The 72,089-nt window shown below is 41.9% G+C and overlaps 3 protein-coding genes across 5 annotated transcripts; all 3 read right to left on the bottom strand.

The window, feature by feature from the left end:
- Nucleotides 1-6,271: 6,271 nt before the first annotated feature.
- LOC127305683 (phosphoinositide phosphatase SAC2) lies at nt 6,272-14,812 on the bottom strand. Of its 2 annotated transcripts, none has more exons than XM_051336197.2 (16): nt 14,426-14,812; nt 12,929-13,133; nt 12,678-12,843; nt 12,009-12,231; nt 11,541-11,617; nt 11,271-11,452; nt 11,096-11,196; nt 10,861-10,988; nt 10,653-10,778; nt 10,133-10,502; nt 9,157-9,278; nt 8,976-9,074; nt 8,157-8,357; nt 7,871-8,005; nt 6,916-6,991; nt 6,272-6,824 (listed from the first exon to the last, which is right to left on the bottom strand). In XM_051336197.2, exons 1-16 carry the CDS (start codon nt 14,495-14,497, stop codon nt 6,738-6,740), a joined length of 2,370 nt encoding a protein of 789 aa, XP_051192157.1. In that variant the 5' UTR covers nt 14,498-14,812; the 3' UTR covers nt 6,272-6,737. The 2 variants fall into 2 exon arrangements, with proteins under 2 accessions (XP_051192157.1, XP_051192156.1); XM_051336196.2 differs by having other exon boundaries at nt 10,133-10,508; nt 14,426-14,810.
- A 10,577-nt stretch (nt 14,813-25,389) lies between these two features.
- On the bottom strand, nt 25,390-31,985 carry LOC127305684 (protein AMEIOTIC 1 homolog). Of its 2 annotated transcripts, none has more exons than XM_051336198.2 (10): nt 31,806-31,985; nt 29,437-29,572; nt 29,254-29,330; nt 28,094-29,151; nt 27,907-27,991; nt 27,296-27,358; nt 26,952-27,014; nt 26,661-26,744; nt 26,027-26,572; nt 25,390-25,915 (listed from the first exon to the last, which is right to left on the bottom strand). In XM_051336198.2, exons 1-10 carry the CDS (start codon nt 31,929-31,931, stop codon nt 25,778-25,780), a joined length of 2,376 nt encoding a protein of 791 aa, XP_051192158.1. In that variant the 5' UTR covers nt 31,932-31,985; the 3' UTR covers nt 25,390-25,777. The 2 variants fall into 2 exon arrangements, with proteins under 2 accessions (XP_051192158.1, XP_051192159.1); XM_051336199.2 differs by having other exon boundaries at nt 29,681-31,942.
- An 8,489-nt stretch (nt 31,986-40,474) lies between these two features.
- LOC127309915 (protein FAR1-RELATED SEQUENCE 5-like) lies at nt 40,475-57,428 on the bottom strand. Its single transcript, XM_071822483.1, has 5 exons — nt 57,201-57,428; nt 52,592-52,756; nt 52,290-52,472; nt 51,766-52,235; nt 40,475-41,942 (listed from the first exon to the last, which is right to left on the bottom strand). Exons 1-5 carry the CDS (start codon nt 57,426-57,428, stop codon nt 40,475-40,477), a joined length of 2,514 nt encoding a protein of 837 aa, XP_071678584.1.
- Nucleotides 57,429-72,089: the final 14,661 nt, after the last annotated feature.

The raw sequence follows: 72,089 nt of genomic DNA, 5'->3' as shown, positions 1-72,089 counted from the left end.
TCAACATGCATTTTTTTCCTTGCAAAACACTTCGGATCAGCCGACCGATTGAACCTTAGCATGTATCTCCCCTTTGTTCTCGCCCCCCCCCCCCCCCCCTAAGATTTTCTCTCCCTTTGGTTGCTAACTTACCTCTGTTTTTTTGTCGCTCCTGCAGTGTTCGTTGGTCCGCCGCGTAGTCGGCTGACACTTATCTTACTCGAAGATGAACCCCTTTAAGTCTACATCCACGACGCCATCCAATTCCTCCGACAGACTGCAATAATCCCGGGGAAGACAATGAAGCATTGGAAATAGGCATGTAGTGATTGGATCTAGTGTCGACGATTCGAAGAGTACGGGGCCGCATTGGACAATGGTACAATTAAGTTTTCCATGTAATAATTTTTCAATGTTTCATACATTTGTTAATTTCGTGACAAAAGCGTATGAGTTTTGTATGAAATCACACACGAGATGTTGCAATGCTTAACTTGGCGTTTGCCACAAGTTTGTATTTCCCCCATTATTCGATGTTTCATTTGTTAAATATGTAAGAAGCTTGTAAATTTTTTGTTGTGAAAGCAGACGCCAGATGGTGCAAAGGTTTGCTACAAGTCGTGCGCATCCTCAGATTTTGACGATGTTTACGTTTTTGAAAATGCTACAAATAAATAATTGTCTTGTTTGTAATAGAAAGTGATTTTTGTTGCAATAGTTGGTGATTTTTATTGACAATCACTCTGCAGCAAAACACAATGCTGTTAATTCTTTCCATTGCTACAAGTGTATTATTTTTTATTCTAATAGTTTCCATGGTTTTGTTGAAATTGTTGACAATTTTTGTTGTAGATCGATTTGTAGCAAAAAATAATAATTGTTTAAACACCTTTTGTATCGTTACTTAAAAAAAATGTTGCAATGGTTTTATTGTAGTAGGTTTTTTGATACGTGTGGTGAGTATTTTTGTTGCAATACTCTAGTCTCTATTCTATGATAAACCAACATGGTGACATATTTAGTGTAAATATCGGGAAGATCCAGGCCAACGTGATATAACCCTTCAGGCCTTGTCCGGTTAGTCCCACCCCTGCCGGGATTCGGACCAAAACCCCGGGGTTAGCCGGGATCGGCCTGGCCGGGGATCGATCCCAGACCCGGCTAAGAAACGCGTTCGGTTAAACCCGGCCAGAATCCCACCCCGGCCGAAACCACCCCAATACCGTCCAAATCGCCGGGTTTTAAAACATCTAGTCTCACCCCATGGAACCGTTCCCCGTGTGCTGCCCCGAATCGGTACGAAGGAAATAAAGATGCGCTCTGTTTTCTGGCTCGATTTAGATGCAGCACCGGCGGGGAAGAAGTGACGGCGGCTCCGACGGGTAAGGAGTGAGGCGGCTCCGGCAAGGACGGAGGGACGGCGTCTGCGGCAAGGACGGAGAACGGCTCCGGCGGGGCCGGAGGGACGGCGGCTCCGGCGGGGACGAGGGGACAGCAGCTACGACAGGCTGGACGGGGAGAGGACGGGGTGGACGGCGGCGAGCACAGGAGTTGGCGGCGGCGAAGACGGAGTTGGCAGCGGCGAGCGCGGAGTGGACGGCGGCGACGTTCCCCTAGCCTCGCAGAGTTCCTCACCAGCGCCTCTCCCTGCTGCTGTTTCTAACCGAACGGAAAAGGTGTGAGGGATTATAGAAAGAGGGATTAGCGGGATTAGGGTGACATCTGGGGATCACCCGAATCCTCTCGTGGGTTGTTACACGTGGGGTTTGGGCCCCCATGAACCGAACGAGGCCTCAGTGGAGAGGGTTGGGATTGTGGTTTGGTTTTCTAAAACTGAGGGGCGAAAATGTAAAAGTGTGTCACAGCTGTTCTTGGACGTAGGATGTCCATCAAATGATGGCTAACGTGCCCCTCATAGAATTACCCTATCTACTCTCACCAGGTACAATCATGCAACCAAGTAACAGCTTGCAAAGAACTTGCGGCATGACAGACAAACGATCAGGACGTTGACACGCTATTCGCCACATCTCTGATGTCACTAATGCTCTTGGATGGTTCACACTCCCTTGGTGTTTGACAAAACAGCAGTAGACACAGCTTGTCTGGTTATTTTTAAGGTGTTCCAGATGCCTCCCAATCCAAAGTAAGTACGTGCTCTACTAGTCATCAACAGCGTATATCTCTCGTGTGTGATTTCAGTCTATCTCTACACATTTTCCGCGAGAAAAAACCTGCGTTATGAAACGATAGTGGTGGTAGGGCGCACGTTCTAGGATGGGAAGCCTTTCAAACTATGCTAGTTGTGGAGTGAGGCAAACATCATTTTATAGAGAAAAAAAACTGCGTTCTGAAACGATAGTGGTGGTAGGGCGTTCTAGGATGGGAAGTCTTTCAAACTATGCTAATTGTGGAGTGAGGCAAACAGTCATTTTATAGCCTCACCACGCCCCAGCCTGCCAAGGCCCTAACTGCATAACAGTTAGTGTGAACTTCCAGGATTTAATAACGCCAATGAAACTATACAAAAGATTTTTTTTCGATAAAGGGAATATATTAATATCAAGAAGATACCAATTACACCCAGCCTCTGCAACAACGCACCACCCTAATGGCACTACGGATGCACACAGCCAAAAACAAGAAAAGAAAACTAAGAAATAAAAGTCCCGCTACAGTATCTCGGGCCTAACAACAGCAATACATCCACCGCCAAGACAACACCTGAATTACAGACTAGTCCCCGCTCTCAAAACAAATGCCTCCACCAAGGACATTGCCAGGCACAACCAATTAAGGCCAGACCTTGGGTTTTCACCCTGAAAGGTAGGACTCTGCACTTCACCTGTGTTGTCGCCTCCACTTTCATACCGCTGCTGTGAAGCCCGAAACACCAAGCAAGTCCCTCAACATCACAAAGACTTGAACCTCCCTTAGCTAGTCCTCCCCTCTGACCTTCATGAAATTCTCTTCTTCCGACTTTCATCATGGATCCATAGTCACTTGATGTCAATCAAAGAAAAAGAGCTTCGCGCCGCTCCCTCCAGAACCAATCGGTCGGAATAAAAACATGGGTGCGCACGACCGAATACCTCCGATCCAACAAACTCCAGGCAAAAGCACTGTTACATTCATCGGCGGAGCCTTCCGGAACTCAACACTCCGGCCAGATCACGAGTCCAGGCCTCCGGTGGGTTCTCCTCTTCACGCAAGAGAGGCCCTAGGACCGCCGCCTTTATTCAGGTCGGACCCCCACGTCGGCGACCATCCCGGGCTAGCCACTCCAACCCACCACCGGTGACACCGACGCTGGCTTCCAAGCTCCTCCATCACGCCGCCGGAATGCGGTGATAGATCGATAGATCCACCACCACCAACCGCAGGCCGACCCTCTCCGACGAAGAAGATGGCCACCTCCACCGTCGTACCCAAGGCTGCTGCCCCGGGCGACCTCGTGACGCGAGAGAAACCCGAGATCGCCTCCACACACGGCCTAGAGGCGGGGGGGGAAGTGGCGCAGATCATGGCCTGGCCGCTGCCCGCCACCAGCCCCTCCGGCTTGCTGCGGTGAAGTCCGGCGGAAGTCAAGGGTTGCCGCTTCTGGCCGATCTGGCCGCCGCCGCCGCCCATCTCCAATTCCGTCCGGCCGCACCGAGCGTAGAGGGCTCCCGGTCGCCGTCCCAGCGCGGCAGCAAGGAGAGGCCACCGCGCCGCCACGCCCCGCGGCCTTTGCCCGGTGGCGCTACCGGCGGCGGCGGCGGCGGAGGGGTGCGTTTAGGGTTGGGAGGGGTGCGGGTTGGGAGGGGTGCAGAATATTAGAATGGAAGCTGGGGACACATGAGAACAGGGAAAATATGAATACCGGTACCAGAAGAAGAATACACTTTGCACACCTGTGGGCACAAGATCGGAGTAAGAAAAAAAAAACAAGAGAAATAATGTGCTAATTGAACCGCCTCAACCGCATATATGTATTTACAAACTAAAATGAAATGCTCTCATGAATAATACATAGTTTAATTCTGAACTTATGATACGTGCTGCTGTTTTCTTTTCAATATGCAGGATTAGAACTTAGAAGAGCGATAAATCTTCCTTTAAATACGACCAGGAGACGGCATCTTCTTTTGGGTTGCATGGTGGCTCATCAGATATGGTCCTGGGGCTTCGTCGCTGGGATAAGGAAAATTGGCTCCTAGATGGAGACTTGGAATTGGTGGATTGGTGGTCGTCTCGCATTTGTCCAAGGAGCACAGACGTAACATGTGGACGGCGGTCATTCTGGTCTTCTGACGCACTTGGGGGCACCAGAACGACGTGGTCTTCAACGATGCGGTGGCGGCGTTGCTGGGTACCATTAGAGAGAATATCAAAGAGGAATATGATAGGTGGCGATTGGCTAAGTTGTTCCGGGAGAGTATGCTTCGGCAGGGAGCTACCACCTCTTGTTGGCAGCACCAATTTTGCCGTTTTTGACACCCTTCTATATGATTATTCAAGGTGTATTCATGAAAAAAAAATCTTCCTTTAAAAAATCACAAGAGGAACACTTCTAGTGAAAACAGACAACAAATATACACCAAACTTGCAATTAATTTAGGAATGCATGAGACAGCTCGCATTTAAGCATTATTTTTTGTTGACTTAATTCACTCAAATGCATTGGGTTAGTTTGAATATCAGCGATCATGTTCGGCTCGTCTCAAAAGGAAAAGAAAAATAACGTTTAAATTGCTAAACACTCGAAAGCTTGGATAAGTGAACTCCAAGCAGATTGGGAAGGCCGCTTTTGTGCAATAGTAACCGTCTTTTACTAAGCGCATGCCTTCTGGCTGCATCACAAACACAACAGGGTTGCACGGCGAATATGATGGCATGGTCATGTTTCGATACTAGCCGGTGCTCTTCCTTGATTCGTTGCCTTCGTGTTTCAGAAAAAGCATTATGCTGAACAAAAAAATGCTGCTTTCAACGTATTCCCGAGACCACCCAGTCCCAGTCCCAAATTCCCAATTAAGTTTCGTGTCAATCATCTAAAGCATACATCTTCGTGTGTAGTTTCAGTCTCTCTCTACGCTCTGTCAAGCTATGTTAGGAACCGCTACTGGTGGTAGAGCGACGATGCAAAAGGGAAAGTCATATCGTGCAAGTTATGCTAGTTGTGGAGTGAGGCCCTGCCATTTTATAGCCTCAACCTTCCATGGGCCCCAGCTGCATAATGTGGTACTCTCAGCATGAATTAACGCCAATGGAAGCTGGCGATACAAGCAAGAGAACAGTGGAAGTGTGAATATCAGAAAGATTCACACACACACACGAAAATGGAATGTTGCGATGAATGATGCACTTTTTTTTCCAAAGAATAACAATTGTGATGCCTATCACTAGTTTCTTTTCAACATGCAAAAAAGAATTGCGCTATCTACTCTCTCGCCTGGTACAAACATGTGACCAAGTAACAGCTTGCCGAAGGAGTTGCGGAATGACATAAAAACGAATTGTAACTTGCAAGAACTCTGCTCTTTGGTAGAGTGGGTGAAACCAGTGTGGTGAAAAGGCGATCGCCTGAAGTGCTGAACCGTCCATCTCTTCTCACCTCCTAATATAGCCTTGCGCAAAAGTATGCTTCTTGGTTGCCACAAGTGATTAATTCACTCACATGCACCTAAACAGTAAATAGTACTACCACACTGCTCAACTCAGAAAGAAAGTCATATGTCGCTCTGCATTGTGTTATACTGCCATAGTACAACCTGCTTGACTGGTTGCATTTTCTTCGTGAATCGCAAACATCATAGTAGAATGTTGACGTGCTCTTCGCCATGTCTCAACAATGACTAATGCTCTTGGATGGTTCGTTCGCTTCCGCATTACGCATAACAGGACTCGCTCTTCTCTAGGTATTCCAGATGCCTCTCAATCCAAAGTATTCTTCTCCACCAATCATCAACAGCGTAAATCTTATGTATGATTTTCATTCTATCTCCAAACTCTGTGCGAGGAAAAATCTGGGTTATGAATCGCTACTGTTGGTCGAACGCTGGTCCTAGGATGGAAAGGCAAGTCTTCCAAACTATGTCAGTTGTGGAGTGAGGAACCCAGTGATTTTATAGCCTAGGCTCTAACTGCACAACGTGGTAACAGTTAGCGTGAACTACCATGATTTATTATCGCCAATCAATGAAATATAACACGTTACAATGGAAGCCCGGGACACAGGAGAACAGTGTAAATATCGATGCTGGTACCAGAAGATGAATACACCCTGCACATGGTGGGCACGAGATCGGAGTTTAAAAAAATCAAGAGAAAGAATGTACTATGTAACCCGCCTCAACCGCATATATATTTACAAAGAAAAATGAGATGCTCCCATGAATAATACAAAGTTTTCAAGAAAAACAATTACGGTATCTACCACTATTTTCTTTTCAATATGTAAGAAAAAGATTACCCTATCTACTCGCCCCTAGTACAAACGACCAAATAAACAGAATTGTGTGCTTCCCGAAGCACTCCCAAATTACAGGCAACGATTTTCTATTTCTTTTTCTTTTTCTGAACCGTTGTGAACACTCTTGTCCTTTTAGGTGGAGTGGGTGAAATGCTGTGAGAAGGCCCTCCCGTCTGAAGTGCTGAACCATCCGTCTCTTCTCACCATTTAATCTGCTACTCCAATCCGTCAAGTGACTATTTGGAAAAGGTCTTGTGTGATCCTCCAAGCGGCCAAGAATGCATGACACAACACCATAGTGGTCTCAAAACCAGAAAGTGTCACCATCATTAACCCACTGCACAAAATGCTCGGGCAACTTCTGACCCTGAACCTCAGCAACTTGGTTTTCCTGAAAAGTTTCAGATTAAGTGATTACTTTTGTTCGTTGGAACACATGAAATGACCATGAAGAGAACCGAGTGTGGGGATTGTATGCTCACCATGGTCTCAGGAATTATGGCACTAATGACATTCTCGGTCGAACGTTGAGCATCTGGCGAGCTAATTGCAATTGACCTGTTCACGGTTTACCATTGATACAGTGAGAAAAGAATATTGTTTTTCTCGACATAGTCAGAGCAGTACTAATGAGCACGAGATGAACAACACCACACACTAACCAAAATGGTTCAAATTACTTTGTGGATATGATTTCTTGTGTTCAATAATGCAAGGACAGGTATGTAATCGCCAGCGAAAAAGGGCTTCAAACCAATACAGAACTACTGTGTTTGATATTGAAAGGATGGTTATGTGATTGCCAGAGCAAAAGGACATCAAACTGATAATAGTAAAAGTTAACTAATGGTATGCTTCAATTAAATTATCTTTGCTCCTTTCATGATTTACCTAGGCTGAGACAAACATAAGTACGTACGGAACAATTTACTGTAATTATGAGGATATAAGAGAGTGGAGATTTGGTGCACATGGGCACCAGTGATCCCGTTTAAAAAAAAAAATCACAAATCACATTTCTGAGTTTCAAAAAAATTTGTAAAATAAATCAGGATGTAGCTAGTAATGTATACCACAAACTTGCTAACTATCAATTGGAAATAATGTGTATTTTTGGCTACACAAAAATGACAAAAATGTGGATCCGAGTGTCACATTTTCAAATCTCAAAAAAATGTCAGATTTTCTCATTTTTGTGTTGCCCATAATAAAAAAAGAATTTTGCAGGCTTGTGGGATATATAATTGACAAAGATCAGAATTGCTTCAAAAAAATCAAAAGTTCTAAATATGATTTATGAACATTTTAATATAGAGGGATCACTGGAGCTCATGTGCCAGAAGAACTTTTCGGAAATTAGACAGTTAAAGAGTAAGATGTTGAGCATGCATGGGAGAGACAATTACAGAAATAGAGTAAAACAACACCAAAATTGACCTTTCATCGCTTGAATTGCCTGAATTTGAAAGCCATTCAGGATCCAGGAAGTTTGAATCGCCCGAACCATTGCAATAATAATATTGACTGTCTGGGACATGATGTATATGATTATCAGACACTGTTGGGGTATATCTGCAATAGGTTTTAGAGAAGAATATACCGGTCAAATATAATGATGAACCTATACTTAATTGAAATACCACTGTTTTACTTTCTAGTAAACTATCAAATACCGACGAAGAATCAAACTTAATGTATAAAGCCTGAATAAACAGAAGCTGACCTTGAATTTGACACCTCACTTTCAAAGGGTTGTGAAATCTCATTTTCGTCCACCAAATCAGACTCCACGTTTGAAGGTTGTAACTCATTAATGGCATCAGGTTGTGCTCCATTCAATAATTCATTACTTCCGCCAGATATAGATGCATTGCTTACACAAAGAAGGCTGCCCTCTGATTTCACTTTTGGTATTGGATTGTCACTGTGACATCAAAATAAATAGTCAATGCCACGAAGGTCCTTACTGATCTACAAAAGGCATGTTTCGTTCAGACTAGACCTTGAACAGCCTTCAAATGTAAGAACTGGGAAAGCTACCCAAAGTAAATGAGCTAAAAGGTCCTCATGGTGCTCAATAGTGTGAAAACACTCGTGCAAATTTAAGCCCGACCAAAACTTTTATGGAAAAAATATATATCTGCACTAGACATCATAATATGACCAATCACTGACTTTTTGCCACTGCCTTAAACAACTAAACACCCGTGTGTATTCAACAGTAGCATAACACTGTCAGGAGATGATAAAGTTTTAGCCCATAAAGGGATTAATATGTAATGCACCATAGTGGCAATGAAATAATGGGGATAAGAATTATTCGCATGCTATCAATTTCCAACAGCACAAAGGAACATTAAAATTATGGTTGTCAAATGACTCCGCATGTGAATGGGTGACTCACAAGGGATTGTTCATCACAGAAACTTTCATTTATACACCAAACTCTTTGGATTGCATGCATGAGAAGCATCACACTAATTTATTGTTTGGATAGACTCAGGTAGATAAGGCCATAAATAACTAGGTGAATCATGTTTACCCTGTATGATCCAAAGGTTCATTGTTATGTTCCTCAGAAGATGATTCTAGCTCCCAGAGTGCAGGATTTCCTTGCTCCGGTTGGAAGTACCCCAAAAATCTGAAAAAATATAAAAAAAACTCAATATTTTATTGAAAAAATGGGTTCTGCAAAGTGGACATGGATACTCAGTAAAACATACAAGTTTATGGCTGCCTGTTTGTTAGCATCTATACAGGCATTGCTATAGTGTCGTTGTAGTGTCCTGAAGAACTCTTGTGATCGTATAAAAAGCTTCAAGTGGCCCCTCTTTGCAGAGAATATCTTCAAAATATTACCAAATCAAAGAAAATTAGAGCGGTGCTGGGTGCAGTTAAACATGAAACAAAATATAAAGATAGAGAAAACAATGTATTAATTGACAAGCAGTAAAAAGAATACATTGGCCACTTAAAGATTGACAAAATACTAGTAAAACTGAATGATGATCCATATTAAATGAATATTTTATTTTTTAATTATGGAGATCTTCACAAAGTAATAAACAAAACATTACAATCAGCACAGTTTTCCCCTTCCTGCATGGGTTCTGTTCAATGTTCAGTACCATGACCAATTACTCTTCGTTAAGGTTCAGAGGCAAGCGATACATCCAGAAACCATAGAACAAATATATGATGACCATTTAACTTTTTGTTGCAGTTCAATAACTTGCGCCCCTGGCATCTTGGGAGACTCTATATGATGCTTAACAAGATAGGGCTATAGCACATCTTATTATTCACATCAAAGGAACCAAGTTTTTCAATAGAACAATGATTACGAACATGATCCATGTATGGTCAATACTTGTATGGGAGAAAATGTATCCGCATGCCCAGATGGCGTACTTAAGCTATCGAAAGAATTGAATGCTTAAACTTGAAATCTGAAACTAAATTTGACTAAATCCCCTTCCCACAATTATAACCAAAGAATATAGAAAAAATATACCGCATTATTCTTTCTTAACCAGCATTTTGGTCATCTAAACTGAAAAGAATAACTCGAGTGAACATTTGTTCCTAGATCAATCCATATTCACTACACGGAATGTCAGAATCACAAATTCACAATAGCTCATCTTGCTGCTTATGTATTAGCTGTTTCAAGAGATATAGTTGGTTTTTGTCAAATACCTTATTATGAGCAGCCGACCCGCTATACTGTACAGCAAGTGTGTCACCCATCCTCTCATAGAAGTGCATTAAATGATGAGCCAAAGGAGCACCTAAACCAAGTTCTGGGGATTCTACACAACCAAGTGCATGCAGCTGATGTCCAAGGGCAGCTAAACCATATGCATACTGAGCAACATTTGTACGATCCAAGCAGTCTATACAGTTTGTCCGTAAGACACCTTTTTGGAATATTGGTGGTTTTAGTTGGGGTAATTCACTGGTTTCAGGTTTGTCTTCTGCAGTTCCATTGCCAGAGGAATCAGAACTGCCTGAAATATCTTCTTGGGATATGTCACTATTGCTCTCATCACAGCAATATGGATCGTGGCTGTTCCTATAAGGAAATAGGAGAATGAAATCAAATGCATAAAGAAGAGCAGTGACCATTCTTGAAATAGAAGAGCACAACAGAACTCAAAGTACCAACTATGTAGCAAATAAAACCATAATGTGGAAATAATAATAAGGATCAACTCACAATAGGGCAGGCCAGTGAGCAGTTTCAGACTCTGAAGGTGGTGCAACTTGACAATAGAAAAACTCTGTCAAGCTCAGAGCCCGAAATGCCACTTTCAAAAGAACATCAAGCACATTTGTAGGTTTCCTGAAACAAAATAACGTCAATAATGCATGCTACAAAATACTAATATGTTGAAATAAAATATGAGAAATGTAACAATCAATACCCTTGAGAGTTTTTATGAAGATCCCAATGTAAGAACCGCAGATGGTTCTCCTCTGAATCAAATTCGTTTATGATCCTTATTGCCTTATCAAATTCCCGACGAAGTATTGACTCCCGTCTTTCGCGTGTCTTATATGTAAACAGTGACAGTAAAATAACAAAACAAGTCAAATTAGCAATCATGTGTCAGGATATCCAAAAATGTTACTACTTCAGAACAAGATGGTACAACTCACCTTAATCAAGTTTAAGATAATGATAGGGTTGCCATATCTTTTTCTAAGATTTTCGAAATGAAGCTTGGTAGCTTCATAATTTTTGTCCTTCTCAGCATGCACTGACAAACAAGAAATGTTTATTTAAAATATGTTGACGATACTACATAGATAATAGGTAAGTTGAGGAGCTTACATGTGATATCAGGTTTAATATGTAACTTTGATGTATCCTGTGACCAGAATAGTGGGATCGAACCCCTGTTCTGCACAACAGAACTTACTTCTGTAGGCCTAGAAACAGCTTCATAAACAATTTGCTCAGTCTCAACATCATTTGCTACCCGGCCCTTCTTATTCACTCCCCTCTTTAAATATCTATTCAACATTCAGTTAAACCATTTCAATCCAACTATCATGCCAAACTAAGAAGAAATATTAAACAAAAAAATTTATATGTGCAAACCTGGTGCCAGCATAATGTCTTGAGCGCCTAGCAATTAGCGTGAACATAACGTCCTTCCCAGATATAGCAAATTTGTCCTAATAATATGGCATAAAAAGTAACATTCAGATCGAAATCTATTAATCTAAGGCTAGCACCTCACAAATTCGTTAGATACTTGGATATAAAGTGGGGAAAAGAATGGATCAAGATTCATACTATATAAATAAATAAATAACTATGTGATTATGTTTAAAAGGCAACAAATGAAGAAAGAAAATTGAAGTTTGAACTAACAGATTGCATTTGGCAAGGAAAAATTATTTCACCTATCTAGTGAACTATTGCCAGATATTAGTGAACTAAAAAAGTCTTAAATCCAGCCAAAGCTATTTCTATTTAATGTCTCCACTTTAGCATAGAAGAAGTTTCTCTTAAAAAATACACCCAAAGGAAATAATAGCAATTAAAGGCTACTTCAGCACAAACCTGCTTAAAAAAACCATAGACTAATGCAACGGTCCACAGGGTACTTCTCAGACAATTGCGTATTCGGCGTGTAAGGAACTCATTCCACACGAAAGTTGACTCATATAATAACCACCCTTCTTGAGGATCAGTTAAATTCTTCTGAAGACTTCTCATGATAGGATATGAGTAACAGAAAAAGAAATCCTTTCTAAGATCAAGTGAGTTCAAAATCTTCTTGTATCTGTGTAATTACAGAAAGAATTAGCTTGTTACAAGAAAATGAAATAGAAATAATTAGGAAATGGAATACTGGGATAAAACAGATAGTGTACTTTCTGGGCAATTGGCCACTAGAAAGTATAAAAGGACCTTACAATTTAGTAACTAGTTGGAGATATGGATCCATTACATAGTGATACATTTGAGAGGAATAAGATGGCACACGACAATGGAAGCTTATTACTTTTTCAAGAGAACAGTTTAATACAATAATACTATACAACTAGAAACTAACTTGAGATTTTCACTGATAAATTAAGTACAATCAATAAATTAAGTTCATAGGAAGCAAAAAAAAAGTTGTTCATATATGTACTTTCATTAACATAATTCTCCTCGATCAACATATACAATTTAAGCACATGAATAAACATTTTCGAGCATGCAAATTAAACGGGGTGCACAAACCTGTTCTCATCCTTGGAACTTAGAAAACTGGATCGAGATTTAGAATTTGCTAGCTCAACCATTGAAGTCTTAGTCACCTGGTACACTGGATGATCAAATATCTCCCCAATTTTTCTCTGTTCGGTGATAATTAACATGTAAAATGGCCCAAGGAACTTAACGAAACCTGAGAAAAAGAACCACTGTAAAATGCACATCTATAGAAGTTAATTAATTCTCGATTTGCACACAACAAGGAGAGAATAACTTACCAATGATGCCATAAAATTTTGTCACAAATTTTACCCCTCCAGTTGACCTGTGGTCTTCATCGAGACCATTTAAAAGTTCCTGGTATTCAGTTTCTGTATAGACAGTAGAACACTCGTCTATGTCAAGTTCTGGTGTTTCTGATCTATCGATCTTGAGTAATCTCCATAGTGTTTTGTCAGAATTAGTTCCAAAAATGTAGAACGTCTGCAAAAACAAGTGAACATATTAAGCCCAATTCTGGTGGGGATAATGAGTTAATGAACCAAGAAACTGATCAATTTCTCCATTGAATTAGTTATTCAAGTACTAACACGGTAAACAGCAAACTGATCTTATGTAAAAATTACAGAGGAATTGAGAAGTTTCACCATCCATGAAGAAATTATGATGATATTACGTGTGAATTAGACTAAATGCTTTGTCACCATTTTAGATGCTGCAAACCTAACAGAGCTGCTACCTGCTAGCATCAAATAACAATACAGAGAAGATCCTTTATGAAAAAAATGCTTCTTAAACTGTATTCAACAATGTATTCAAACCTCGGGCCGTTAAATGGTCAGCCAATCTATAAAGTTGCATTTTCATCATCTATAAATGGCAAAACAAAAATACAGGTGGCGGAAGAAGGGGCAGGAAGCACGCGATGGAGGAAGAGACACTCAAACTCTCGCTTTTTAAGATCAGCGGGCCAGAACAGGATGGCGTATCAGCATAGCTGGCACAGGCGATGGCGGAGCCAGAGCTCTTTGTGCTCAACCATCATGCCTATAGTCTGAGAACTGGCGAGGCAGATACCCCACAACAAGAGGAGGATGAGTGTGTTCCGACCAACCCGGGAAGAGACACGTAACCGCTGAGCATAGAAATCCGCAGCCGCCAGCCATCTTAAAACGAGGAGGCCACAAGGTGAATGACCAATAGGGCAGGGGGAGATAATATGAGAAGGCAGCCAAGTTTCAGATGATGTTTCATCCAAACTACGTCAACAACATCAAGCCCGCAAACACTAATAGTTAGAAACTTATCTCGACTCTCAACAAGCAAAGCTCTGACTCCCTCTGTTAAGTAACCACAAAATAAAATTGCAACCCCTTCAAGGGATCTCCCAATCCACCTCTCACACACATTACAAGTGTTCTTCGAAAGAGCATTTCCAGAATCATGTACTCGGACCACAAAAGAGCATTTCCAGAATCATGCACCCGGACCACGCAAAGGGAACTCTCGCATGCTGAATTAATCCGCAAGGGGAGAAGCTTCCGCCGATACGCAAAGTCGCAAACACCATAGGTTGACATCAAAGCTAAGCTACGAGACCAAGGGGCAAACCAATCATCCGTTGCGAGCAGCAGCTAGAGGTTCCGAAGCAAACGGACCTGAAGGAAGGGCCTCTACGGAAAATCTCTAGCCCCTCACGAATCACAGGAACGAACCGCTCCCTCGCCACGCAACATCACCGGGAGGGAGCGAGGAGCGGGATGCGGAAACCTTACCGACTCGCTCTCGTAGAGCTCGAAGCTCTGCAGGCAGGCCGCCTCCGCCTCCCGCGGCTTCGCCGTCGCCATGGGAACGCCGGGCGGATCAACCGCCTGGGCCGCCTGGGGCCCTGCCGCCGCAGTCCGGAACGGGATCACCGCCCCGCGTCGTCCCCTCGGAACCCCAAATCCCCCGCCGGCAGCTTGAGGTAGAGCATTCGCCGCCGGGCCGCCGCGAATCAGAGCAGCTCCGGCCCCGCTGGCCCCGAGAAGCTTCTAGAGGAGATTCGGCGCTGGGAGAAATTTGGCAGGGATGAGTTGGCGGAGGAGGAGGAGAAGAAGAAGGAGATGATGGTGTGGCGAATAACAGGTTGTTGTTACGGCAATTTGTTAACCCCGTTGATGAGGTAACACGGGCCGTAACACGTCTGGGAGATTTTTTGGGAGGGAATATTCGTGTTATATAGCTTTATTTATAAATGGAGGACAACTACTCTGAACAATCGCCGGCTATGGAGAAGTTTATGCATAGACTTGACTGGATCTCCAGGGAATATATATTGCAAACTACTATATTTTCGGGTGCCACCTATCGCCATTGATTCGAGAGCATTATTGAGGAAAGGGTTAATGTGTTTTTTTTGTATTGTAAGTTACGCGCGTTTGAGTTTTCTATTAAGATATGGCGCAGAGAGTGAAATTTTGAGTTTAAAACATTCCAAGTATTCGACCGTTGTGAAACCATATGTTCGTTGATGGTTTTTGTAGCAGCACACGGGAGCTGGAGAATTCGGTGCCTCGCGATGGGACATAAGAGAAATGCAAATGCTACTATCTTCGAAACGAGAATTACGTAAAGATGCATTCATTCTGAAGAAGGAAAAGATAAAAGTTATAATACGGAGTTCGAATTTCTGTTTTCCCGCGTAAAATAAAACCCTAGGCCCCAGACCACCGTCTTCCCGTTGTCGTTATCCAACTATATGCCAAAAATTCCGTTTTTCACAATGTACGGAAAAACGATGCAAGTGACCACACCAGAAATTGAAATTCATCTTCTAGATAAAAATATTACAACAATCAACTCACAATCCTTATTCAACTATTATGTTAAAAGAGTAAGGAATTCAATGAAAAGGATAAATAGAATAATTCTTGACTAAGGAACTTTATATATGGAAGAAACTGGAATTCAGCTAAAAGATCTTGAAATTTTATCTCAGCGTGACAGCTGACAGCTAACACATCATTAATTTGAGAGCATTATTGAGGAAAGGGTTAACATGTTTATGCATTATAGTCACGCGTGTTTTGATTTTCTATGAACGCGCAACGAGGGGAGTAAAATTCGGAGTTGAGCCTTTTAACGTATTCGTAGTGAAAACAATATGTTGGGTGATAAAATTTTAGTAACATGCTATCTCTAAATGAGAGCTAGAGAATTGGACGACTCGGCGATGAGACATAAGAGAAAAGCAAATGCTACTATCTTGAGTACATGCTGTAAGTAAAGATGTATTCATTCTGAATGAAGGAAAACAAAACGTTATATTACGAAGCTCAAACTTTGATTTCTCGCGTAAAATAAAACCCTAGGTTTCGTACAACGATTCAGTTGTTGTCTTTATTCGACTATACAACATAATTTTTTTCCTTTTCCCAATGTACCGCAAAATGATGTAAGTGACTATATAAAAAGTAGAAATTCACCTTCTAGCGAAAAACATTACAACACCCAAACCATAACCATTGTTCAATTATTTGTGTTAAAAGAGTAAGGAATTCAATGGAATATAAATCGAATGCTTGATGACTAAGGAACTTTATGTATGGAAGGGAAATGGATTTCAGTGGAAAGATGTTGAAACTTTTTTTCCGTGTGACACCGACCATCATTATCTTAAGAGCATTCTTGAGAAAAAAATGATAATATGTTTTACATGATACATTTGACATTATTATAAAGCAATGGCGGTGGCAAAATATCGAATTCAGAACTTTCTAGTGTTTTGTAATTGGTAGTAAAGTTTTAATATTTTTGGTATATTTTTATATAGCATACTAAGTCCACATGAAGAAAAGAGAATTTGACTACTTGGCAAAATATAATTATGATTGTTGTTATCTTCACATAAATGGAGTAAATACTATTGTGTTGACAATTAGTACGTTGAAGAATTAAAGATATATTCAGAACTAGAAAAAAAAGGTATAGTAATGGTATGGATGTTAGGTTATCCTTTCCCACAAGAAAATCATAACTTTTGTACTCAGACTTTGTCATCACTTTTCTCGTAAACGACATAAACCTTTCGTGTTTAGAGTATATGGTACAACGAAACGAGTGGACGTGTCAAAACAGAAATTTGGGCATTAGAGAAAAGCATGTAAAGAATCAAGCTACATTCTTCATTCAGTTATCCATGCTATGAGACAAAGACTTTCAACCATACAACACGTATAATTAAAAGTGTCTATCAGTATGTTGTCTAAATTTTTGCATATATCTTCCACTTTCTTCATGCCTCCGGACCAACATTAACTCCATCTTCATCCCATCTAACTTGGCTTATGAACTACTATGGTTTAAAACCTGCATGCACTTAGGTTCAACTAGAGAAAATTTCAGATAACCGCGAATTAGCAAAAAGGAAATTCTTTTTTTAGATACGCTACATAATAAAACGAAATAGGTGACCAATTCGAAGAACAGGAACACCTGGAGAAAATCAAACAAGAAAACACCCTAAAACCAATTGTATATCCGTTGTTAAACAGCAACTCATTCCCGTTGAAGAAAAAGCAGCAATGCAGTCGATACAAATTCAGAAAGGCAGTACAAACAGGCACTTTGCAGACCATATGCTAGGTCTTTGCAATCGATCCCAGAAATGTGGTTCTTCGATCTGTTGACGAGCCGCAGGAACCGATTCCAGGGTCGACCACGAACACGTCAGCACAGGTGCCTTGTCAACACGAGCCAGCTGGACAGACCGGGCCCGAGCCGTTGACCTGCGGACGTGGCGTGGCCCGGTTGGTGGCCCGGTGTCTTGCGTGTCGGGGCGGGCGCCTCAATGATTGTCGCCTGCGGCCCGAGTCTCTGGAGCCCTACATGGGGTCGTACTCGTACACACGCTACGTTACGTCGTGCCCATGCTGTGGAGAGCGTGCAAGCGAGCTCATTAAACTCAATGTTTTAAAACAGAGACTTTGTGGGTGCATGGCGTCAAGCTATATACTACGTACGATAGAGTGGTGTAGGTTCGTCAGCAAGATTATTGGCATTGACACTATTCCTCCGTGGTGGAAATATGCATAGAGAATATACCTACGTATCCAGACCGCTGTTCGATGTCTCTGATTTAGCATCGATTTCTAAGCAAATTCAAGTTCTTACAATTTGACCGTGACAAATGTTTGCCTCGTATGACAATTGTTCGCACCTTTTACCACGTATCCATCATTTTCTATTCTTCTTCACTCTATTTTTTTCTTCAAATAGACAGGGCGGAGCCGTATGCGTTGATTGGACGGACAACCGGAGGGTTTTTATATTCATTAGCAATGTATCCGATAGGGCGCGGGAGCAATGTTGTGCAACTAGTCAAGTATGCATGTTCCATTGTCACGGCTATAGAATTTGATTCAGTATGGTGAAATTTAAATAATTTGGTAACAACCCCTAATGAAAACACATCCCAATTGTCTGCACAAAAAATACAAAAATATATGTAAAAGTTGTCATGGCACAGATAATTAGGAGGTGAAATCTCGAAATATCATTCAACCGGGTAACTGGTTCTCAATAAGTATCTGATTGGGCGCGGCAGCAGCGCTGTGCAACTAGCCAAAATATGTTGGTTCCACTGTCACGATTACATAGAATTTGATTGAATGTGATGGAACTTACATAATTTGGTAGCCCTAGTGAAAACACATCCGACTTGTCTATCCAATGAGTTGACATGTCCTAATTTTTTAGTTTCCAAAAAATAAAAATAGTTGGTAAAAGTTGTCATGTCATAGCTAATTAGTAGGTGAATTCTTGAAATATTGTTCAACCGGGCAAATGGTTCCCAATGAGATTACAACCCCATTTACTCTTAACTTCCTCTTACATGCGTGAATGTCAACCTAGAGGTATTAAATGGCATGGGACATCACTTTGGATAAGTGGTGGGGCTTCCATAGAACCAGGGGGCATATGCCCCCCATCCCCACCCCAAAAGGTTCATAAAGATCTCCCTAGTTTTAGGCTAAAACTTTAAATACTACTCAAACTTTAAGCATCTATGCCAAGTTAAGACAGTGCGCTCACACTCAACCGCTTTCGAATGGTGTTGAGCAAACAATGGTAGAAATATACATCTACTTCGATCGTTCCGCCTCGGTTGTACTAAGGGACGAGCGACATCATCATGTATGGATAGACACCATGGTGTGCTCATGTGGTGATGAGATTACTCCTATGCGGGGGGAAACTGGGTTAGCTTAAATTCAACGACAATCTTTGGCGTGTCAATGTTAACCCAATGTATCTTCTTCGAGGCTATAGCATTTGCCCAACTCTCTCAAAGATGACATAAATGACATGGTTTGTTGCAATCGGAGATGCTAACGATTCTAGTGGAAACAAAATAATCATTGAATGCACAAGAAAAGACTGATGATTAACTAGACAAATGCAAGCAAGTCGTCGCTGGTAAGATCAATGAAATGCACGAGACATGCTATATCCGACAATGCATAGGACCTCGGTCCCTCGCAACGCGTTACTGATAAACATGTTGTAACTTTCGAACATAAGTTGTATTGAACTGCAGAAAATAAGGCCAACTAGCCATAGTTGTCTTGGTATAGCAAATAAAATGCTTCGCGCTTGTTTGGAATTAATTTTAATACTGACTAGCCATCTATTTATGCCTAATGACACTAAAGGGCCCGATCAAGCTGTTGTTGTGAGCCAAGAGTACATTTCAACTCAGATCAAGCAAAACCTGACAAAAGCTCGTAGACTTGTTTTTCTAGATGGTGAATGTGTGTATATGCTCCAAATCAAGTGTGTCATGCAACTGAGCTATGTAATTATGCCGATATTTTGCAAAAGATATCTAATTTGAACAAACAAACAAAAAGGAATAAGACGTCTTGCAGTATGCCTTTGATGGTCTCCCATATGCAAACCTTATCATGATGGGACAATGGTAGAATTATGACTTTGAGTGACAAATAATTTGCACTTACAAAGTATGCCAAGAAAATGAATTGGAAAGCTAAATATCAATATCAGGTCCAACTTAGGTTATCAAAGGTCACCGCACTTGGAACAAAATTGTTGTTTAGGAGTGAAGAAGGCCTCTACCACGTGTGCCAAGAATCATGATTGATGGCTTCAGTTGCTCTGTTTATCTGCAAAATAACCATCCCCGTGTCCCCTTCAACAATGCGTGTCTTGGTATGGGCTTTGTAAATTTCCCAATGAAAGACCCATCTATCTACTGGTTATGGAAATTAATTATGACATATGTAAGCACTACAAGAAGCATGCGTAAATTTCATCGAAAAGGTGCCCTTAACAATGAGGGTGGACTCTAAGCTTGCAAGAAAACACATGATGCACACAAATGAAGTTGTTGCATAATAGGTGCTCCTATGTGCAACACAATAGTAATGATACACATAATAGGTAACATAGCATACAGGTGACGCCTTGAATGCCTCAATTGCGAAATTTGTCATTAGTTCCTGACTTCTTTCATAACTCAAAACTACAGAAGAAATTCTACTTCAAAATTGTACATCACCAACACAAAATTGTTCTTCATATTTCAGCCCATGTTTTCAGTTGAGCGTACAACATTAAAGAAGAAAATTCTCAAAATGTCATCAAAAGATTGTTGACTGCTAGTTGACCATCGAATCTCTTGTGTAAATACTAGCTAGTATGCCTTTGATGCATTTTTTAATATTTTGACAAAACGAAAACTTCACGCTAAAGAACTTTGACAAAGTTTCGGCTTGATATTTTGACATTTTGCAACAGAATACGTGTGAGCTATAAAAAGAACTTCGTGCCCGAAAACATCATATTTGAATAAAGTTTCTAATGGAATAACTTTTATCGGAAATGGCACATGTATCATTTGTTAAATTTACTGTCAAAGTTAGAGCATGCCAAATTAATTAGTCGCCACATGCATTGGGACAGAGACCCTCGATCAAGTTTTTTTTTTCCAAGGGGATATGGAGGGCTTTTCTTCGTTTGCCGTTTATATATATAGGGATCACGTGTACGTAGCTTCTTCTCTAACCAACTAAGTTATGGCCATTAAGCAAGTCCACTGAACAGGGCCAACAGGCGAACGATAAGCTTGAAAATGGCCATGTGCTCCTTGCTGTCTGAATTTTCTGAATTATGTGCTCACATCAAATAAAATCCTGCAGATATATGAATCATCGATCGTGCGTATAAACAGGAAGGGATCGCTGCGCCGTTTCGTGTTCACATCCACGCATTATCATCACACGTACGTTAGTTAATAGCCGCTGGATCGGCACGGTTAGGCGGTTGAAGGAGAAGGTCTCGATGGTCTTGGAATTGGCCAGCTCGCTAGCTGGACGTGTTAACGTTGTGATCCGGTCTTGCACGCGAAAGCGAGAGGAAATGGTAAAAAAACGTGATCTTCGGCTCAGCTGATCGACGCATGACTCACGTGCGATGCCATGCATGTAATGTAGATGTACTAGTAGTAAAACCAACAGGAAGGAGAGAAGAAAAGATGGATGGAGACGCGGATACGCGGTACACGCACAGTGCCGCGGTGTGACGTGCCCGTACGTAGTACAGTAGGTGAACACGCATCCGAGAATTGTTCACTTCACGTCACACCATTAATATTTTATTTTGCTAGACGTCACGCCATTATTTTGTTTCATCGCAAAAACACTTCCCCTGCATTCCTTTGTTCTTTCACAAACTATCAATAATGTGTTGCGCTTGTGTCTAAATCCCAGATTACCACCATTAATATGTACTACCTCCTCCGATTCATATAAGTTGACTTAACTTTATCCAAATAGAAATATTTCTAGTTAACAAACGCGTTTAGATACATGCATCTGTATCTATATAAAGTTGAGTCAATCAATTTAAATCGGAGAAAGTAATAATTTAGATTAGTATTTGGGCTCGCTGAGTCGGTGATTAAGCCGCCATAATACCCATCGTGCATCCAGCTCATATTCCGGTCATACTTTGCTAGATCCAGCCATAGTTTCTGTCACATTTTTCCATTTCAAAGTTCCGAAAGAAAATTCATTTGATTGAAACAATGCACACTATTTAATCGGTGAAAGTTCGAGTGATTTCTCTTTTGCGAATACGCTGAAGCTTTGTGTGTCGATTGTATATTAGAAGAAAGAAAGGAACAGAGTTCTGACAAAGATTTGATGCACATGGGAACAAGTGTTCTCATTTTAGAAAAATAATCTTTATAAGTTTCATAAAATTCTAAAAAATGTTCGCATATAGTCAATGATATGTACCACAAACATGTAAAATATCAACTATTTATTAAACGAGGCAAAAGCTTTGTCTCATTCGAGTAATATCAACTTCAAATACTCCGAGGTAAACAAAAATGATAAAAGTGTAGATCTGACTAGTCATTTTCAAATCTCCAAAGTATATCAGGTTATGTCATTTTTTTCTCGCGCAAAATAAAAAGAATTTTATGTTAGAATTCTGCAAAATTGTGAGTGTATCACTTAATCTTCAAAATTATTTTCAATTTTTTTAATAACTTATAACTGTATCTTTTATTTTTTTAAATGGCGAGAGCACTAAAACTCGAAACCTAAAAGTACTTTTCAACATAGTTCTAAATACAGAGTTCGACACCACTAGGATGCGGTTACGCCACCATGGAAAAGCCTCCGATCAATGGTCCAAGCACTGCAAGGACAACCAGATGTGTATTCCCCGGCCCCAGGACCAGGTTCACCAGACTGACAGTTTGTTTTACCGCATGGGAAAAGTTCCAAACCAGCTTGGAAGGCTTTGTATGCTGTGATAGCTGAAAATTCACCTAATGCAGTCTTACTTTCATTGCACACTGTCGGGAGTCTCTTGGGTAGGCTTGTCAGCCTATGTCTTGCAACGCGTGCACGAGCTCCACTGTTCCAGGAACTGGGCGGCGGCGGAGGCACCGCGATACCTTCCACCGTCGGCAACAGAAGCCAATGTGTGGCCGCTTCCACGGGTCTTCATCGACCTCGACGAGGAGGACTAGGACCGGCTGGCAAAACCAACTGCGCGGCCACATTATCCATTTTTTTTATGTAAAAGAGGCACATATGTGTCCCTAAATATATATGTAAATTAAGTTTATTTCAATTTTTCATCTACTTTGTTTTTGCGGGTTTGGGCCATTGAGGCTCCTGGCAGCTGCAAACGGATGGATGCCTCTTCCGTGTCCACAAACCAACGCATACAAACTGAAATGGATTTATTTTGTGTTGAAAATATGGTGGCCCGTTGAAAATGGCCTCAAGACAATGGAGGAGCTAGCAGGATTGTCTCTATCGAATTCCCCATGACAAGGGTTTTTGAGGTACATGCATATGTCACTGCCGTCGATCGCCCGCTGTCAAGACGGGTACACGCAATGCATGAATCAGCCACACACACATCAGTCCGTAATTAAATCTGAGTGTCACTGTCACCAATTGCTTCCCGACTGGAGAGATCGAGGCCGGCGACAAGCATGGCCAGTGGCCGCGGCCGTTTGCAAGCCGTTCCTTTCGTGAAAGATTGTCGATCGATGCATGGTTGGTTGTTGCTTGTTCCCTTCTTGCCCGGCCGGCCGGTGTGGGACTTGGGCACGCAGACGAAGCTCCGTTGTTGTCATTGCTTCCCGTGTCCCTCCCCATCTTACCCAGCCTTCGTTCTCTCGCTAAAATTAAACATTCGAATTGACCACGTTTATGAAAACAACTAGATCATGGTGGCCGCGCCCGTCAATTATGTCAGAAGAATGACAGGGAATTATGTAAATATATGGAATTGAAATTTGCATACATGTTGACCCACCAGCTATCATGCATAATAGAAATATATATGACGCTTAGGACAATCAAAATATTTAATAAAGTAGTAAGTGCAAATATTTTTTTCTAAAGTTTGAAGTATATAATTGCAAAAATAAATACGGAGTAAATTAAAACAAAACTGTATAAATCACCACGTGCCATGTCGTTGAACCTAAATATATGACAACAATAAGAAGTACAAAATATTTCTTAGTAAGAGGTTTATCTTTCAGAGATCTACAAGGTTGGAACAAGATGCCATTAGTAAGAGATTCATATCTTTCAGGGATCTACAGAAGTGTGGAACAAGATGTCATTCCGACAAACAAGCTTCCTCAATGAGAATTATAGGATGCGAAGATAAAAGGGAGGTTCCTCTAAAAAAGATAAAAGGGAGGTTGCCCTTGTTATCATGTCTACAAAATCAAAATCGAGTCATTATTCCAACAATTTTGTTTCCATGAAGGCCTGAAAAGCACAAATTTATTTTCAGATTCATTTAGCATCTAAGCAAAATTATAAGCAATCGAACATGACTCAACCCATGGATTAAACTGACGCAATATTACTTGAGGGAAAGCAAGAGGGGTAGGAAAATGATCAATTAATTACTCTTCTCCAAGTATGAGTAGCCCTCGGAAATGTATCTTTGATACCTTTGTCAAGAACAACACATCCCATCACTACATTCTTCATTCTAGTGATTTGATACTGACGACATTGCCCAGAAAAGTATCCAGTCCACCTAAAATTTGAAAGTGCTCTACTGCTACCAAAATAAATTTGATGAAAAGACTTGACCTGACGGACGTGAGTAGCCTTCAGGAATATGAGAATGTCTATATGCAGCACTTGTACGTGTATGACATGCTGGTGTTCCAGGCGACCCTAACATTTCTTGCGCAGGTCTCGGATATGTCCCTCATCACGCTCTTCGTAATGACAGCCGTGATAACCTACATTTGCCTCTGTAGATGCAACAACCACCATGTAAATTAATTTTGCTAACATTCACATGTTCCCTTCGAATACCAAATTGAGAAACATACTGAATATGATTATCATGTTGCATGGATAAGGTTATTACGAAACTTGCATTTTTTATCAAATTGAGTAAAGGAGATGCAGTACCTTTGGCCAGGGAGAGTGGAACAGCAGGGGATCGGTTGTGAGCATGTGATGAACTCCAGGTTTAGAAGAAGTTTGTGTGGATCCTGTACAGCAGCTCCTAGAGGGCTTTTAATCCTAGCCATCCAGATTCATCTGCAGATCTATCGCTGCCCTTTTTAATTCCCATGCATGAGGACTCAGCCATCATTGTTGAAGAGCTCCATCCGCGATTTATCTAAATTCGGATGTATCTAGACACTAAATACATATAGATACATCCAAATTTTAACAAATCTCATATGACTTTGGTTGGACGGAGGGAGTATTAGTGTTGGTTTGTTTTTGCATTGTTATATTTCAGGATGGAAATCCTTGATCTGACCTTCATTTAATTGTTCCATCCTTGATCTGACCTTCATTGATTTGATCAGCTAATCTTGGCGCATGTTTGTCATCTCCTTAAAGGTGTGTTCCTTGGAAGGTGAAAACTGCCACTTCTTTACAATAGTGTTTCAAGTGTGGCCTCAGTTGTCAAATCGACCATCATCCCATAGGTGTTTGTTCTCACCTTCTTTCTCGTAGTCCTGGTTGGTTTCACCCATGGTGGCTACTTGTGTTCCAAATGTAATAAATTAAAAATCATGATTGTGTGAATCATCTAAATATAGACAAAAATATAGACAAACGATAATAAATTCTCTTTGCAAGGAAAAACAGTCGCATGGTGATCAAACTGAAATAATATGACTGCAGTAAGTAAAAATGAACAGAGACAGTGCTACTTGTCATGTATCAGATTTGCAACTTGTTGAATCTGAGAATATATCAGTGCAACAGAAAGAGCCCACAAAACGGACACAATATGTGTCACAAAAGGGCAGTCGACGCAACTGACACACTGAAGTCATGAGGTATGGCAAGTCATCAACCAATTACATCCTTGATACCGACTGAAACTGACCAATAAAAGTGCAAACTGCTACCAGAGAAACCAAGGTGTAACTGTAACCAATAACCAAGATCATGCAATTTCTTTCTCAATTTCCTTAATCTATTTTTTTCTTTATCTTATCCTCTCTATGTTTTGTTTGTGCAATTTTTATCTTATCGTATCATCACCGTACCGATCGTAAGAGAAACGCCATTAGGCAGGTATGAAGGGGAAGGAGCTCAGCAGTAGAAGGGAGTGGCCAAGGCCAGTTCAGTGCCCACGGTACTGATCCCTCCAACCTCCGTGTTGGGCATGGCCATCCTCCCCCTCTGCAGCAGACTAGCACCGCAGGGCGACGGCAGCGATGACGGCGAATCCTGCGTGCCAAACATGCATAGATCAGCAAGCAGGAATGCAGCTGAGCTGCCTTGATTTGGCAAGGAGTTGAAGAATTAACGCAAGCAAAAGTGTCTGTCTCGTGTACTAACCATATGACGCAAAGTGAGGCCTGCGAAGGAGTGCAAGGTGCTGAAGAGTGGCTGTGGCTGGAGCGGTGACCTAGGGCTGGGCAGGGACAGCAGCTTGGTGGCATTGCTGGACGACGCCGAGGGTGGGGTGGAGAAGTAGTCCCCGACCATCACGTGCTCGTCCAGCGGCGACTCGATCAACACCTCAACTGGGGCTCGGGATGACGGCGGGAGCCCCGGCCCGATACCGGGGCAGCTACCACTGCCGCTGCGGGGGAGCGACCCGCTGGTGGCGATGCTGATGCCGCTGCTGCCTCCCCCGCTGATGTCTGTGCCTGACCCCATGCTTGGCCACAGGAACGTGCCCTGTGGCTTGCAGATGCGGAAGCTGCTCTTCCTCATCGTCCTCTTCTCGCCATCATGGATGACGGTGACATCTGCTTGCTGGCTGGTCTGGCCACTATTACCACCAATAGCTATTGCCTGCTTGCCATCATTGTGAGCCACATGCACCTGGTCTATGGCCATCTTCAGCTTATCTCCATTGCTTGACAACAAAAATTGTTCCTGTCAGAAAGAGGCAGCTATTTCAGCCTTCAGGAACACATACAGACTGAGTGCAGTAGTTCTATGCAAGAGGTTCTCTGTTACCTACCTTCAAAGAGAGGAATGAGCTAGAGAGAGAAGCCATCTGCTCCTCCAGCTTGTCATTCTTTTCGACTACAAACTCATACTTATCCTGAAAAAGAACCCAGTTGATCTCAGTACAAGTTAGTGTCAAAATGTACTGCAAACATCTACAGCAGAAAATGCAGAGAACAGGTTTACTAAATCAATACATTCTTGAGCAAATTCATGGCTTAGTTAGATAGATACGACAAATTCGCAATGCAACAATGGTGCTCCATACAAATAGTAAGAAAGTCAGTTAGCAGCATGAGTGTACCTTCAGTGACCGCACCTCCTTCTTTAACTTACTGTTTTTGTGAATCACATTCTCGTAGGTGTCCTGTAGTTAAAAAATACATGGTCAATATTGATACTAGCAGTTAACAAATCATGACCGATGGTTGACCAGAATAGAGCGCAGGTATCTAACAATATACCGAGTTCGGATAAAAATGTTGATCAACTAATACTAAATTCTCTTGAAGAACCAACACGTGTCTAGATACATTTAATCCGCGCCAAGGATTATGGAACGGAGGGAGTACTATTTGCTTAGTTTGTAATGGACTGTGATAGTTTCTGATGATGGAACACTGGGGTTTCATGCATGTATTTAATTACCTTCAAAGAAAACACCTGCTTCTCTATCTTTTCATTAGCCTTAACCACCTTCTGGTACTTCTCCTGAGAAACAAATGGAAATGAAATTAGTAGTACAACAAAGCAAGCAAAGGAGTGACTTAGCTACTAGAACAATAAAACCAACTTCTAACCAAATACTAAGTTTTAAACTTATTGTTACACATTGTCAGTGGGGAGACAATATAAAAGATGATTGCAAGTGCAGTTAAGAAAGGATATTCAAAAATGATTATTTCCTCTCAAAATAAGCAGTTTTTTCAGATACATACTCTATACACTTTCAGAAACTGAGAAGGAACTAAAGAGGCAACCATCTGCAGGTCCCAGCTTTGCCGTTATCATTAATGTACCCATAAAGAGAACATCCGATCAATTGAAGAAACTGCTAGCTATGCCCATGTGTGTGTGTATCTTGTTAACTTGTTCTTATTTTGGGGGGTGAATGTATGCTGTTAACTTTATGTCTTTGATCCCACAAAGAGCTTTATGAGTTTGAAATCACCTTTCCTCAGAAGTAGAGAAAAAAAGAACAGAGGGGAAATGCTTGGATAGTGAAATCGGCAGGATCTTATAATAGGGCATATGGTTACCTTCCATGAACTGTAAGCTTGTTCTGCCTCAGATTTCGCTTCATTGCCCAATTCCACCATGTTGGAACTCAGCTGTTCCATGTGCCTTGCAATCACAATGAAGGGGGTATCAGTTAATTTGCACTACTGTAGCCTGTAGGCACTGCAAGAAGAGGAAACTGAAGTGGAGAGTTGAAGAAATGGATACCTTTTAACATCATTGAGTTCCTCAGCGAGCTCCTCCACCTGCCTCTTAACCAGGAGATCACCCGCAACCGGGGACACGTCATCCCCAGGCTTCCACCCGGGTGGTGGCACCCAGTAGGGATCAGACACGCCGGCCTCCCGTCGCACCTCGGCCAGATCGGCTGGCTCCAGCCAGTACTCCATGGCGCCATCCGCGTTGTGCCGGCGGCGGAACCGTTCCGTGCTGCCATCCGGTACCCTTCCGGCCATGTGCTTAAGCAAGTGGTCGAGGAGACCGGTGTCGCCGATGCGCTTACGGGCTTGATCCCGCAGCGCTTGGCGCATCACCGGGGTGCCGAGGCGGGCGCCGCTGGAGCGCATGATCTCGAGCAGGCTCCTCTCCGCAGCCGCGTACCGCTCGGCTGACCACCGCTCCTTGCCGCGCCGAGGGTCGCCGTCTTTAGACTCAACGTGGCGCTTCTTCTGCTTCTTGGGACTCTTGTACATCTTTTTCGCCCTCCGCTCTCTGCTGGGCTTGTCGTTGTTTCTCTCTGCCTCGTCCCGCTTCCTCTTGCCGCAGACAGAGCTCCTATTATCCTCCTGCTGTGCCGGACGCTGCTGCTCCCTGACGGTTGCCTCTGTTTCGTAGCCGCCGATGCTGGCCTCCTTGGAAGCATCGCGGTGCCGGCCAATGTACTTGATGCGGCGCCGCACGCCCCACCCGGCGCCATCACACTTCAAGGTCTCGAGGAGGCGGCAGCTGGGTACAGGCACCTTGGGCTGAGCCGGTGGAGCTTCAGGTGACGACAGCACATCAGGTAGATTTGCTGGGTGGGACGACGCGCTGAAGTCAAAGAGGCAGGGGTTGACAAGCCAGAAGCTGTCCTGGTGCATCTCGCCCTGGAGCTCCTGCTCAGCCACACGGCGGCGAAGGATGCGCGCGGCGTGGTTGCTGCTCATGACGAAGCGCTCGTCAAGTTCCGGCCCGGCGCTGGGCGCCGGGAATGTGGAGAAGAAGCTCCGGAGCGCCAGGAGTGACGGGAAGCTCACGGTGACGTCGAGGCTCGTGTACTCACTCACCTGCATACCCAGCAGAAAAGACACATCAGAGACAAACCAAATCAAACACCTGGTTCTTCAGGAAAAACCCTGTGAGCGATACAGAGAAAACAGAATCCTCACCTGTACAACGCGTATGGACTTGAGATGGATTGGTGTTCTGGGAGGCAGCATCCCGTGGTCGATCTCGTAGAACCCTCCTGATCACACCAAATCAGCAAGTGAAAATCATAATATCAACAACTTGACATGCAGAGGAATGGAGGATTGCACAAAAACCATATGTCGGAGACCAGCATTGCTCACCAGCATGGTAGGTGTCGATGACAGGCGTGGACAGGCTCTGTCTGCTCAAGGGCGAGCTGGCGGGTTGGGTCATGGGGTCCTGGCTGCTATCATCCTTGCCACTCTTCCTGTAGCGGAACTTGATCACCTGTGGCCTCTGCAAAAGGTTATGCAGTCTCACAACAGGCGATGCAGATGTATAATTCGTGTAAAGTTTTTTAACCCCACACGGTAGTAATTACGACTTGAGTTGGTGTGTGTTTACCTTTTTTACCCTTTGCCGCCTTTCGTGGCCGAAATTCGTTTTCGCGCATGGCAACCCACACATGCGCGCGCGTGACGTGGTAGCTCACCGACAGGACAGGCCCACCGCAGGATCTCAACGGCAGGCCCGCGCAGCAGTGACCTTGGCGAGGTCAGTGCCAGTGTGCGACGGCACCGCTCTGGCTGCTACAGTGTCCGGGCAAACGGCGTAACGAATTTCTCTCTCCGAATCTCCGTATCTCTATCTCTCTCTCCAATCCTACACAGCACAGCGCCATCGATCTTCCCCTGTCACAAGTCACACACGCACACGGCAAGGTCTCGCACGCACCCTCCATATTTAATCTCGCCCACCCACGCCCACGGGAGATCGACGGGGAGAAAAGGTGGGAGACAAACCCAGAACCCCCGCGATGATGAACTCACTGGTGTAGCAACCCCAAAATCTCCCACCTTTTGGATCCGCCCCAGCGAACCCACTTCCTAATTATTCATTCCACCGCAAAATCTCGCCCCCCATTCCACCCCTATCTCCTGTCAATCTGACGCGCGCCGCTTCTCCTCCTCCGAAGCAGCGGCGGCGGCGGCAGCAGCACGTTCAGTACGTGCTCTGGTGTTTTCCGAAATCCCGATCTCCTGCCCCTGCGTTTCCTGCGGTTTTCTGCGGTAGATCCGTGCTCCGATCCTTGTGCGGTGGTTGATTTCGAAAGCAGAGTGATTTTTCTCCTCCTAGTTGGTCTGTTTTTTCGTCTCTTGGGGCCTGTGAGGCGCATGCACACGGCATAGCGGATCGGTTCGTACCCGAGGGCCACGGCTACGCGAATCCATGGCAGGCGTAAAGCTGCTTTGATCTGGCCGCGAAAGCATGGAGTTTCCTCTCCCCCATCCCCTCCCATTTCTGCTGGTTTTTTCGCTGCTTTTCGAGGCTTTCCCCTTCTTTTTACCGCTCACTCGCTCGGCGTAGCAGCAGCAGGTACGCGTAGCGGCACCATCTACCGTATGCGCCGCTGCTGCTCGACGCAGTGCCGCGCTCGCTGGAGCACTCGGTTCGCCGATCGTTTGGTCCCTCCCGTGTTTCCACGAACACGTCCTGCTCGTTTCGGGGCATCTCCCCGTTTCCCCGTATGCCTTTCCCGAATCTGCTATGGTTTCACTTTTTGCGCAAATCCGCTGCGGTTTTACTCGCGTGTCCTGAATCTATTCGTACTACTTCCTCAATCACACCATGGATCGACGGGTGGTTGGTCGATCAGCCACCAGAAATAGCATCTTAATATAACTATGCAACACAACTAGTGACCCACATACGTTACTAACAAATAGTTATTTGGTGAAGCAGATAAACCCGTACAGCTGTATTTGGTGAAGTATATAAACTGAGGTCATGAGACCTACACTAGGACAAATAAGATAAAGCCACACAAACTGGAGCAGGATTAAATGGCTGCAACTGGTTGGTTACCAGGACTCACGCTAGAGAAATGTTATCAGGATTCACACTAGAGAAATGTTAGTACCAGGATTCACACTAGAGAAATGTTAGAACCGCTATAATCTGCTGCTAGCTAAGGTGGGTATGATTCTGGGTGAAAAGCTCAAACATCGCAACACATGCTCACCCCTACAGCTTAAGTCATGTGTTGAGCCCTCAACACAAACCTGATAAGATATCATCTGAGATACACACACACACAAAAGATGTGTTTGCTGGAATTGAGCTCTTCCCCATGCACTGAAAGAGTACAAGTTAAACTAAACATAGATATAGCAAGCTCCGACCCCTACCAATACGTAAGATGAACCCTCCCTAAATGAACTGCCTGTTAATAAGCAAACAATCATACATCAGGAATGGACTATCAGTCACAGAACCAAACTATCATACACTGTGGACAAAAGCGAACTACTAGCATACATCCTTGACTGGTTAGTCAACAGGCGGAACCCCCGAATAGCGTGGGCCGGAGAAACCCTAGAAACGCGCACAGGCAAAGTCCCCCTCGACACACACACCGAGTAGAAAGAAACCCTGAAACTCGAGCTGAGGCGAGCCCGGAAATTCCGATCTAGGTAGGTAGGTAGGTAAAGCTGGACGGAAGCAAGCGGGAAAAGAAAATCGCGCGGACCTTGTTGGTCCAGCCGTCGGGCGCCGTGGTCCCCGCGCCCTGTTCCCCCTTCCGCAGCGGCGTATCCTCGCCCGCCGCGGCCGCGGCCGCCGCCGGCGTGACGTGGTCGTGGCCGGTGGTGGCCATGTCGCCGTCGGGCGGGGGGATGGAGTTTGGGCTTCACGCTCTCGCTGTCACAGACAGAATCAATCGTGGTAGATCCGCTCGGGGACGGAGGTTGGTCTGCACTTGGTCCATGGACCTGCAGATAGACTAGACAGACCTGGTCGCTCTGGGATGTGTGGATGGACCATGGACCCGGTGCACGAACCGTGCGCTGCCGACCCCAGCGAGCAATGGGACATCTAGGCCGGACGATGATCTGATCGGACGGCAATAGTGTAGCCAACTGTTGGCTATAAGCCAAGTGCCATGTAATCTATAGCCAACTTAGAGCTAACACATACAATAGTGAGCTATAAAAATATAGTATTTTATTAACGCAAATTCTATCTCTTAGTCGACTTCATTCTCGTCGTACGTCGAGGTCACGCGTCCGCGCCGTTGGATGAGATCGGACGATCGCGCGTCGTCCCGCGCGGGGGCCACCACTTGGTCGTAATGTCCGCCGCTTTTTGGTGCGCGTAGTAATTTCCCAGGCGGTTCAAATTTCGGGACTCGTGTGGTCGGCGTCATCCATTTCGCTCTTCGCCCAAATCTCTCCCGGAGCTTCGCCAAATCGACGGCCAAATCGCCGCCGCTCCCCCGCGATTCTCGCCGTAGAGTAGGAGATCCTGGCCGCGGCGGGTGTACACCATGTCGGCTGGCGGCTGATTCGTCGTCGGAGCTGCATTTCCGTCCGCTCGGCGGGGGGAAGGTCTGCATCGCTCGTCGACGGTGAGGTCTGGTTTGCGCCCTCTCCTCCCTCGAGCGCAGCACCCACATCTGTTTTTGCTCTCTGTGGTTACATCCTTCGTATGTTCTCGCGTGGATTCGGGATTTTTCGGCTTTTCTCTGTTTTGCTACATCTACTTTGGCGCCCGAGCTGTTCCTGGTAAGTGATGGCGATTTTCGTTCAGCATATGTTAGGATCTGTTGAAGCATTCACGGATCTAAGTTATTTTTCGAGGATCTCCCCTCCGCAACTGCTGATTTTAGTTGTAGCAACATATCCATGGTCAAGCTCATAGCTGATGTGTGTGGATCCTTTTTTTTGATGCAAACAGTGTTACATTCTAATGGTATTGCTATTTCCTATCTAGTGGTTACATGCACCCATGGTTTTGCATGCAGTGCTATGTATGTGGGAATGAAAATGTAACAGTGTAGCACATGGTTATCAAAATTAAATGCTAAGTCTAGTTTAGTCCCTGCAAAAGTGGTTATCAGTTGTTTTCAGGTGGCACAAAGCATGTAGCACATGGTCCACAAACCATGTAACTAGGTCACACAAACCATGATATAAGTATCTGCATTACTGCATGTCACATGATAGCTATACAGGGGCATGTAATCGAAAATGATATGTTTGTGTTCGTTGCAGCAGCTGTAGCTGTGTAAGTGCTTGTAACATATTTTTGCTAAGATGCATGTAATCGAATCTGGTCAAGATATTACTGAATCATGTACAGCAATTGCACAGGGGAAAGGGATTTTTCTTTTTTTTTTTGCTAGGTGCATGTAATCGAACTGGTCGCATATTACTTCCAGACCTCGACGTAGTATGTTACATGAGATATCTTTACTTAAATTTTTTTTTGGCTGCTTTTAGTGGCATGTAAGGTAACTATAGATTTTTATCATCTTACATGCAGTGTTTATTGCATCACGTCGACCTTGTTTAAAATTTGTAGCTCCGACTCTCTACCATCTTTTTTTCTACGTTTGAGTTTTTTGGTGCATGTAACATCATAATGTGTAGGACACAAAATGGAACATGCAGCTTACATATATGCTATATGCAATAATAGATTTGAGCTAGCTTTTTTTCCTTCTGTATATTCAGATTAGTTGTTTTTTGCTTTCACAGTAAAACTAACTAATTTTCTTAGACAGAAAATATAACTATGGACAACAACGAAGAATCTAGGAACCCATGGTTTCTTGTTTAGTTATGGATTACCTTAGTCTGCAGCCTGGCCCAGTAATTGGTGTCCTCTTGGTTTGTGTCCGTTTCTCTTCATCACCTGAGGCAATTTTCCATGCACTCCACACAGTCAAAGCTTTGACTACTGCTCCTATTAATTATGTCGTAAACAGCACACGGCATGCTCAACTGATTGTTAGGTGCACAAACCCAGTTGATGCACTAAACCTAGATTACACAAGGGGCACCTTGAAGTTTAATGACACGTTGATCAAATGCATCAACCTCGAAACCATCAGCATGTTACCTTATGATGAAGACGATGTTTACTCATGTACTGTTAAGCATTTCCTTGCATGCCATGAGGGCAATTCTATTATGCACTACCCTAGAGGGTTTGGGACTCCAATCGAAAACATGGACTTGCATTACTACCCCACGTTGTCCGCCACCACAATGGACATCCTTGGTGTACAAGAAGGCCCTTCAGATTCTCTGCTCAGAGTGGAAATCAAGTATTTCGGACGCCCTAGGGATTTCCTGTATGCCATACGAGTTGCCAACCTCCCAAACCACAAGTTTGCTGTTGACCAAGATGGAACAATGTACATCAAGTACAGGACCACATTTGAAGCTCATTACACATCTATCCATCACTTCTACGTGGGTGGACACATGATGATCAAGTTCTATCGAGTAGCATATGTCAACAAAAGGATTGCTGCCCTTGACGCGTCTTTCATGCCAATATTTTTCAGGGCTTCAATTGATGATGCATGGGAACGTGTTGTCTAGTGCATCTAGGGGAGGAAATACCATCAGGCTACACCGGGGAGGAGAGGCTTCGAGTGATCGTTTTTTTTTTGGAATTTCATAACTAGATTTTTGGGAGGATGTTCCCAAATCTTGTTTGTCATATTCCCCCTGTGTTTTTTTACCTATGCTGCAATGTACTTCTGAACATGGAAATGTAATAAGTACTTTTTTATTATGTCGAACCTTCATTCTCATTTTGTATTAGTTCCTATGAACGACATTTATGGTCTGTAATTTTTTAATATATGTGTGGATTGTTCGTTTCTTTTTAGAGAGAGTCTATAACTCTTTTCTGTAATGTATTCCATCTCGATTTCTATTACTCTGAAATTTTAAGAGTTCACTTTTCCCTGGGGAAATGTCTTATGCAGGTTACATTTTTCTAATAAATTGTAACTTCTTCTTTTATGCAGATTTTATGTTACAAGTACAATGACAAGATCTAGTAGTAACAAGAAAAACAAGTCTGTCAGAAGATATTCAAAGTACAACCAGATGCGCCATAAGCTTACACTGAAGCATTCCATGTCACCAGTCCAATTCATAATCAAGCAAGAGGAAAATGTGCCTGAAGCTAGACCAGCCATTCAATGTGTGAAACAAGAATCTCCAGGGGCTGGTAATGAACAGCACCAAGATAATATGGTTAGTCACTTTGTAACATCCTAGTCTAGTGCCTTTTTTGCTCTTTTTCATTTGTATTTCTGTAACTGTCATAGTGAAAAATACATCCTCTGATTGTTTTCAACTACTTCTTTGCTTTGTTATGTAGACAAAAAGTAAGAAATTGTTTCAGAGGGCTTCACCTATGAGGATGGTCAGGTTATACCCAAACATTACAGAGGAACAATAGCTGTTGATAAGGAGCAATGACTATGGCGGTCTGCTGGATATTAAGTGTTCTAAGTTGCATCCCGATCTGTGCCAGTTTCTAATGGAAAGCTTTGATCCAGCGTCTTGCACATTAGTGTTCCCGGGACGTGGCGCAATACCTGTGACAGAAGAGTCTGTTCAACAAGTTATCGGTGTTCCATTTGGAGATATTGATGTCATTTTTGCTCGAGATCGAGACGCAACTGCTTTCATGAAGGAGCAACTATCGCTTACTGGGAGGAAACAGCCGACCCTTACCTCATTAGAAACAAAGCTCACTGCAATGAGACCTGCTAACGATGAATTTCGAGGCTTTTCATAACTTTTGCAATGTGCTCTGTTCGGCTCCAACAACTGGAATCCGTCAGCCCGAGAGTATATCCTTCATTGATAAATATTAAAGAAGCAAAGCGGCTCAACATGTGCAAGTTTGTTATAATGATCCTTTGTAAATCATTGAGTGTAGATGCAGACAAGGAACAAGTCAGTCCATGCATGCTGTACCTCATGGTACCTCTTCCTTCTCCAATTTATTCATATGTTTTTTAAATATAACTTTTACCCATGCATCGTCTCTTCTCAACATGATTCTACAAAGGAAACGCTTTTTACTTACATCCATGGTCTTCTTTTTCTTCTCTTTTTTATGACAGGTAAAATATCTTGACTCATTACAGTTGCGGGATTTGGATGTAAACCCTGAAGGTACTAGAGTGTCAGTATGGACAAATGAAATGGTTAGAAAAGCTATAAAGCAAGACACGAAAGAAAATGGCTCATTCGGTGCATTACCGGTGAGTTTTTCCCTCTTCATTTAGGTGCTTTTGGTGTTTGTTTTTTCATAAACTCCATTACTCTGAAATGTTACATTGCATTTCACACTCATGTCTTTTTTAGAAACAACCTTATTTATATCCTTATGTTTTTTTCTCGATATAATTGCAGCTAAAGCAAGAATTCTCAGAAGTACAAGATGCATTGGATGACAGGACAATAACAGATGGAAGTGATAATGAGAATGTGAATGTTGCATCCGATCCAGAGATGAATGAAAGTTGTGGTAATGATGGTTCCATGTCGGAGTCTGAAGTTGCAAAAAGCATAACAAGCGGCCCATCTGATGCACCAGCGCAGGGGTATGAAAACAACAATACTGCTAATGAAAATGGGCAATCAGAAGAAGATGAATATGTTCAGATGTCACAAAGCATTCTATTCTCAGACCCTCGCAAAATAACCAAGTTCATCGAAAAGAATGCTCCACAAAACGTTACACAGGAAGTAAGTCGTGCAATCGTTTTTGTTTCTATACTTGCACATTTAAATGATGACCACTATCATTACATCCTTTTTGGAAAAATTATATAAAACACCATTTTCTATGAACAACAATTTTAAAATTTCTTCTTCTACAGTACATCTCATTTCTTTCCAATTATCTTTTTTTGTAGGACAAAAGGAGATTTACAGAAGCAGTTGAGTATGCGTGCCATGGTTTTGAAGCTTCCTTGCAGATGCTAGTTAGGAACCTAGCCACGAGCCGAAGTGACCCAACGACATCAAGGAACCACAATTCTATGCCAGAGAAATCAATATTACCCAGTCCAAAACAAAGCAAGAGAGCTCCTCCAAAGAAACCAAAGGTACACAAAGACACAGAGTTGCAAGGTCCTAAACATGAGGATGTTGGTACGATTCATTCTCAAGTGGAAACCAAGGATTCAAGTAAAATAATGGCAGATGTAGCTAAAGCAAGACCAAGCAATACTACCAGTAAAGAGAATGTACAAGGAGAATCAAAGTTGGATGGTAACACGCATGCCGCCCAACATCCTTCAGTTGGTGCAGTCATAGCAATTCTAGAGTCAGAGAAGAAAGAGTCTAATCCTGCTCCCGCAAGCTCTGATGCCAAAACCAAAATGCTTGTCAGTGAACACGCGAGTTTGGAAAAAGAAGATGAAGCTTCAGTTGATACGAAGAATCTTCAAAAGGATGAGGAGCATGTAGTTATAGTCAACACAGAAATATCAGCACAAAAGAATGCAGTGTTGCCCATAGAGGACCAGCACACCACGAAACATGCTCTTCCCACTGAAAAAAGTACTGCCACATTAGATAATCAGCTCAGTGATCATGGAAAACTTGAAGAACAAGCTGAAGTTACAGTAGTGGAGCAGGAATGTGGAAATGTTATTCCACTCGTTGGTGGCAAAGAAAATAAAGTTCTTGAAGATGCAGAGGTTACATTGGCAGATACTGATAATGTCACAACCAACACCCTCAAGTTTACTCACATTGACAGTACGAAAACTGAACACATAGTGGCTTTGATGAGGGATCTGAAGAGGAAAAGATGTAACAGAGCAGAGGATGATGTTGACCAACATGAAATCAATTAAGAAGAAGTTAAACCAGAAACTACATGTTCCTGTCATCGATCGCAACGCAAACATGACTTCATCACAGAAGGAACATGTGGTACAGACACCAAAAATGTTAGCAGATGACAGCACTTGCAGTGAAGAATCAGAATCCAAACTAGAAGAAGATAGGAGGAAGGAGTTCTTGAAGTATGTTGGCACCGAGATACACAAACAGCCTGAATTTCCTTTGTTCGAAGAACCCGAGTTCATTGATATCGGCACACCTATTCTAGATAGGTTTCAGTTAATGAAGAACATACCACAAATGGAACCTTCAATGGATGGGCTGGAAACTGTGCATGATGCTATTCTGAGGCCTGAGTGCCAACAAATTCTTGCTCAAATGGAGCCTAAAATCGTACCAAAGAAAAGGAAAGATGTAAGGTTTGTTGACAAAAAAGACAAGAGAACCAAAGTTGAGGAAACCAATGTAACATCACCAGGCAGGTACCGAACTAGGTCTGCTGTGCGTCAAGAGCTCAAAAACAGTCCTATGAAGGATGGAATAGGCACAACACCAAAGAAAAAAGCAACTGAATCGGGAGGCAGCCCAAGCATTAGCAATTCGCGCAGGCAGACTAGGTCACAAGTTGCTGCAGCTATCAAATCAGAGGAGGAAAATTCAGTACCAAGGACACTGACGACAGATGTGCCCCAATCCGCTGCACATGATCCTATGAATAGAAAGCTTGACTTCGAAAGCTCTGAATCGGAAAAAAGGGAAGAAGCAATCAGACGGGCTGCAGATCCTCCACTATTCGATCTCGACACTCCTCCAGATGTCAATGACCTAGGCGAAGGAACTGAAAACGAACAGAACAAGATTGATGGAACTGAAGCCAGGAAGGAAGATGTAGCTCAAGATCGTATGAATCCAAAGTCGAAACAACCAGCATCTAGCATTACACCAGTGCCTCATGAGTATGAAAAGAGGATTTCCAAGCCAGGACAGTATGCGAAATCGCCTTTTGTCAACTCACAAGCTAGTAGAACATTTTATGTCAACAAGTCTGTTGACGAGGTGTATAGCATGGTCTCACAAAGATGGATGGAAACATGCACCAAGGGACCCTTTCAACAAGGAAATAGTTATAGACCTGGATGACATATATGTTAGTCTCGGTGACCTTGCTGAATCTGTTAGGCCAAGGAACAAGTTGTACAACACTGTTGCAGAAATTGGAATCAACATCATCAAAAGGGAAAATCAAAACCCCAAAAAGGTCATTATGCCTCTGCGTATAGCTGTAAGTTATGTCCAATTTGTTCTCTTTCTTCTTTTTTTGGATAATCAGATAGAACTTGAAATTAGTGGAACACATGTGCACCTAATTGTTCTTTCTCTTTTTGTCAATAGTAATTGGTTTTACTTTTTATCTGTTCAAACAGTCATACCTAATTGAGGGACGTGATAATCTTAAGGAAGTACCCGATATTTCGAAAACAGTCCATCAAACAGATTGGATCACAAAGACATTGTAAGTACTAACCTGATTTTTTTATTACTAATCATTTTCCTGATCAAACCTTTTTATTAATAGAATGTTTTCTATCTTTTCTGATTTCTCATCACAATTCCACATCTATATTTTGTTACATTACAGGTTTGTTTCCCTACACTTCAAGCTTTTCCTGGAACACCAAAGGATGCATCAGGCCATTACTGGCTTGTTAACCTGAACATCAAAGCTCAGAGGTTCGAGATATATGATTCACTAGGAAACAATTCTGAGCCAGTAAACATGCACGCTTGCCACTTGCTAATTGCTGGCATAAAGACTAACTGGACCAGACAGTACTCCAACTCAAAGATAAAGATCATGGACTGGCCTATAGAGATAATTGATAGCCCGCGCCAAAACAATGGGTAAGCTTCATAATTCTTTTAAATTCAAGTGTATAACGCATTTTATATATATTTTTTTGGAACAATGTAACTTCATTTTACTGTAGGTTTTTCATTTCTGCTGTTTCTAACAGTCTGACTGAACACACTATCTGTGTTTCATCTCCTAGGTATGACTGTGGTTTTTTCACACTGAAGAATCTTGAAGCATGCCCAAGCAGGACCCCAGCAACGTACTCGCAGAAAGACATTCCAAACATAAGGAAGTTGGACACAGACAAATGGTTACGTTTCACGAAGAAAGCAAATTGGCAGTTATTTGTCTAGCAAATGTGTCAAGTGGTAATTCATATCTCTAACCATGCTCTTTTTTTCATTTTTTAATGTTACATATGTTTCAATACTGACTTTACATAGTTACTTTATTATTACTCTATCGAAAAGAATTCAGCAAATGCAATAAATTATAAGTTGACAATCATAAGATACGTTTTTTCGCATCAGAAAACATACTGTCTCAAAAATCATTTAAATATTCGCAAAAAGGTCTCGTACAAATTTGTTCGACAAGGTAACATGAGCCACATAATTTTTAAATCAAACACAATGTCCTTCACTTCTTATATATTTTCCTTCTTTTTTCAAATCAATGAAAAAGGCCCAACAAACTGTACTTCTCTGGGTTTGCTAGTCGCACCTCGCACGTACGAGTATCGTGACCTGGTTGTTTGCACACACCACAAAGACCTTGTTTTGGTTTCTGTAACTGTAGACCACCTTTCTTTCTTTTTGAACCTGGGCGCCCTTTTGTCGCTGACATTGATGGGTTCCTAGCTTTCCGATTCTCCACAGTAGCAGCATCTTCTTCCATAGGTACACTTTCTTGTGAATCATTAGCAGTGTTGGTGTTTACTGGATGCTTGGCGCTCTTCCTTTTTTTGAGTGCATCAGCATTAGCCTTTTTCAAATCCGCCATCTCTTTCTCCATTGCTCTCATGTGCCGTTTAGCTATTTCATTAGTTTTCTCTGAGGCCGCTAAACCAACAGCAAGCTTAGCAAAATCACTGCAGAGGTTACCATATCTAAGCAATCTCATATCTTTTCTAGATAGTTTCTGGCCAACAGGCTTTTCTTGCCTCTCATCCCGCGGTGCAACTATGTCGGGAGGGGGTAGACACCACCTGGGTAGGATGTAGTGCTCTAGGTATTTTGTAACCATCCCTAGATGTGTCATAACTTTCAATGCATGGCAGCACAGGATACCATCCCTGTTAATTTTGCAACATTCACAATTGTAGATTCCATTAGCTACATCAGCATCGACACGATAACTCCTCCTACCGTACCCGCGCATGGATCCTTGTATTGGGAAAACCTCATGAATGCTCCCTTGTTCAGTAACACCAATGTCACGAACATTATGGGATGTAATCTTCCGAAGCTCAAGCTGAAAGCGGTGGTAGATGGGCATGGTGTATGTCTGAAGGATCTGCTTCTCCATGGGAAAGTCCCCCCAAAGCCTGACTGTCTTCTCATCACCATCAAACTCATGAGCATCTTCTGTTACATCAATTCTTTCCTGCAGTTTCATGTACTGCTTGAAGAAACGAACAAGGCTATCATGTGGATGAACATACTGCTTAAGAACAGCATTAAACCCTTCACTTCTAGATGTAGTTTGAAGGAATGGGAAAAACCGGTGGCGGAAATATGCTGGCACAAAATACTCACGCAAATCATAGAGGTCAAGAAAATGTGTGTTATCTGCAACCCCATGCGTTTCCACCATATTTACCCACCGCTGTTCAAACTCTTCCGGTGTCATGCTGTAGTCAATCACATCATTGAACTCTAAACGCAAGTCTTCTCTCTGAGCAACAAAAGTACCAAGTTTTTCCTGTACTTTTTGCATTATATGCCACCTGCAGAACCTGTGTATGATGCCAATGAACACAATGAGGATAGCAGTTCTGATAGCTGCATCTTGATCTGTAATGATGTTCAATGGATGTAGTCCATCCATTGCCTCTAAAAACCGCTCAAACAACCACACAAAGTTCACAGAAGATTCATTCCTCACAAAACCACAACCAAGCTGGATGGATTGACCATATCTATTTATTCCAATGAAAGGAGCACATCGCATGTGATGACCCACAAGTATAGGGGATCGCGATAGTCTTTGAGGGAAGTAAAACCCAATTTATTGATTCGACACAGGGGGAGACAAAGAACACTTGGAAGCCTTAACAGCGGAGTTGTCAATTCAGCTGCACCTGGAAACAGACAAGCTCGCAAGAGTTTATCAGTAGTAACAGTTTTATAGCAGTAGCAGTAGTGAAATAACAAAGACGAGTAACGAGACAGCAGTAGTGATTTTAGTAAACAGCAGGATTAAAATACTGTAGGCACGGGGACGGATGAACGGGCGTTGCATGGATGAGAGAAACTCATGTAACAATCATAGCAGGGCATTTGCAGATAATAATAAAACGGTGTCCAAGTACAAAGCAATCAATAGGCATGTGTTCCAATTATAGTCGTACGTGCTCGCAATGAGAAACTTGCACAACATCTTTTGTCCTACCAGCCGGTGGCAGCCGGGCCTCAAGGGAAACTACTGGATATTAAGGTACTCCTTTTAATAGAGTACCGGAGCAAAGCATTAACACTCCGTGAACACATGTGATCCTCACATCACTACCATTCCCTCCGGTTGTCCCGATTTCTGTCACTTCGGGGCCATCGGTTCCGGACAGCGACATGTGTATACAACTTGCAGGTAAGATCAATAAACAATGAATATCATGATGAAACAATAACATGTTCAGATCTGAGATCATGGCACTCGGGCCCTAGTGACAAGCATTAAGCATAACAAGTTGCAACAATATCATCAAAGTACCAATTACGGACACTAGGCACTATGCCCTAACAATCTTATGCTATTACATGACCAATCTCATCCAATCCCTACCATCCCCTTCGGCCTACAGTGGGGGAATTACTCACACATGGATGGGGGAAGCATGGCTGGTTGATGTAGAGGCGTTGGCGGTGATGATGGCGATGATCTCCTCCAATTCCCCGTCCCGGCGGAGTGCCAGAACGGAGACTTCTGGCTCCTGCGACGGAGTTTCGCGATGTGGCGGCGTTCTGGAGGGTTTACGGCGACTTCGACTTCTCCCCGTGCGTTTTTAGGTCGAGGCCAATAAGTAGTCCGAAGGAGGGCGTCGGAGGCCGGCCGAGGGGGCCACACCATAGGGCCGCGCGGGCCCCCCTAGGCCGCGCCGCCTTATGGTGTGGGGCCCTCGGGCCTCCACTTGATTTGTCCTTCTGGCTCCGTCGCATTCCGGGAAAATAGGGCCTTCTGCATAAATTCCGAGGATTTTCCTGAAAGTTGGAATTCTGCACAAAAACGAGACACCAGAGCAATTCTGCTGAAAACAGCGTTAGTCCGTGTTAGTTGCATCCAAAATACACAAATTAGAGGCAAAACAATAGCAAAAGTGTTCGGGAAAGTAGATACGTGTTGGACGTATCAACTCCCCCCAAGCTTAGCTTATTGCTTGTCCTCAAGCAATTCAGTTAACAACTGAGCGATAAAAGAACTTTCACGAACACATTTGCTCATATGATGTATATATTCTCATGCTATGGCTAATACTTAAGCAGTTCATAATGAGATACATGCAAATAAGATCATCTAACAGCTATGTCAATCATGGAGAGGTACCAACAATTAATAATAAGCATCATGAATCATGCATATAAGCAAGATTGCAATGTTCATAAGAGAGTATGATAAAGTGGTATCTCGCTTGCCTGTATTTGATTGGCAAAACATAAATGCCCGGGCACCTCTGGAGTTCATAGAAAGACTAGAAGTAGTGATTGTCAAAGATAAAAGCATCAAAATTATACCACAATCAATCATATTTTGAGACAAGCATATTATACTAAGAATGACAGTTGTGCTCTCAAGATAGTGCTCAAAGAAATAATGGAGACACAACATAAAAGTAAAAGATTGACCCTTCGCAAAGGGAAGCAGGGATTAACATGCGCTAGAGCTTTTCATTTTTGAAATCAGGAGTAAAATTATTTTGAGAGGTGTTTGTTGTTATCAACGAATGGTAATGGGTACACCAACTACCTTGCCAACCGGACTTCCAAGAGCGGCTCCCATGAATTATTGCATATTTATTTGGCACTCCTTCCAACCTTTCTTACACAAACCATGGCTAAGCGAATCCTCGGGTGCCTGCCAACAATCTCATACCATGAAGGAGTGCCTTTTTATTTTAGTTTTATTATGATGATGACACTCCCCCCAACCTTTGCTTACGCAAGCCATGGCTAACCGAATCCTTCGGGTGCCGTCCAACAATCACAAACCATGGAGGAGCATCTATTTAGGTTAATTAATTTGGGACTGGGAATCCCGTTGCCAGCTCTTTTTTCAAAATTATTGGATAAGCGGATTTGCCACTAGTCCATATGAGAGTCCTTCAAAAGTAAATGACAAGGTTGAAAGCTAAACACCACATACTTCCTCATGAGCTATGAAACATAAACACAAATTGGGAAGCATTTTGAAGGTTTTAAAGGTAGCGCATGAGAATTTACTTGGAATGGTTTGAAATGCCATGCATAGGTATTTATGGTGGACACTTTGGAACAACTTGGTTTTCAGGTGTTTGGAAGCACGAGCAGCGTTCCCGCTCAGTACAAGTGAAGGCTAGCAATAGACTAGGGAGCGACAAATCAAGAGAGCAAAGAATCGTCATAATCATGCTTGCGGCAAAATAAATTAACGGAGGCATAAAAATGATACAAGAACTCTGAAGCAATATAGATCATCGAGGCTTAATTGACTTTTTGTTCAGTCATATGCATGCGTGAGCATGTGCCAAGTCGATATAAATGAATTATTCAGAGGAGGATACCACAATGCCATACTTACTTATGAATAAAACAATGCAAGCAAACATCCATGACATGCTACTCATATTAATAAATTGGAGCTAAACATGAGAGATCATAAACTACTAGACTTTCTCAAATGACATATACCTCACATGAACCAACCAAGCATGCTCACATGGATGAGTATATGTATAAAAATGAAAACAAATAGAGTTCATACCAGCCTCTCACCACAATCAGATTGTCGTAGATCGTCATTATTGCCTTTCACTTGTGTACCGTGGACAATATGAAATAAAAACCACGCTCCAGCCACCGAAGACCATTGAACTCAAGATGAACTTTACAAACCAAAGAAGAACAGCAAATATTTTTGGTGTTTTCGAATTGCAAACAAGGACAAAAGGAAACAAGCAAACAAAGCAAAATCTTTTTGGGTTTTCTTATAGCAAACTAGCAATAGCAAATAAAGCGAAACAAATGCAAGAAACCAAAGCGAACAAATGGTGAAGAGAAACAACAGAAATATTTTTGGTCTTTTTATGTTTTGGGAAAGAAACAAAGCAAAAACAAGAAATAGCAAACTAAAAGAAACACAGAAAAGCGAGATGGCAGAAATCTGCCAAAACCTGACAGCAGTACAGAAATCGATTTTTACAAAAATCTTACGTTGCTCAGCTCGAAAAGTGTTCAACTAATGAAAGTTAGATAACAATCTGGGGAACCTGCACAAAAATTGGCAGCTCAAAATAACGTTCTGGCTGTGCGCACGAATTTTTCTAGTAACAGTCCAGAATCTATTTTCAGGCAGCACTTCCCCAAATATCATCTCCCTCTCATTAGAAAACCACTCAAAGAGACTAAACAAGTATGTACAAGTATCCAGCAACCATAATATGCAAAGAATGAGTGATGCCGGTATACCTCCCCCCAAGCTTAGGCTCTTGGCCTAAGTGGAGTTCAACCCCAACGAGGGTCGCTGTTCCTTGCCGGTGGATAATTCATGGCGTAGTCATAGTAAAGTTCCTGTGCAGAAGAAAAGCGTGGAGGCTCCACATGTCCAACATGTTGATGCGAGGAACTTGCTGCATCGGATGATGAGTCGAGGTGCTCCTCGACCTCCGTGTCGTCTCTTGCATGATGGCCTCCTCCCTCTATGTGTGCATCCAGTGCACCTTCTGTGACCGACCAATCTTCCCTGGAATCAAGGTTAGACAGAACAGGCGCATGCAATCTTACTAGTTTCTCAGTTTTCTTAGTTATTCTCCAGACTTTCTTATAAAATGTCATCTTGTAAAACAGGTTACCCAAGTTGGAGGAATCAGAAACAAATTCATGTTTAATCATAGAGGCTATGTCAAGTTTTTCTATGGAGAATGGAATATCAAAATGATGAGGTTCTACATTATGAAAAGCTAGTAAACGAGAGGCGATGAGACCTCCACAAATTCCATCTTTCTCACGGTTAGTAGCGAGTCTATAAGCTATCAATGCCCCCAAATTATAAGTCCTACTACCTTGCAGTGCCGCAGCTAGAAAAGCTAAATCCGGGATAGAAAGTTTACCACCAATCTTTCTAGCAAGAACGCATTTAGTAATGAAATAGGCAAAGTAGCGGATAGCCGGGAGCTGAATGCTAGTGATTTTACCACTATCCTCTGAGAAACTCCTCCCATAGCAAATCATCTTGAAGAGGTTTAAGAGTTCTTGCGGCGATCCCCTTATCTTCTCGCATGATCCCTATTGCGGTACTCTAATTGCTGCACAAAAATCACTGAATGGCAAGTTGACAGCTTTATTGTAAATTTTATACTGAACCGTGGGGTTAGATCGTGACCAATTGAACTTAAAGTCCTGCACAAAAGACATAGTTAATTTTGCATATTATCTTGGCTCTCCTTCAACAAAATCACTCAGCCCTGCTCGAGAAATTAGACTCCGAACATCTTCCAATATTCCCGCGCTTCTCATGAAATCCGCGCACGGGTAGTAAGAGGGGTATACTCCCTCTTCACGATTCACTCTCATAACTTGTTGGACCTCCAATTCTTGTTGGTTAAGTTGATATCTACTCCACTCCATTTTCTGAAATTTTCAACAAACAATATAAAATTTGATTTGGTGACATATAATCAAGGGGAACTACTATAGGAACTTGCTAGAGTACTAATCATGCATCAAAACTAGTTTCTACCACTTAGAACAAGCATGCAAGCTCACTAAACATGTTACCTACAGCAGCAAAATATTCAAGATATACTCAACCAAACAAAATTCTACTTGGATAGGCGGAGGAGTCACATACCCGAGAGCAAATGTGCCAAATTTCAGACAGAAATCTGGGCTGAGCAAAGAGATCGTTAAATCCTGAGCTCTTGAGCAAAAACGCGAGTGAGAGAAAGCTGGTTCGAGTTTTTTTGGGAGAGAGAAGATGCTGGGAGAAAGAGATGAGATAGTGGGGCAAGGAGGGGCCCACACCACAGGGTGGCGCGCCCCCCTCCTTGGCCGCGCCGGCCTGTAGTGTGGCACCCTGGGGTGCCCCACAGGTCATCCTCTGGTGCTCCCAGGTGCCTCTTCGAAAAATAGGACCAACGGTATAATTTTTGTGAATTTTTGAAAACTTTGAAAAATGCACATTTCTGGGTATTAAGTTTATTATTACTGGCCAGGAAAGTTTTTGAAAACTCTAATTAAGTAAGGAAATTTGCAAATCAAAAGTGCTACAGCAAATAAAACAAGTGGGGTGAGAAAGAGATGTTGTTTACCTCCTCTATGCATATAAAAAGTATTTGTTAACAAGGTTGATCAAGTCTTGCCATCAAATAAATTTTACATAGCATAAGAAGAAATAAACCTCAAATCAATCATGTTACCTTGAATTGTATTGATATGGATCCAATCACGAGAGTTTGATATTCTTCTTTAGGCTCATATATAGGACAATCAATAGTTCCAACTTTGATAGTTCTCACATTAGAAATAGTATTGACTCCACATACTTTATCAATCTTCTTGGGGAAATAGACGGTATGCTCTTTATCATCAACATTGAAAGTAACCTTTCCTTTATTGCAATCAATAACAGCCCCTGCAGTGTTAAGAAAAGGTCTCCCAAGAATAATAGACATATTATCATCTTCAGGCATTTCCAACACAACAAAATCAGTTAATATCAAGCAGTTAGTAGTAACTTGAACAGGAACATCCTCACATATACCAACAGGAATAGCAGTAGATTTATCAGCCATTTGCAAAGATATATCAGTAGGTATCAACTTATCTAAGTAAAGTCTCTTATAAAGAGAAAAAGGCATAACACTAACACCGGCTCCCAAATCACATAGAGCAGTTTTAACATAATTGTTCTTAATAGAACAAGGAATAGTAGGTATACCTGGGTCGCCCAACTTCTTTGGCACTTTGCCATTGAAAGAGTAATTAGCAAGCATAGTGGAAATTTCCTCATTGGGGATTTTCCTTTTGTTAGTAACAATATCTTTCATATACTTTGAATAGGGAGGCAATTTAATAGCATCAGTCAAAGGGATTTGCAAGAATAAAGGTTTCATCCAATCACAAAATTTATTATAGTGTTCTTCTTCCTTTGATTTTAGTTTCTTAGCAGGAAAAGGCATTTGCTTTTGGACCCAAGGTTCTCTTTCATTACCATGTTTCTCAGCAATAAAATCTTCTTTAGTGTACTTTTTATTTTTAGCATGCTTTTCAGGTTCTTCTTCAACATCTTCTTTACCAGAAGCATCATTCTTATCATTATCATTACCATTATCATGTTCATTTCCACTTTTAGTTTCAGCATCGGAAATAGAAATACTATTAGGATCATTAGCAGGTTCAGAGGATTCTACAACATTTTTATGTTTCTTCTTCTTTTTCTTCTTAGAAGGAGCACTAGGTTCAATGCGTTGAGAATCTTGTTCAATTCTTTTGGGATGCCCTTCAGGATATAGAGGATCCTGGGTAGAGACACCACCTCTAGTTGTTACTTCATAAGCATGTTTCTCTTTAGAATTATTCCCTTGCACTTTAGTGAGTTGATCAATTTGAGTTTGAACCATATGAAAATGTTTAACAAGCATCTTAACATCATTGGAGGTTCTCTCTACAATATCATGCAATTCACTAATAGCTCGAGAATTTTCCATTAAATGATTCTCTACTCTCATATTAAAATTTTCTTGCTTAACAATATAATTATCAAACTCATCTAAGCATTGTGCAGGAGGTTTCGAATACGGAATATCTTCCCTAGTAAAGCGTTGAAGGGAGTTTACCTCAATCATGGATGAAGGGGGAATTATCTCACATATATCTTCTATGGGAGGAAGATTCTTCACATCTTCAGATTTAATACCTTTCTCCTTGAGAGACTTCTTGGCTTCCCTCATATCTTCATCATTTAATTTAATCATACCCCTCTTCTTCAATATTGGCGTTGGAGTTGGTTCAGGCGTAGTCCAATCATCATGATTCCGGCCTATTTTAGCCAATAATTCTTTAGCGTCGTCTGGAGTTCTTTTCCTGAAAACACAACCAGCACAACTATCCAGGTATGCCCTAGACTCAATGGTTAGTCCACTATAAAATATATCAAGTAAATCATGCTTTTCCAAATCATGATCAGGCCGAGCTCTAATAAGAGAGCAAAATCTTGCCCAAGCCTCAGGCAATTTCTCTCCATCTCCCTGGTCAAAATTATAGATTCTCTGCAAAGCAATATGTTGAGCACTAGCAGGAAAGTATTTACGGAAGAAAACATCAAGCAATTCTTTTGGACTTTTAATAGAATTAGGTGGCAAACTATTATACCAAGTTTTAGCGTCATCCTTTAATGAGAATGGAAAGATTTTAGCAACAAAGTAAGTACGCTTCTTAACATCATCAGAAAACAAGCTACTCAGAGTAGATAGCTCAATCATGTGTTCGACAACACTTTCTTTTTCAGTACCACAAAAGGGTGTTTTCTCAACAATAGCTATATGAGATAAATCAAGAGAAAAATCATAATCTTTATCCTTAATGTTTATAGGAGATGTGGCAAATTTAGGATCAGGAGACAGTTTATATCTAACAGCATGTTCTGCAAGCAACTTTTTAATTTTTCTTGCATCAGTAGTAGCATTACATTTTTCAATAAAATCATCATTAAGCTCCACATAATCTTCATCAGGATCATCACTAGAATAATCAAGTTCGGGTGAATTAACAGGTGTAGTAGCATTAGGAGTTTCAGTATTTTCAATTTGTCTAGACCTAGCAATCGTAGCATCTAGAAAAGATCCCAATGAACCACTATCATCAAGCACAGCAGAAATATTATCAATATTATGAGAGTTTTCAGATTCAGCAGAAGTACCCACATGTGAAGCATGTGGCGGTGAAACAAGTTTATCAATCACAGATGGTGAATCAAGAGCAGCAGAGGTATTCAGAATTGTACCTTTTCTTGTAGTGGATGGTAATATAGCGACCTTAGTATCGCGAGGTTTACCCATGATGGAGAATTTGCAGCGAACAGTATCAATCCAAGTGAACTTCCAAATAAAGCTATGCTCCCCGGCAACGGCGCCAGAAAACAGTCTTGATGACCCACAAGTATAGGGGATCGCGATAGTCTTCGAGGGAAGTAAAACCCAATTTATTGATTCGACACAAGGGGAGACAAAGAACACTTGGAAGCCTTAACATCGGAGTTGTCAATTCAGCTGCACCTGGAAACAGACTTGCTCGCAAGAGTTTATCAGTAGTAACAGTTTTATAGCGATAGCGATAGTGAAATAACGATGGCGAGTAACGAGAGACAGCGGTAGTGATTTTAGTAAACGACAGGATTAAAATACTGTAGGCACGGGGACGGATGAACGGGCGTTGCATGGATGAGAGAAACTCATGTAACAATCATAGCAGGGCATTTGCAGATAATAATAAAACGGTGTCCAAGTACAAAGCAATCAATAGGCATGTGTTCCAATTATAGTCGTACGTGCTCGCAATGAGAAACTTGCACAACATCTTTTGTCCTACCAGCCGGTGGCAGCCGGGCCTCAAGGGAAACTACTGGATATTAAGGTACTCCTTTTAATAGAGTACCGGAGCAAAGCATTAACACTCCGTGAACACATGTGATCCTCACATCACTACCATTCCCTCCGGTTATCCCGATTTCTGTCACTTCGGGGCCATCGGTTCCGGACAGCGACATGTGTATACAACTTGCAGGTAAGATCAATAAACAATGAATATCATGATGAAACAATAACATGTTCAGATCTGAGATCATGGCACTCGGGCCCTAGTGACAAGCATTAAGCATAACAAGTTGCAACAATATCATCAAAGTACCAATTACGGACACTAGGCACTATGCCCTAACAATCTTATGCTATTACATGACCAATCTCATCCAATCCCTACCATCCCCTTCGGCCTACAGCGGGGGAATTACTCACACATGGATGGGGAAGCATGGCTGGTTGATGTAGAGGCGTTGGCGGTGATGATGGCGATGATCTCCTCCAATTCCCCGTCCCGGCGGAGTGCCAGAACGGAGATTTCTGGCTCCTGCGACGGAGTTTCGCGATGTGGCGGCGTTCTGGAGGGTTTCTAGCGACTTCGACTTCTCCCCGTGCGTTTTTAGGTCGAGGCCAATAAGTAGTCCGAAGGAGGGCGTCGGAGGCCGGCCGAGGGGGCCACACCATAGGGCCGCGCGGGCCCCCCTAGGCCGCGCCGCCTTATGGTGTGGGGCCCTCGGGCCTCCACTTGATTTGTCCTACGGCTCCGTCGCATTCTGGGAAAATAGGGCCTTCTGCATAAATTCCGAGGATTTTCCTGAAAGTTGGAATTCTGCACAAAAACGAGACACCAGAGCAATTCTGCTGAAAACAGCGTTAGTCCGTGTTAGTTGCATCCAAAATACACAAATTAGAGGCAAAACAATAGCAAAAGTGTTCGGGAAAGTAGATACGTTTTGGACGTATCAGCATGCTGTACTGGTTTGTCATGAATGTTGTATCAAAAGAATTACAATCATTGTACAGGGGGTGGACATCTCTTGCTTTGCTATCCACCCAGAACAGGTTCTCCACTTTATTTTCTGCATCTAGCTTGAACCTGTAGAAAAATCTGGGATCATCTTTCTTGATTTCTTCAAAGTACTCTAGCAGCTCTGGGATATCTTTAATCCTGTCATAGTTCCCTAGTTTTGCAGTGTAGTTACTAACTGTTTTGCTATTGTATGGGACATTCTGCTTGCTCCCATATAGCTCCCCCATGATTTCCATGATTCTTCCTGAAGTAAGGTTGACTTCATGCAACAAGTCAATGAACTTCTTCTCTTCTGCAGGGATCTTGTTGTGTGATCTCAAGTATTTCTTAAGCGCAAACTTGTCAATCACCTCATGTGTATGCACCTCAACAAACTGAGTAACTTTCCATCTAGCACCATCACGTTTTACTCGAAGCTTTGCTTTGCAGTCGGTCAACACAGTTAGCTTACGGTTCCTGCCTTAACTGACCGCTTCTTCTTCTCTAGGCTTCCCAGATTTGTTGCAGACATAAACAAATTTATCTAGCTCACCATCTTTAGCACATCTCCTAGATGATTCTATCTTCACTGAAAAACCAATGTGGTGAGCATATCTGTTGTAGTGCTGCAAAGCTAGTTCAGGTGTGTCAAACATCATGCCAACAAATGGAACCTTTGGAACATATCCTTCAGGCGTTGACTCAACCTCAGCTTCACCATCGCTTTCCTCACTGGAAAGTGTAACACCAGTCCGTGCACGCGAATTAGCTTGCTGATCATTGTTTGAAGGACCTGCTTCATCTCCTTGGGGATCGACACGATGGCCTCCGACTTCTGGCGGCTGCCCAGCATGTTGATCAGTTGATGTACTAGCTTCAGGAGTTGCATTGAGATCAATGCCACCAAACCAGTATTCAAATCCGCGAGCCCTTGGCATTCTCCTTCAAAAACAAATATCTGCATGGAATCAATGACATGAATCATTAAGATTTTTTGGTTGCACAACTTTTTTAAAAAGTAAATTTACATCTATTTTTTACCATCTTCAGTTAAATAACATTCTCCCTTTTTATTTTTTCCCTGTTTTACAGGTGCAAGTTGTAAATATCTTCCGCAGAAAACCAAGGCAATACCAGGAAAGATCATGTGACTGACATGGCAACCAGTATGGGCAAATTTTATGCAGTACTACTTTTACTAATGGCAAACCAGTATGAATCGATAACGCATGAGCATGTAACATACCAGCTGCAGTCTAGTGTTCTTTGTAGCTCTGCCCTAACTTTGTGTTCTACCTAGTTGGTCTACCAGTTACATGCTTTTTCTTGTGTTCTACATCGTTGTCCTACCTTTGTGTTCTACCAGTTACATGCTATCTACTTTTTGTGTTCCATCTTTTTGTGTTATATCCTGTGTTCTACATGCTATCTTTGTGTTCTATGCTCTTTTTTTAGACTTGTTACTTTTTGTTTGTCCTACAGTTACATTAGTGGCACATGTAACATAGCAGTAATTTATTTCAGACAAAAGTAGTTACATGTAACATACATTCAGTGGCAGCTATAGCTGTCTAAAGACTTGATGCTGCCATATTTTTTCACTAGATGTAGCAAGGGAAAGGTGCATGTAACTGAATCTGGGCAAGATAGTACCTCCAGTCAACTGATTTTGCAGAGGGTTAGACGATGTAGCAGGGGGATGGGTTGGAGGTGATTTTCCTGGACCTGCTAGTCGTCAGATGTAGCAGATCCCTCCTCTCAATGTAGCAGATCTCTCCCTATATGTATGTAGCAGATCTGAAACAAGCACATATGCAGATCTATTCGTCAAGTAGGTTGAATCGATGTAGCAGGTTTAACTGCTGGCAGGAACTGGATGAGAGGAGAGAAGAATCTGGATGTGACTGTTCTTGCCTGGTTCATCCTTGTTCTTGGCGTGCTGGAGAAGAAGATGGGGATCCAGCGCACATGTAGCAGGTAAGAAGAAGATGGGATCCGATGAAGATGTAGCTTTATGCTGTGGTCCCCAAAAAAAGTGGCGTTCACGTGGGAGATGATCGTATGCTACGGGGTCCCCACGGTGGGCCGAAAAAGGAAAGTGCGTGGTCCCCACGGTGGGCCAGAAAAGGAAAGTTCACCTGGTCGGACTGACCTTGTTTTAGCAGGAATCGAGGTCGACCTCGATGTAGCACAGCCCTTTTATTAATGTATGGTCCACCTTTCACTCTCACAAATTGCTTAGACTGCTCATAGTGGGAGTAACATAGCTAGTAACATCACACATCTCAAGGCATTTTGGTGACATGGCATGCGAATAAATGAAGAAAGAGAGTGAGGTGGTAACTAGCTATGTTACCATAACATCACACACCCCAAGGCAAAATGAATCTACAACATGATAAATGACAAAATGCATGACACCACATATAAGTTACTATCAACTATAAAGGTAGTAACCTAGACTAGTCTAAGTTACTCCCCACTATGAGCAGCCTTAGAGCTGGCTCTTGCATAAAAGCCCACTCCTCCTCTCTCTCCTCCAACTAAGTAATAATATACTATTTCAATCCTTATAGCCAGCTGATTAGGACTTATTGTACTTGCTCTTAGGGTCCCAAATCCTTGTGGAGGGCTCTTAGGTAGGTAGTAAGTTATACTTACTGTTATGTTATTAATTAACAACAACTAATCTGCTGGGATTCACTACGTGTCTACATAAATGCACTGATGAAAGTTCACAGAAAACAGGAAAGGAGGAGGAGAATAGTGTACAATGCAAGTTCAGTTTTGCAGCTGGAAATCCTCAAACAGGATGGTCGGAATCTAGCCAAACTTGCATGGAAATAGTTCCTCTGGTCTCATTTAATCGATGCTAGCTGGCACTATTTCAGTTGTATTCCCGTGTCAATTAATAACGAGCGGAGGGAGTAGATCTATAACATAATTGAAATGTAACTGAAACATGAATATTTTGTGATTTATGAAGCAAATCGTAGTAGCGACGTCATCAGTTTCACTTTTTGTCAGAATATTTCACAATGTTTTCATGTATCACTTTAGTTTTCATACAAAAAGTTTTCACTTGTGTTTCAATTATTAGTTTTATATTAGACAAATGTCAAAAGGCTCAGCGACACCAAAAGCACAGAATAAACGGTAGATGTGGCACGGGTATGTACCTTTGTTGTTAAAATTGCTGTGTTCCTACTTCTCCTCTTTGGCGCTGGCTGCTTCTTGATGGTGACGGCGGGCACGCCCTTCGCGCCACAATATTAGCATCCTCTGAATATCCATAAAATGGGGGAACAAGATACTCACTCCCTCCAATTCATAATCTCACTCCTTCCAATTCATAATACCCATCGTTGTGCTAAATCAGCGATAGTTAATGCGATAGTTAATACGGATTTGAAGGGAGATTTATTTTTTCTCTCCATTTTAAGGAACAAGAACAAGAAAACCTTCAATATGGCCTTATGCTCTTTACCTTGTAATATTCTGAATTATGTTCACAGGCACGTTGCCACATGATATTACACTGCGTAAGTTAATAGCCGGCCTGTCTCGATCGAAGCACGTTTGAGCGTTGGAGCTGAAGATCGCGCTGGGACATACTCCCTCCGTCCATAAATAAGTGTACGTGCGGGGTTTTCAAGATACATTATGAAGTGAAGTAAAAATGCATTGGAAAGGTGCATCTTCCCTCTTTAATTAGTTCACCTCCAATGAGCTAAGTGCTTGTAGAAAACAAGGAGAACATATGCTCAATATTATTGGGTTTGATTTCCGTGCGATGAAAGAGAAGCAATTAAAGTGCATTGAAAAGATAGAAGTACACTCTTTTGTGGATAAAGTTTAGGGCTAGATATCCACTTATTTGTGGATGGAGGGAGTAGGCTAGCCAGCTACGTGATCCTGTGTGATCAATTCCTGCACGCGAAAGCGAGAGGGAATTGTATAGTACGCTGTACGCAGCATGGTTCACGTGCCAAAAGAGATAGGATCGATGAAACGGAGACACGCGGATAAATACGCAGTACACGCACAGTAACGCGGATACCTTGAGGAACAGTTTTAGTTCAGTTAATTATGCATGCACAATTATATATTCGAACCACTCGGCCAATGACACGCGTCACCAGAAACGATGGAAACAATGAGGGCATGTACAATGATTTTTGGCAAGTCCTTTATATGCAAGTATAAATCATGTAAAAAGATTTAGAAAACATATGTCTAGGATAAGATCATAAGAGATCTCTTACAATTAAGAAATGTACTTATGGGTCTATAAAAGAATGTCTCAACTCCGTTTATAAAAAGATGTCTAAGATAACCTATTTTAATATCTAGATATATTTAAATTTATCCAAAGTTTGGACATCCTTTTATAAACGGATGAAGTACTTATTCCGCTAAGATAGATGGTCTTAATTAGTTGAGAGAAGAGGATGCTCCAGTGTACTTCCAAACTTTTCCAACTAAATCATGCAATCTTTCATCAGTAGTACGTAGTGTGTAATATTCCGGCATCACTTCTTCAAGAATTATTTGCTTATCTGTTAAAAGGACGATTGGTATGTATTCCTTCATTCCACGAAGGTTATATGAGATTTATCAAAATTTAAATGTATATAGATACTATCTCCGTTTCAAGAAATAAGGCGTCCTCGTTTTACGAGCTTTTTGTTTGACTAAGAATTACTTCAAACCGATAAAGATTGTTTGTATGAAATTAATATCATTAAAAAGTGTTTTTCAATATGAATCCAACGATACTATATACATATAAAAAAATCAAGATTTTGTTGTTCAATTTTTATGGTCAAAGTTTGTCTTGGATTACGTGTGCGCCTTATTCCTTAAAACGGAGGTACTATTATTTAATGTTTAAATACATCTAAATTTTGACAAATCTCAAACAATCTTTTTGGGATGGAGGAGTACAGCCCTTAGTCTAATTCCAATGTGCAAAATAGAATAAACAAAAGAATGCACGGACAATGGGCACCTTCAAAGCACGTAACCGCTTTTGTTCTTCCAGTTTAATGTGCTTAGAGCATGTCTAGCATAGCCCGTAAAAAGTCGAACCGGAAAAGGCGAGTTCAGTTCACCGAACTCGCGTATTCGGGTCGTAAAATGGCTGGCACAGAACAGAGCCCGTAAACCAAAACTGTAAAACAGAATTCTGTTTTACAGTTTTGGTTTACGGGCTCTAATCTGCGGCAGCGTCATCCGAACCCGTAAAAAGAGGGTTTATGAAATTATTTTAGCATATGATCGACAAAACATCACAATAAAATGCAAATAATTCATGCATAGTTCATAGTGCAGACATCAAATGACAGAATCAAATAACACAGTTCATAGTTCCCCCTCTCCTCTTACCGCCGGCATCAAACCGAGGTTGGCCCGCCGTCAGCACCGTCGCCACCACCTCCTGGAGTCACATCGGCTGCACCAGTTGCCTCTTCACGAGCTGCTCTTCGTCTTGCCGTGATCTCCGCCGTAGTCTCCTTCCACCACTCCAGATGAATCTCATTCATGTCCTTCATGTTCATCATCATGATCTCCCTCTCTTCGGCCAAAAGTTGCTTCGTTGCTTGGTCCTTCTTGACATTGATCTTCATCTCCTCCAACTTGGCTTTGCTCCTTGCCTCCTCTCGGCTGGTGATACGTCTCCGACGTATCGATAATTTCTTATGTTCCATGCCACATTATTGATGATATCTACATGTTATATGCACATTTTATGTCATATTCGTGCATTTTCTGGAACTAACCTATTAACAAGATGCCGAAGTGCCGATTCAAGTTTCTGCTGTTTTTGGTTTCAGAAATCCTAGTAACGAAATATTCTCGGAATTGGACGAAATCAACGCCCAGGTTTCTATTTTGCCCGGAAGCATCCAGAACACACGAGAACCGCCAGAGAGGGGGCACAGGCCCACCAAACCCTAGGCCGGCGCGGCCAGGGGGGGCCCGTGCCCCCCTATAGTGTCGGCGCCCCTTCGACCTTCTGACGCCGCCTCTTCGCCTATATAAAGCCCCTGGACCTAAAACCTCGAGACAGAAAAGCCACGGTACGAGAAACCTTCCAGAGCCGCCGCCATCGCGAAGCCAAGATCTGGGGGACAGGAGTCTCTGTTCCGGCACGCCGCCGGGACGGGGAAGTGCCCCCGGAAGGCTTCTCCATCGACACCACCGCCATCTTCATCAACGCTGTTGTCTCCCATGAGGAGGGAGCAGTTCTCCATCGAGGCTCGGGTCTGTACCGGTAGCTATGTGGTTCATCTCTCTCCTATGTACTTCAATACAATAATCTCATGAGCTTCCTTACATGATTGCGATTCATATGATAATGCTTGTAATCTAGATGTCGTTATGCTAGTCAAGTGAATTTTACTTATGTGATCTCCGGAGACTCCTTGTCCCACGTGTGTAAAGGTGACAGTGTGTGCACCGTGTGGGTCTCTTAGGCTATATTTCACAGAATACTTATTCACTGTTATGGTTGGCATAGTGAAGTGCTTATTTATATCTCTTTATGATTGCAATGTGTTTTGTATCACAATTTATCTATGTGCTACTCTAGTGATGTTATTAAAGTAGTTTTATTCCTCCTACACGGTGTAATGGTGATAGTGTGTGCATCCGTGTTAGTACTTGGCGTAGGCTATGATTATGATCTCTTGTAGATTATGAAGTTAACTATTGCTATGATAGTATTGATGTGATCTATTCCTCCTTTCATAGCGTGAAGGTGACAGTGTGCATGCTACGTTAGTACTTGGTTTAGTTGTGTCGATCTATCTTACACTCTAAGGTTATTTAAATATGAACATTGAATTGTGAAGCTTGTTAACTCCGGCATTGAGGGTTCGTGTAATCCTACGCAATGTGTTCATCATCCAACAAAAGAGTGTAGAGTATGCATTTATCTATTCTGTTATGTGATCAAAGTTGAGAGTGTCCACTAGTGAAAGTGTAATCCCTAGGCCTTGTTCCTAAATACTGCTATCGCTGCTTGTTTACTGTTTTACTGCGTCTTTACTTCCTGCAATATTACTACCATCAACTGCACGCCAGCAAGCACTTTTCTGGCGCCATACTTTTGCTCATATTCATTCATACCACTTGTATTTCACTATCTCTTCGCCGAACTAGTGCACCTATTAGGTGTGTTGGGGACACAAGAGACTTCTTGCTTTGTGGTTGCAGGGTTGCATGAGAGGGATATCTTTGACCTCTTCCTCCCTGAGATCGATAAACCTTGGGTGATCCACTTAAGGGAAACTTGCTGCTGTTCTACAAACCTCTGCTCTTGGAGGCCCAACACTGTCTACAGGAAAAGGAGGGGGCGTAGACATCAAGCTATTTTCTGGCGCCGTTGCCGGGGAGGAAAGGTAAAAGGCTCTCATACTTCGGTCCCAGGTAAAGTACTTTTCTGTTGCCGTTGTGTGTTTGCTCGAAGCTATTTCCTTTAGATCCTGCAATTGCATCTTTTTGTTTCTTGTTTACACTAGTTTGGCATAATGGACAACAATGAGCTTCTTATTCTATTTCCTGATTTAGGACATGGATGGTTTGATGCGAAAATTAAAAAACCTATGGAACATATTAGTATGAACGCTTTGAACACCATTGTTGCTAATGATATGGAAAATTCTAAGCTTGGGGAAGCTGGCTTTGATGAGCATGATATTTTTAGTCCCCCAAGCATTGAGGAGAAAATTTACTTTGACGATACTTTGCCTCCTATTTATGATGATTATAATGATATTGGTCTTTTCGTGCTGCCTACTATGGAGGATAAGTTTAATTATGATTACAATATGCCTCCTATATTTGATGATGAGAATAATAATGATAGCTACTTTGTTGAATTTGCTCCCACTACAACTAATAAAATTGATTATGCTTATGTGGAGAGTAATAATTTTATGCATGAGACTCATGATAAGAATGCTTTATGTGATAGTTATATTGTTGAGTTTACTCATGACACTACTGAAAGTTATTATGAGAGAGGAAAATATGGTTGCAAAAATTTTCATGTTACTAAAACACCTCTCTATGTGCTGAAATTTTTGAAGCTACACTTGTTTTATCTTCCTATGCTTGTCACTTTGCTCTTCATGAATTTGTTTATTTACAAGATTCCTTTTCATAGGAAGCATGTTAGGCTTAAATGTGTTTTGAATTTGCCTCTTGATGCTCTCTTTTGCTTCAAATACTATTTCTTGCGAGTGCATCATTAAAACTGCTGAGCCCATCTTAATGGCTATAAAGAAAGAACTTCTTGGGAGATAACCCATGTGTTTATTTTACTACAGTACTTTTGTTTTATATTTGTGTCTTGGAAGTTGTTACTACTGTAGCAACCTCTCCTTATCTTTATTTTATTGCATTGTTGTGCCAAGTAAAGTCTTTGATAGTAAAGTCAATACTAGATTTGGATTACTGCGCAGAAACAGATTTCTTGCTGTCACGAATCTGGTCCTAATTCTCTGTAGGTAACTCAGAAAATTATGCCAATTTACGTGAGTGATCCTCAGATATGTACACAACTTTCATTCAATTTGAGCATTTTCATTTGAGCAAGTCTGGTGCCCCAATAAAATTCGTCTTTACGTACTGTTCTGTTTTGACAGATTCTGCCTTTTATTTCGCATTGCTTCTTTTGCTATGTGGGATGGATTTCTTTGTTCCATTGACTTCCAGTAGCTTTGGGCAATGTCCAGAAGTGTTAAGAATGATTGTGTCACCTCTGAACATGTGAGTTTTTGATTGTGCACTAACCCTCTAATGAGTTGTTCTAAGTTTGGTGTGGAGGAAGTTTTCTAGGGTCAAGAGAGGAGGATGATATACTATGATCAAGAAGAGTGAAAAGTCTAAGCTTGGGGATGCCCCGGTGGTTCACCCCTGCATATTTCAAGAAGACTCAAGCGTCTAAGCTTGGGGATGCCCAAGGCATCCCCTTCTTCATCGACAAATTATCAGGTTCCTCCCCTGAAACTATATTTTTATTTGGTCACATCTTATGTACTTTACTTGGAGCGTCTGTGTGCTTTTGTTTTTGTTTTTGTTTGAATAAATGCTTGTGTGGGAGAGAGACACGCTCCGCTGGTTCATATGAACACATGTGTTCTTAGCTTTTAGTATTCATGGCGATGTTTCTTCTTCGTTAAATTGTTATATGGTTGGAATTGGAAAATGATACATGTAGTAATTGCTATAATGTCTTGGGTAATGTGATACTTGGCAATTGTTGTGCTCATGTTTAAGCTCTTGCATCATATACTTTGCACCTATTAATGAAGAAATACATAGAGCATGCTAAAATTTGGTTTGCATATTTGGTCTCTCTAAGGTCTAGATAATTTCTAGTATTGAGTTTGAACAACAAGGAAGACGGTGTAGAGTCTTATAATGTTTTCAATATGTCTTTTATGTGAGTTTTGCTGCACCGGTTCATCCTTATGTTTGTTTCAAATAACCTTGCTAGCCTAAAACTTGTATCGAGAGGGAATACTTCTCATGCATCCAAATACTTGAGCCAACCACTATGCCATTTGTGTCCACCATACCTACCTACTACATGGTATTTCTCCGCCATTCCAAAGTAAATTGCTTGAGTGCTACCTTTAAATTTCCATTCTTCACCTTTACAATATATAGCTCATGGGACAAATAGCCTAAAAACTATTGTGGTATTGAATATGTACTTATGCACTTTATCTCTTATTAAGTTGCTCGTTGTGCGATAACCATGTTCCTGGGGACGCCATCAACTACCTTTTGTTGAATTTCATGTGAGTTGCTATGCATGTTCGTCTTGTCTGAAGTAAGAGCGATCTACCACCTTATGGTTAGAGCATGCATATTGTTAGAGAAGAACATTGGGCCGCTAACTAAAGCCATGATCCATGGTGGAAGTTTCAGTTTTGGACATATATCCTCAATCTCAAATGAGAAAAATTAATTGTTGTTACATGCTTATGCATAAAAGAGGAGTCCATTATCTGTTGTCTATGTTGTCCCGGTATGGATGTCTAAGTTGAGAATAATCAATAGCGAGAAATCCAATGCGAGCTTTCTCCTTAGACCTTTGTACAAAGTGCATAGAGGTACCCCTTTGTGACACTTGGTTAAAACATGTGCATTGCGATGATCCGGTAGTCCAAGCTAATTAGGACAAGTTGCGGGCACTATTAGTATACTATGCATGAGGCTTGCAACTTATAAGATATAATTTACATGATACATATGCTTTATTACTACCGTTGACAAAATTGTTTCTTGTTTTCAAAATCAAAGCTCTAGCACAAATATAGCAATCGATGCTTTCCTCTTTGAAGGACCATTCTTTTACTTTTATGTTGAGTCAGTTCACCTATTTCTCTCCATCTCAAGAAGCAAACACTTGTGTGAACTGTGCATTGATTCCTACATATTTGCATATTGCATTTGTTATATTGCTTTGCATTGACAATTATCCATGAGATATACATGTTACAAGTTGAAAGCAACCGCTGAAACTTAATCTTCCATTGTGTTGCTTCAATGCCTTTACTTTGAATTATTGCTTTATGAGTTAACTTTTATGCAAGACTTATTGATGCTTGTCTCAAAGTACTATTCATGAAAAGTCTTTGCTTTATGATTCAGTTGTTTACTCATGTCATTACCATTGTCTTGGATTGCTGCATTCATTACATATGTTTACAATATGATCAAGTTTATGATGGCATGTCACTCCAGAAATTATCTTTGTTTATCGTTTACCCGCTCGGGACGAGCAGAAACTAAGCTTGGGGATGCTGATACGTCTCCGACGTATCGATAATTTCTTATGTTCCATGCCACATTATTGATGATATCTACATGTTATAGGCACATTTTATGTCATATTCGTGCATTTTCTGGAACTAACCTATTAACAAGATGTCGAAGTGCCAGTTGCTGTTTTCTGCTATTTTTGGTTTCAGAAATCCTAGTAACGAAATATTCTCGGAATTGGACGAAATCAACGCCCAGGTTCCTATTTTGCCCGGAAGCATCCAGAACACATGAGAACCGCCAGAGAGGGGGCACAGGCCCACCAAACCCTAGGCCAGCGTGGCCAGGGGGGCCCGTGCCCCCCTATAGTGTCGGCGCCCCTTCGACCTTCTGACGCCGCCTCTTCGCCTATATAAAGCCCCTGGACCTAAAACCTCGAGACGGAAAAGCCACAGTACGAGAAACCTTCCAGAGCCGCCGCCATCGCGAAGCCAAGATCTGGGGGACAGGAGTCTCTGTTCCGGCACGCCGCCGGGACGAGGAAGTGCCCCCGGAAGGCTTCTCCATCGACACCACCGCCATCTTCATCAACGCTGTTGTCTCCCATGAGGAGGGAGTAGTTCTCCATCGAGGCTCGGGGCTGTACCGGTAGCTATGTGGTTCATCTCTCTCCTATGTACTTCAATACAATAATCTCATGAGCTTCCTTACATGATTGAGATTCATATGATAATGCTTGTAATCTAGATGTCGTTATGCTAGTCAAGTGAATTTTACTTATGTGATCTCCGGAGACTCCTTGTCCCACGTGTGTAAAGGTGACAGTGTGTGCACCGTGTGGGTCTCTTAGGCTATATTTCACAGAATACTTATTCACTGTTATGGTTGGCATAGTGAAGTGCTTATTTATATCTCTTTATGATTGCAATGTGTTTTGTATCACAATTTATCTATGTGCTACTCTAGTGATGTTATTAAAGTAGTTTTATTCCTCCTACACGGTGTAATGGTGACAGTGTGTGCATCCGTGTTAGTACTTGGCGTAGGCTATGATTATGATCTCTTGTAGATTATGAAGTTAACTATTGCTATGATAGTATTGATGTGATCTATTCCTCCTTTCATAGCATGAAGGTGACAGTGTGCATGCTACGTTAGTACTTGGTTTAGTTGTGTCGATCTATCTTACACTCTAAGGTTATTTAAATATGAACATTGAATTGTGGAGCTTGTTAACTCCGGCATTGAGGGTTCGTGTAATCCTACGCAATGTGTTCATCATCCAACAAAAGAGTGTAGAGTATGCATTTATCTATTCTGTTATGTGATCAAAGTTGAGAGTGTCCACTAGTGAAAGTGTAATCCCTAGGCCTTGTTCCTAAATACTGCTATCGCTGCTTGTTTACTGTTTTACTGCGTCTTTACTTCCTGCAATATTACTACCATCAACTGCACGCCAGCAAGCACTTTTCTGGCGCCGTACTACTGCTCATATTCATTCATACCACTTGTATTTCACTATCTCTTCGCCGAACTAGTGCACCTATTAGGTGTGTTGGGGACACAAGAGACTTCTTGCTTTGTGGTTGCAGGGTTGCATGAGAGGGATATCTTTGACCTCTTCCTCCCTGAGATTGATAAACCTTGGGTGATCCACTTAAGGGAAACTTGCTGCTGTTCTACAAACCTCTGCTCTTGGAGGCCTGATACGTCTCCGACGTATCGATAATTTCTTATGTTCCATGCCACATTATTGATGTTATATACATGTTTTATGCACACTTTATGTCATATTCGTGCATTTTCTGGAACTAACCTATTAACAAGATGCCGAAGTGCCAGTTGCTGTTTTCTACTTTTTTTGGTTTCAGAAATCCTAGTAAGGAAATATTCTCGGAATTGGACGAAATCAACGCCCAGGGTCCTATTTTGCCACGAAGCTTCCAGAAGTCTGAAGAGGAGACGAAGTGGGGCCACGAGGTGGCCACACCCTAGGGCGGCGCCCCCCCCCCTTGGCCGCGCGGCCCTGTGGTGTGGGGCCCTCGTGCCGCCTCCCGACCTGCCCTTCCGCCTACTTAAAGCCTCCGTCGCGAAAACCCCAGTACCGAGAGCCACGATACGGAAAACCTTCCAGAGACGCCGCCGCCGCCGATCCCATCTCGGGGGATCCAGGAGATCGCCTCCGGCATCCTGCCGGAGAGGGGAATCATCTCCCGGAGGACTCTACGCCGCCATGGTCGCCTCCGGAGTGATGTGTGAGTAGTCTACCCCTGGACTATGGGTCCATAGCAGTAGCTAGATGGTTGTCTTCTCCCCATTGTGCTTCATTGTCGGATCTTGTGAGCTGCCTAACATGATCAAGATCATCTATCTGTAATTCTATATGTTGCGTTTGTTGGGATCCGATGAATAGAGAATACTTGTTATGTTGATTATCAAAGTTATGTCTATGTGTTGTTTATGATCTTGCATGCTCTCCATTACTAGTAGATGCTCTGGCCAAGTAGATACTTGTAACTCCAAGAGGGAGTATTTATGCTCGATAGTGGGTTCATGCCTCCATTGATATCTGGGACAGTGACAGAAAGTTCTAAGGTTGTGGATGTGCTGTTGCCACTAGGGATAAAACATTAGTGCTATGTTCAAGGATGTAGTTACTAGTTACATTACGCGCAATACTTAATGCAATTGTCTGTTGTTAGCAACTTAATACTGGAGGGGGTTCGGATGATAACCTGAAGGTGGACTTTTTAGGCATAGATGCATGCTGGATGGCGGTCTATGTACTTTGTCGTAATGCCCAATTAAATCTCACTATACTCATCATAATATGTATGTGCATGGCCATGCTCTCTTTATTTGTCAATTGCCAAACTGTAATTTGTTCACCCAACATGCTGTTTATCTTATGGGAGAGACACCTCTAGTGAATTGTGGACCCCGGTCCAATTCTCTATACTGAAATACAATCTACTACAATACTGTTCTACTGTTTTCTGCAAACAATCATCTTCCACACAATATGGTTAATCCTTTGTTACAGCAAGCCGGTGAGATTGACAACCTCACTGTTTCGTTGGGGCAAAGTACTTTGGTTGTGTTGTGCAGGTTCCACGTTGGCGCCGGAATCCCTGGTGTTGCGCCGCACTACATCCCGCCGCCATCAACCTTCAACGTGCTTCTTGGCTCCTACTGGTTCGATAAACCTTGGTTTCATACTGAGGGAAAACTTGCCGCTGTACGTATCACACCTTCCTCTTGGGGTTCCCAACAGACGCGTGTTGTACGCGTATCAAGCTCTTTTAAAGCGCCGTTGCAGTGAGATCAAGACACGCTGCAAGGGGAGTCTCCACTTCTCAATCTCTTTACTTTGTTTTTGTCTTGCTTAGTTTTATTTACTACTTTGTTTGCTGCACTAAATCAAAATACAAAAAAATTAGTTGCTAGTTTTACTTTATTTGCTATCTTGCTTGCTATATCAAAAACACAAAAAAATTAGTTACTTGCATTTACTTTATCTAGTTTGCTTTATTTACTGTTGCTAAAATGGCCAACCCTGAAAATACTAAGTTGTGTGACTTCACAACCACAAATAATAATGATTTCTTATGCACACCTATTGCTCCACCTGCTACTACAGCAGAATTCTTTGAAATTAAACCTGCTTTACTGAATCTTGTTATGCGAGAGCAATTTTCTGGTGTTAGTTCTGATGATGCTACTGCCCATCTTAATAATTTTGTTGAACTATGTGAAATGCAAAAATATAAAGATGTAGATGGTGACATTATAAAATTAAAATTGTTCCCTTTCTCATTAAGAGGAAGAGCTAAAGATTGGTTGCTATCTCTGCCTAAGAATAGTATTGATTCATGGACTAAATGCAAGGATGCTTTTATTGGTAGATATTATCCCCCTGCTAAAATTATATCTTTGAGGAGTAGCATAATGAATTTTAAACAATTAGATACTGAACATGTTGCTCAAGCTTGGGAAAGAATGAAATCTCAGGTTAAAAATTGCCCAACCCATGGACTGACTACTTGGATGATCATCCAAACCTTCTATGCAGGACTAAATTTTTCTTCACGGAATTTATTGGATTCAGCTGCTGGAGGTACCTTTATGTCCATCACTCTTGGTGAAGCAACAAAGCTTCTTGATAATATGATGATCAACTACTCTGAATGGCACACGGAAAGAGCTCCACAAGGTAAGAAGGTAAATTCTGTCGGAGAAACTTCTTCCTTGAGTGATAAGATTGATGCTATTATGTCTATGCTTGTGAATGATAGGACTAATATTGATCCTAATAATGTTCCGTTAGCTTCATTGGTTGCACAAGAAGAACATGTTGATGTAAACTTCATTAAAAATAATAATTTCAACAACAATGCTTACCGGAACAATTCTAGTAACAACTATAGGCCATATCCTTATAATAATGGTAACGGTTATGCTAATTCTTATGGGAATTCTTACAACAATAATAGGAGTTCACCCCCTGGACTTGAAGCCATGCTTAAAGAATTTATTAGTACACAAACTGCTTTTAACAAATCTGTTGAAGAAAAGCTTGGGAAAATTGATATACTTGCTTCTAAAGTCGATAGTCTTGCTGCTGATGTTGATCTTTTGAAATCGAAAGTTATGCCTAATGAGAATCACCATAATAAAATTGTTACTACAGCAAATGCCATCCAAGTTAGAATTAATGAGAATATAAGATTAATGGCTGAATTGCGTGCTAGGTGGGATAGAGAAGAAAATGAAAAACTAGCTAAAGAGAAGAATGTAGCTAAAGTTTGGACTATTACCACCACTAGTAATGCTAATGCTACACATGTTGCTGCACCTCCTACTATTAATAATAAAAGAATTGGTGTTAGCAATGTTTCCACTTCTAATGCAAAGCGAGAAACCGCCCTAAACTGCTAAAACTCATTAAACTGCCTGTGATAAAACTGCTGAAATTTTTTCCAACATTGGGGATGATGATCCCATTGCTTTAGATTATAATGGTTTGAATTTTGATGATTGCCACATCTCTGAAGTTATAAAGTTCTTGCAAAAACTTGCTAAAAGTCCTAATGCTAGTGCTATAAATTTGGCTTTCACGCAACATATTACAAATGCTCTCATAAAAGCTAGAGAAGAGAAACTAGAGCGCGAAGCCTCTATTCCTAGAAAGCTAGAGGATGGTTGGGAGCCCATCATTAAGATGAAGGTTAAAGATTTTGATTGTAATGCTTTATGTGATCTTGGTGCAAGTATTTCTGTTATGCCTAAGAAAATTTATAATATGCTTGACTTGCCACCGCTGAAAAATTGTTATTTGGATGTTAATCTTGCTGATCATTCTACAAAGAAACCTTTGGGGAAAGTTGATAATGTTCGCATTACCGTTAACAATAACCTTGTCCCCGTTGATTTTGTTGTCTTGGATATGGAATGCAATGCATCTTGTCCCATTATATTGGGAAGACCTTTTCTTCGAACTGTTGGTGCTATCATTGATATGAAGGAAGGTAATATAAAATATCAATTTCCTCTCAAGAAAGGTATGGAACACTTCCCTAGAAAGAGAATGAAGTTACCTTTTGATTCTATTATTAGAACAAATTATGATGTTGATACTTCGTCTCTTGATAATACTTGATACACACTTTCTGCGCCTAGCTGAAAGGCGTTAAAGAAAAGCGCTTATGGGAGACAACCCATGTTTTTACCTACAGTACTTTGTTTTTATTTTGTGTCTTGGAAGTTGTTTACTACTGTAGCAACCTCTCCTTATCTTAGTTTAGTGTTTTGTTGTGCCAAGTAAAGTCGTTGATAGAAAAGTTCATACTAGATTTGAATTACTGCGCAGAAACAGATTTCTTTGCTGTCACGAATCTGGGCTGTTTTCCCTGTAGGTAACTCAGAAAATTATGCCAATTTACGTGAGTGATCCACAGATATGTACGCAACTTTAATTCAATTTGAGCATTTTCATTTGAGCAAGTCTGGTGCCTCGATAAAATTCGTCAATACGAACTGTTCTGTTTTGATAGATTCTGCCTTTTATTTCGCATTGCCTCTTTTGCTATGTTGGATGAATTTCTTTGATCCATTAATGTCCAGTAGCTTTATGCAATGTCCAGAAGTGTTAAGAATGATTGTGTCACCTCTGAATATGTTAATTTTTATTGTCTCTAACCCTCTAATGAGTTGTTCTAAGTTTGGTGTGGAGGAAGTTTTCAAGGATCAAGAAAGGAGTATGATGCAACATGATCAAGGAGAGTGAAAGCTCTAAGCTTGGGGATGCCCCGGTGGTTCACCCCTGCATATATCAAGAAGACTCAAGCGTCTAAGCTTGGGGATACCCAAGGCATCCCCTTCTTCATCGACAACATTATCAGGTTCCTCCCCTGAAACTATATTTTTATTCCATCACATCTTATGTGCTTTGCTTGGAGCGTCGGTTTGTTTTGTTTTTTTTTGTGTTGTTTGAATAAAATGGATCCTAGCATTCACTTTGTGGGAGAGAGACACGTTCCGCTGTAGCATATGGACAAGTATGTCCTAAGGCTCTACTCATAGTATTCATGGCGAAGTTTCTTCTTCGTTAAATTGTTATATGGTTGGAATTGGAAAATGATACATGTAGTAATTGCTATAAATGTCTTGGGTAATGTGATACTTGGCAATTGTTGTGCTCATGTTTAAGCTCTTGCATCATATACTTTGCACCCATTAATGAAGAAATTCATAGAGCATGCTAAAATTTGGTTTGCATATTTGGTTTCTCTAAGGTCTAGATAATTTCTAGTATTGAGTTTGAACAACAAGGAAGATGGTGTAGAGTCTTATAATGTTTTCAATATGTCTTTTATGTGAGTTTTGCTGCACCGGTTCATCCTTGTGTTTGTTTCAAATAAGCCTTGCTAGCCTAAACCTTGTATCGAGAGGGAATACTTCTCATACATCCAAAATACTTGAGCCAACCACTATGCCATTTGTGTCCACCATACCTACCTACTACATGGTATTTTCCGCCATTCCAAAGTAAATTGCTTGAGTGCTACCTTTAAAATTCCATCATTCACCTTTGCAATATATAGCTCATGGGACAAATAGCTTAAAAAACTATTGTGGTATTGAATATGTAATTATGCACTTTATCTCTTATTAAGTTGCTTGTTGTGCGATAACCATGTTTACTGGGGACGCCATCAACTACTCTTTGTTGAATTTCATGTGAGTTGCTATGCATGTCCGTCTTGTCTGAAGTAAGAGCGATCTACCACCTTATGGTTAAGCATGCATATTGTTAGAGAAGAACATTGGGCCGCTAACTAAAGCCATGATCCATGGTGGAAGTTTCAGTTTTGGACAAATATCCTCAATCTCATATGAAAAAAGTATTAATTGTTGCTACATGCTTATGCATAAAAGAGGAGTCCATTATCTGTTGTCTATGTTGTCCCGGTATGGATGTCTAAGTTGAGAATAATCAATAGCGAGAAATCCAATGCGAGCTTTCTCCTTAGACCTTTGTACAGGCGGCGTAGAGGTACCCCTTTGTGACACTTGGTTAAAACATGTGCATTGTGATGATCCGGTAGTCCAAGCTAATTAGGACAAGGTGCGGGCACTATTAGTATCTATGCATGAGGCTTGCAACTTGTAAGATATAATTTACATGATACATATGCTTTATTACTACCGTTGACAAAATTGTTTCATGTTTTCAAAATCAAAGCTCTAGCACAAATATAGCAATCGATGCTTTTCCTCTATGGAGGACCATTCTTTTACTTTCATTGTTGAGTCAGTTCACCTATTTCTCTCCACCTCAAGAAGCAAACACTTGTGTGAAATGTGCATTGATTCCTACATACTTGCTTATTGCACTTATTATATTACTCTATGTTGACAATATCCATGAGATATACATGTTATGAGTTGAAAGCAACCGCTGAAACTTAATCTTCCTTTGTGTTGCTTCAATGCCTTTACTTTGAATTATTGCTTTATGAGTTAACTCTTATGCAAGACTTATTGATGCTTGTCTTGAAGTGCTATTCATGAAAAGTCTTTGCTATATGATTCACTTGTTTACTCATGTCATATACATTGTTTTGATCGCTGCATTCACTACATATGCTTTACAAATAGTATGATCAAGGTTATGATGGCATGTCACTCCAGAAATTATCTGTGTTATCGTTTTACCTGCTCGGGGCGAGCAGAACTAAGCTTGGGGATGCTGATACGTCTCCGACGTATCGATAATTTCTTATGTTCCATGCCACATTATTGATGTTATCTACATGTTTTATGCACACTTTATGTCATATTCGTGCATTTTCTGGAACTAACCTATTAACAAGATGCCGAAGTGCCGATTCTTTGTTTTCTGCTGTTTTTGGTTTCAGACATCCTAGTCAGGAAATATTCTCGGAATTGGACGAAATCAACGCCCAGGGTCCTATTTTGCCACGAAGCTTCCAGAAGTCCGAAGAGGAGACGAAGTGGGGCCACGAGGTGGCCACACCCTAGGGCGGCGCGGCCCCCCCCCCTTGGCCGCGCGGCCCTGTGGTGTGGGGCCCTCGTGCCGCCTCCTGACCTGCCCTTCCGCCTACTTAAAGCCTCCATCGCGAAAACCCCAGTACCGAGAGCCACGATACGGAAAACCTTCCAGAGACGCCGCCGCCGCCGATCCCATCTCGGGGGATCCAGGAGATCGCCTCCGGCATCCTGCCGGAGAGGGGAATCATCTCCCGGAGGACTCTACGCCGCCATGGTCGCCTCCGGAGTGATGTGTGAGTAGTCTACCCCTGGACTATGGGTCCATAGCAGTAGCTAGATGGTTGTCTTCTCCCCATTGTGCTTCATTGTCGGATCTTGTGAGCTGCCTAACATGATCAAGATCATCTATCTGTAATTCTATATGTTGCGTTTGTTGGGATCCGATGAATAGAGAATACTTGTTATGTTGATTATCAAAGTTATGTCTATGTGTTGTTTATGATCTTGCATGCTCTCCGTTACTAGTAGATGCTCTGGCCAAGTAGATGCTTGTAACTCCAAGAGGGAGTATTTATACTCGATAGTGGGTTCATGCCTCCATTGATATCTCGGGACAAGGATGTAGAAAGTTCTAAGGTTGTGGATGTCTTGTTGCCACTAGGGATAAAACATTAGTGCTATGTTCAAGGATGTAGTTACTAGTTACATTACGCGCAATACTTAATGCAATTGTCTGTTGTTAGCAACTTAATACCTGGAGGGGTTCGGATGATAACCTGAAGGTGGACTTTTTAGGCATAGATGCATGCTGGATGGCGGTCTATGTACTTTGTCGTAATGCCCAATTAAATCTCACTATACTCATCATAATATGTATGTGCATGGTCATGCTCTCTTTATTTGTCAATTGCCCAACTGTAATTTGTTCACCCAACATGCTGTTTATCTTATGGGAGAGACACCTCTAGTGAACTGTGGACCCCGGTCCAATTCTC

Source organism: Lolium perenne, chromosome 6 (assembly GCF_019359855.2).
Source record: "Lolium perenne isolate Kyuss_39 chromosome 6, Kyuss_2.0, whole genome shotgun sequence".
NCBI lineage: Eukaryota > Viridiplantae > Streptophyta > Magnoliopsida > Poales > Poaceae > Lolium > Lolium perenne.
This window is presented reverse-complemented; position numbering and strand designations above follow the sequence as displayed.

Bases quoted from the DNA above. Each gene is read 5' to 3' on its own strand.
- LOC127305683 (XM_051336196.2), bottom strand. From the start codon at position 14,497: ATGGCGACGGCGAAGCCGCGGGAGGCGGAGGCGGCCTGCCTGCAGAGC. The intron at 9,075-9,156 runs GTATGTTTTACT...ATATTTTTTCAG, and splicing joins AAACAGGCAGCCATAAACTT to ATTTTTGGGGTACTTCCAAC. The intron at 8,006-8,156 runs GTCAGCTTCTGT...AACCTATTGCAG, and splicing joins AGTGAGGTGTCAAATTCAAG to ATATACCCCAACAGTGTCTG.
- LOC127305684 (XM_051336198.2), bottom strand. From the start codon at position 31,931: ATGGCCACCACCGGCCACGACCACGTCACGCCGGCGGCGGCCGCGGCC. The intron at 27,992-28,093 runs GTATCCATTTCT...TGTGATTGCAAG, and splicing joins GAACTCAATGATGTTAAAAG to GCACATGGAACAGCTGAGTT. The intron at 25,916-26,026 runs GTTAGTACACGA...TTTGGCACGCAG, and splicing joins GCCTCACTTTGCGTCATATG to GATTCGCCGTCATCGCTGCC.
- LOC127309915 (XM_071822483.1), bottom strand. From the start codon at position 57,428: ATGAAGATCAATGTCAAGAAGGACCAAGCAACGAAGCAACTTTTGGCC. The intron at 52,236-52,289 runs GTCAGTTAAGGC...TGCAAAGCAAAG, and splicing joins AGCCTAGAGAAGAAGAAGCG to CTTCGAGTAAAACGTGATGG. The intron at 41,943-51,765 runs GTACAGCATGCT...TGGAATAAATAG, and splicing joins ACAACATTCATGACAAACCA to ATATGGTCAATCCATCCAGC.